The following is a 72,089-nucleotide window of genomic DNA, read 5'->3' as shown; positions in this document are numbered from 1 at the left end:
AGAACATCTACGCACATGCACACCACACCCGTAAGTCCTGCGAACATCGCGCCTGTCCGTAACTGTCCGTCTCACTTGTGTTACACTTTTAATTTGATTGAGGACCCGTACACTATCCGTAGTGCGCTCGACCGTTCCCGTGCATTTGGTGTCCTGCGGACACCCTTTCCCTTCACGGACGTGTTCCCGATGTCATCATGTGACCGCACCCACACTGAGCGTGTGTCCTAATTTGCGGACACTGTCCAGTTCCCCAACATTTTAAAACAACATATTCAGACAATTCTAATTATGTTACAGTAAAAATTCACCATTGCACATATCCCAGACAATGACCCTGGCTTTCCACATACTTTTTGTAACTTCTTGAACCTTTTTGGGTGTTCGATCTGTTCGCGAAGCGAACCCCTCCACCCCTATAAAAGGCCACACCCCAGAGCTAATCTTTATTGTACTTCTGGCTATTGCAGATTAACTTTTGCTGCCTTTGCTGCTCTTGCTGAGATGATCTCATCAACCCTGATGGCATCCATGGCTGCTGTTGCTACATCTGCCTCAGCACCACCCCCAAACCCACCACTACCACCTCCTCCCCAAGGGGCTGCAGAGGGGAACACGCGTGAGGATGTAGAGAACGAGGATCAAGAGGATGAAGAGAATGAGGTTGAGGAACTCACTACTACCAGCACTCGCAGGGAGTCTTGGGTGTGGCGGTTGTTTACCGTTCATGGTAACGTACCAAAAGCACGTGCGAACAAGGTCACCTGCAACCAGTGGAAAATGGTGTTGGGTCGTGGGAGACATGATTTGTACAGCTTTGGTACGACATCCATGAAGCGACACCTAACGTTGTTCCACAGTGCTGACATTCGCAAAGGTTGTACCTTGTGATAAACGTAGTAGGTTGAGTTCCTCTACAGCATCCTCCGATTCCGCTCCTCTCACCACAAGAGACACTCTTGTGGGAGAGCGCATCAATCCAGCTACTTCACAGGCCATTCTCAATGCTGTTGACCCTTACCTTTAGAGGGTCACAATATTGTGTATTTACTGCGACACAGTACTTTGCATGGGGGAGAGTATTCGAAGTGCTTTCGAGACTACGGTCACGGAGCAACAGAAGACCTGCTACCTACCTAAGTAAGGCCCACCCTACATCGCCCTATCTCCACCTGCCCTTTCTTATCCCTGTGGTTGGTTTCCCTTCCTTACCCTCCTTTCCCCTCCTCTCCTAGTGTGTCATGTGTAAAAAAAAACAAAAAATATAAAACAACACAAATCCAAAAAAAAGGCTCTTTTCAGAGCCTCCTTTCACAGTTTAAAAATAGAAGTCACAAATAAACAGTGCAGGGCCCTGTGCATGTTTTGGAAGTCTGCGGATAGTCCTAGGACATATACAATTTTAGGGTGCTGCCCTAGCAAAACCAATGCACTTTTCTCTGGTAGGAAGTGGTGGCCCTGAAAAGAGCCTTTTGGTGGTGTTTTTGTGTGTTTGAAAAACTTGAAATCGTCAACATCTACTGAAAAATAGATGACTATAATTCCACAAAAGGTCGCAATGCATTTTGCAAATTTCTCAGAAAAATCTGATTGCCAGCATAAGTAAGATGTACTCCATCTCTGCGAAAAATGTATGTGCTACGAAACATAATATTTTCATTGTGAAAAGAAGACATGCCAACATCTCTTAGAAAGGCACAAACAGCCTTATTGACATTGTGCCTCGCTTTCTCCATGTGTGGACCAAATAAAGAAGAACGCAGCCACATTATTTGTCTTTGTGCAATACGAGAAAAAATGACTTGGGAATTTGGAAACATGTCCATGACCTTCTCAAGTCCTTCTTTCATTGCAAATTGCAAAGAAATTCCAGACACATGTCCTAAACTGTTCCCTCCACAATGAATTATAATTATGTCTGGATGATGCCCTGTCTCTAAAGTAGCACATAGAGGTACCAAGTCCAGCACCTTCATTCCACACACTCCATGTCAGTGCACTTCCACATGAAGAAATCCAAGATCTGCAGCTACTCCACAGCATTCTGCACGCACTTCCAACCAATGTATCCATGAGTCTCCCAAAATCCAGATAATCTGTTTTCGGAAACACACAGCCATAGCTATCTGTTCTTCTCTTAGGAAAAAGACGTTCTGACAAAATCTCTACTTATGCAGCACACCTAGTAAACTTTACCGACCAATCCGTACCTCTGCTCATTCTCATTTGCATGCCTCTCCACCCCAAAATCCCTGTATGTAATACGCGCTGTCCGCAGACTACCGCCATATCCGCTAGCATATCGAACATCTGAGCGTGGAGAATGTGCATTTAAATAATAAATTAAATGAGGTGGGCTCTGAAAAGAGATGTGTTTTTTTTGCAGATTCCTGACTGACACCTGTTAATTTGTATTTGTGGGGTTTTTTTCTTCTTGCTTTACAACTAAAATCTTCACATAACCTTCTCCAAAGCAACCCTTACATTCCAAAACAGCAAAAAAGATAAAGCAATGCCATCTTCTTCAAAATAAACAGCATTACGCAAATCAATATTCTCATTATTACATAAAAAAATGCCAGCTCTAAGCATGAAAGCACACATGCCTCGATTGATTGCACACCTAGCAATGTTTTGCTGAGGTCAAAAAACAGAACTATTGTCCGATATTGCCCTAGGTAATAATCCAGAAAAAATTACTTTTGCATTTGGAAGGATGTTCATTACTGCTTGAACCAACTGTTCCAAATCTTCCAACATAGTAGGGGCACTGACGTAGCCCAAATGAGAAGCATCATAGTGCAAAACTACCAGATGGGGACTGTTCATCCTGTGCATATCTTCAGAAACTTGCAGAATTCCCTCTGCATTGCAATCAGGCACAGCGCTCCACCCCACCTCCACTCCTTTAACATCGAAATTGTTGGCCACATGCCTGCATTGAGCATAGTGCTGTAAACCATGGACAAACATATCTTCAAGCACCAGAACTCTGACTTTCTCCACCTCTGCCATCTTCACTACACACACTCTCTTCCTACACAAGTCCACAACATCAACATCTGATTGGCTGATCCCTACAGACCCCTTTCCATACTGGATTTTCTGGAAAACCCCAGATGTGGCACGCCCTACCCATGGACAGCCGTGGTGTCCGTGCGGCACGTAACTCTTAGCCAACCCTTCTACCCTTTCCACATCACTCTCAGTGCCATTCCCTCATTGTATACAGCTAAGTAGTCACACAACCATCCACCAATCACATCCAAGACCTCTACATCTAACTCCATCATCAGAGTTCCGCACTTCAAATGTACTCTCGATCACTCTGAGTACAATTCTCATATCATTGGAAAGCACCTACTACAAAACAACTCTACAAGTCTTCAAGATTTCTTCTTACAGCTGCATTCATATCCACATACATGAATACAAACTACAGGTATGCATATTTTATTCACAGTACATGTACAGTACATGTTATGAATCTATATAAACAGAGAAATGCCACTAAACCTGCATAGCCTATACATACATGCATACCCTCCCAATTTAAGCGTGAGACTCCCGTTTTTTCATTTAAAAATCGCATCATTTTTTACTGTCTCCTGTTACATACATGCCAACCCTCCCGATTTAGGGGCGAGACTCCTAATTTTTCATTGAAAAATCACACTATTTTTTATTGTCTCCCACCTAAATTAATGCTAATCCTGATGCAATCCTATGAGAAAAATAAGTGTTCCCGATTGCTGTGGTTAAATCTCCCTCTCAGGTGCTCCCGATTGTTGGCATGTCTACCTATAAAATAAACTTATTGAAATGTTTCCCATCTACTATAATCAACTGTCACTTCCAAACCTGTCTGCTATCTACAACACACCTTTAAAAAACCAAGTGAATTTCATGCACTTAAAATTCTACTCATTTGCAAAGCATGTTGAACTAACATATTGTAAATAAAATATAAAGGCTGCACATAGTCAAATGAAATGCATGCATATACTATGTTCAGATATCAAACAAAAATACCACCACAAAAACATAAAAATCAATGTCTACATTAACATCAGTGCTATAAACACACACAATTACTAACTTCTTTCTTTTACAATTGCAGTGAGGACCACTCTCCTGAAAATCAGCAGCATCTGAACTACAAACAACATATCCGAAGAGACCTGCTCATTGCACAAAAAAAGAGTAAGTACAATACTACCTTAATATTCTGACTGTTCCTCAAACACACTGTATGGTTCATTCATGTAATTTGCACACCAACAAATACAGCGATTTCTGAACCATTCTGCCCATAAATCCCCATTAATTAAACAAAGATTAGCAGGCAGAATGGCACACAAATCCCTGTTTTTTTGGAACACAAATAACATACTCAACCCTTAGAATGTTAGTACTACAAAACAAAGAACTGTTTTACTTTTATACCACTAGATTTACTATTAATGCTTCTCCTCACCACTAGCTCACATTCTACTCTCATCTGAACCACAGTTTAGTAACAAACAAATAGAAGAATAGCCTTCCCAACTAATTGTAACTGCCCAATGCACAATTACACAACATCACATACATATTTCCCATCATACTCAGACACTCATGCACACAGCACACATACATTGCAGAACGGCCCAACCCATACCTCCTTTTTATTTTCAACAGACCCCAAATAATGCCTACCAAAAAGCACGTGCATAGAAAGCAACGCAGAAATATAGCAAATGAAAATAAAAGTGTCAAAAATAAGCATCCATCTCTACCAGAGTTTGTACAAAACATTCAAACAAAACAGCCAATACAGTCATTTAGAGAAACAAAAGAAGCTTCCAGTACAGAAACTTTGCCTCCTCTATCAAAATGTAAAATGAAACAAAAAATGCTTAACAAGAATTTGGCTACCACTACTGCTAAAACTGCTCCTATAAATCTTGATATACTAACAAGTACCCATACCAAAAAAAGTATTTTAGCAAAAATGTTCCGTCACAAAGTCCTTCAGAATCTTATAAAAACAGGAGACAAATCATGCACAACCCTTCAAACCTACCGTAGAATATGTATCTTAGAAGATTAACAGGGTAATTCATAGAATTCAGCACACAAGTGGCGCACGCGGCTGGCGCACAGTGTGCATGTGTGACTTTCTGCGCCAGCCGCGTGCGCTAAAATCCATTTCGACGTACAGCGTATTCATGGATTTTAGCCTTTTAAACCAGCCGTGGCACAGAGTGGCGCAGCGACCCTGCAGCTGCGCCAGTTACACCCCCAACCCCTCCCTGTGCGCCATGCACAGCGCACAAATCATGTACATGGCGCACAGGCCCCGAACCACGAAAATGCCAGTAAAACTTCCAGCGCACCCCTCCGAATACATGTACACCCCGGCGTGGGTACTTTCACACGCGATTATGGAGGGACAGGATGGAAGTGACGTTAGACACTGCCACTCATGTGTTATTGCTTCCTGTCTAGGCGAATATTGTACTGTACCCTGATTCTTGTGTTCTATGTCTCCCTCTACGCAGCATCAAGTGAAGAAGAGGGCAGAGACGGCGCTGTGGAGCCAAGCGGTGGGGATGCCTCCACTGGGCAGCGATGCAAGGCCCAGCCACCCTCCCAGGACTTGCCATCATCCGGGAGCAAGGGGGCTGGACCCGCGTCTGCCACTACGGCTGTGGCGGAAGGGCTGGGTGAGCCCCCACAGGGGCTTGCAATGGCAGAAGATGGTACGGAGACATCCAGGTTGATGGTCTCCACATAGGAGGAGGAGCCTGCTACTGAGCCGCACATGGGGCCTGATGGGGGTAGTACCACTGTGCAAGTGGTGCAGTCCAGGGCCAGGGTCAGGAGGCAGAACAGGTCACCGCAGAGGGGCCTGTGCATGTCCCTGTCCTTGACCCTGTGACTGCACCACCATGCACCAGCAGGGATGCCCCGTCCCAGGCCCGTCCGCAGGTAGGGGAGAGTGCCATGTCATCTGCCTCCCCACTACCTGCGGACGAGGGGTTCAATGAACGTATGGGCTCCGTCCTGATTGATGTTGCGTTGCGCATGCGTGACATTCGTGATGACGTGCGTTCTTCCTGGGCGGAGAACGCACGCCATCACGAACAGCTGCGTCGTGACGTGGCACTGTTGGGAGGGGCCCTGATTGGTGGGTTCCTACATGTGATGCGCACTTTGGCGGAGCTCTCCTCCTCTGTGGAGACTATGCGCCAGTCATTCTCCCTGCCGTCTTCTGGCCCAGATTCCACCAGGGCCCCCTGTGGACCTGGCCTGACCAAGACAGCCAGCTTGGTGGAGATCCCATCACTGCCACAGTCGGGAGTCAGCGCTCCAGCAGGGGTGGACACCACAACGGGAGACCAGCTGATGGAGGATGTGCAGGCATCATCGGACAGGGCACATAGACAGCAGCAGCAGCAGCAGCAGCAGGAGCAGGCTCTAGGTGGGAGCAATGATGGCTCGGGCCATCGACATCAGGGGGGCAGTCATCGGCCAGAGGGCAGTAGAACCCTGGAATGGATGTGTCTTCCGTGTGGCTGCGGTTGGGCCAGCGTATAGGTGTGGAGCAGCGGCGGGCGGAAGAGGCGTGGCTCACCATGGTCAGGGCGGAGTTCTCCATGCGTCGGGCGTTGAGGCAGGCAGAGTGCCTTGAGGCGACTCGCAGGGAGTTGGAACAGGCCATGAGTGCCTCCCTGCGAGACACTCTGTCCATGTGCAAGGGCCTCTATTAATCCAAATGTTGCCTTCAAATTCACATGCATCATGGCTCACACTGATCCCATGCACACACATCACCGGAGGGTCATGCATCATGCCTTGTACACCACAGACACATTTGACCGCACTACATGAGTGAATGTACACATCATCAAGGGCATGTGTCATGAAACCATGGTGTATCAAAGTCACAGACACACTTCTCAGACACCCACACAAGTGCACCATACATGTACATGACTTCAGCACCCGTCCCTCACACCCCCACCATATGCAAGAACAGACACTGGCATGCTTTCATGTGTGCATTTGCCATACAGCTCCCCATGTTGCATTGGAACTCATGCACCAACCATGTGGTTCGCACATTACTGGTCTCACATGCATGAACATGATGTCCCTGCACACACACATCCATACATGGCCCATGTCACACATACAGGCAAGTATCAGACTACCAGCACACTGCAACATGCCCTGTCTCACACAACAATGCTTTGCCACTTACCGCTCAACTCCAGACGGGTCTCCCTCCAAAGGATCTGGCCGTGGAGCGCTGGGCATACGTGTTCCAGGACCCTCATCTGGATGTCACTCATGCTGACCCGGCCCCCTCTGCGAGGTGCCGGGCCTTGTGGAGGGTCCTGGACCTGAAGTCCTCCCAGCGCTTATTGACGTGCTTGATGTCGCGGGTTGCCACCCCCTCCGCGTTGATGGCAACCACTACGTCATCCCAGATCCTCTCTCGTCCTTCCTTGTTGGCGCATGATGTTCCGAAGAGGGCATCATACTGCCCCAGGACATGCTCCACCAGGACACCAACTTCCTTCACACTGAAGCTGGTGGTCCTCTGCCTCTCTGGCTGGGGGTCGCCAGTGGTCTCAGATGGTGTTTGCCCCGACAGGGCTCGGCTGTGGAGCGATGGTTTCCCAGTTGGGAGTCTTCTGTCCCAGTAGGGGTGGACACAGCAACTGGAACCCTGGCTGATGTGCAGGCACCAAATATCAGGGCACTTGGGCAGCAGGCATGCAGGCAGCAGCAGATGGCAGGTGGGAGCGTGCTCAAGGCTCTGGGGGACAGTAATTCGGCCTTCTGGGCAGGAGCGTGGTCTTACGTGTGTTGTTGCGTGGCCAGCTTGATACAGAGTGATTTGGCACGTGAAAATCTTGCACGTCAGTGTGTAATTCGAGGAAAGGCCCTTCGCGCGTAAGCGCGTCAGCACACGTAGGTGGTTTCATTGGACCAAAGGCCCTTAGTGTGTAAGCGCTTCTGTAACATGACTCACGCGGGCGTTTCCCTCGAGACGTGGGCATAGTGCGTGAAAAACTGCATGTCCGCGTGTGAATTCGTGTAATCCGAGGAAAGGGCCTACGTGCATAAGTGACGTGATGCACGCGGGCGTTTCCATCAACACGGGTGCATGTTCATCGTACACATCCAAAAACTGCACGTCCGAGTGTCAGCTCGTGTAATTGGAGGAAAGGGCCTTAGCGCGTATACGCGTAAGTGACGCTGTACGTGTGGGCAACTTTAAAATGTACGTGTAGGACCCCATTTCCTTGTACGTGCTTTTCTTGGAGAGCGAGTGGGTGAATTCTGTACTTCTTGTTGGTTCACACGCGATTACTTCACAGCGTTTCAAGTTCGTACTCCCTGTTACCTCTGACAGAGTTCATTTTTTTTTTTGGGCCTGTTTCCTCAAACAGCGTTCACTTCTTCTTTTGTCCTGTCTCCTCATACAGCGTACAATTCTTCTTTTGGTGGGGGTGTGCGCGTTTTTTTCACGTTCTTTTTCCAGGCAGACGGTGAGTCGCGCATGCATTTACCTACTGTGCTTGCCCCGTGTGTTGTGTACCCCTTCAGAGGTCATTGTAGGCTGTGTGTAACACGCGTATGCTTATTTTTGTGTTTCTGGGTGCCACAGCGTAGTGCGGGTTCATTTTTCCACGCACATTGTCTACGAGGGGTTGCGTGCACGTTACTTTTTGTTTTCGGGGTGCCTGTGCGTTGCGTGAACTGTCATCTTCCCCCAGGGGTCAGAGACAGCCTTGCTAGAGCACTAGGGTACGAATTCCATCTAGTACCCTACCCCTTTCACCCCCAATTGCCCAGGAAGATTGTTACTCCCATACACACAGCAACATCAGTGCCATGGTTGGGAGGCGACCAAGCTGTAGGGAGGTAAAGGTGGCCGACCTCCAAAAGGTGGGCGTGGTGGGCGCGATAGGGGTCGTTGCCAGGATTTGCAGGGTGCCCCTAGACCCCCATGTGTTGAGAACCAATCAGGGACACCCATGCTCCCCCCCATGGTTGAGGGAAACGTGGCTGACACCATCCCAACTCAGCCCTTGTTGGACCAGCCCATTGTGGCACCTGACCCAGCACAGGATGACTCCCAGGCTGACTTCCAGGTCAGCAAGTGGAAGCCACGTGTGCCGGTGCAAGTTGGTCTCACTAGGCCAAGTGGATCTGGGGCAGCAATGTCATCTGCTGCCCCAAGAAGTCATGGTGTGGAGGCTGCAGGGGCAGCTGCAGCTCTATCCACCCCAGCTCTGAGTCTCCCAGCCGGGACAGTGTCGGTCCTGGTCCATCAAACTGACTTTGCCCCTGCCAACATCACACTTCAGCCAATGCCTGCACCAAGACCTATGGTCATTGTGCCTTCGCACGTTCCCAGTACCCAGTCCACCTGCGCTTCTGCCCCTACTGACCAGAGCAAGCCACTCAGGCTCTGCTCCACCTTTGTAAAAGAGGAAGAAGGGTGCTCTGGCACTACAGGCTGAGACCCCAGACACGGCTACACAGTCCAGCACATCAAGGTAGCCTAGCTTTAATGACTCCAAACCTGATGCACTTGTGACCTATGTGTCGGCACATAGCCGCAAAATGGTGGTGACTGCAGGGTGCAAGACCAAACCTGGTCAAAGTAGGGCACACTGGCAGACCATCGCGGACCGCATAAATGCCCTTGGATTTGTGAGGCACACAGCTGATGATTGCTACAAGCAGTGGAATGAACTGAAACGCAGAGCAAAGAACAAGCTGGCCTCAAATCATGCCGCTAGTCTGGTGACTGGCGGTGGGTCTCCACCAGAGGACAACAAACTCACTGAACATGAGTCTGTTTCTGGGACCTTCGTCACAGAGGGACAGATCCAAGGCGTGGGAGAGCTACCTGATTGTGTAATCCATGTGTATGTTGTTTGGGTGACTGGTTCTGATTGAGTGCCAGGTGAGGGTGTGTACTCCTGAGTGTAATGGGTCACCCATGTGCTTCCTTCAATCCATTCATGTGCCTTTGATTTGGGTATGAGAGTATCCCTACTGCCCACAGTAGCCAATTAGCCTCACATTACTGCTGTTGCCCTTGAACTATCATCTTGCAACAACATTATCCTGGTTGTTTCTGTGTTCATTCAGGCTGATTGTTTAGATTATCCCATTTTTCATATGCTTTTTACATCCCTAATGCCACATATGTGACATGCTTCTGTCATTGTTTACACCCCACATTGTACCACTTTAGTTACCTGGTTATTTGAATGTTTAAAACATTCAGGGCAAGGGAGTATTGGCCTGCTGAAATTTATATTTAGGGCCTGCTTGCATGTGGAACATGATAGTTGTTTCCTATCATGTTGAAGTGACCAACCACTGATGTGTACATCTACCTACAATCACTGTCTAATTGTACAATGGATGTGTTGCAGTGTGCGGCAGATGCATATTTTGCAACACTATTCTGCATTAATCTTCTCATCATGTCCATGTGACATGGATGTGTGACAGTACTCATTCACTGACATATCGCTGTAGTTGTCTAATTTACTATGGCTATGCTACATGACATCTGTGTGCTGGCATGTGTCATGTATGTGTATTGGACATGCCACTCACAGGCTGATGTGTGATGCCAGTGCTACACGACATGCTGCAAATGTGTTGCTTTTCCATCTTGGTGTCCTCATTGTCTGCCTTTTTGACTCCCCTTCAGAATCATTGACAGTGCATGCATGGCAGGGTTATAGTCATGTGGATCTCTGTCTTGTCAGGCCTATGTGTGTGCTATGGTGATCATGCCTGTTTCCATTTCTTGTGTTTCATGTTTTTGCAGGTGACGACGCACTTGATGCTGGTGAGGTTCAGAAGATGGTGCAGACCCAGGAGCATTCTCAGCCACGACCAGGCACCAGTGGGGGACGTGGTGTGGTCGTGGGTAAAAACATTTTGGTACTGCAGACCATAGTGTCGAGGGGTGCCTCTGGGTGCAGCTCCCCAGACCTCTATTCAGATGCTGAGTTGGAGGATGAGACTTATGTGCTGTCGCAGGTCAGTGCTTCTGGCAGGGATTCTGTTCTGTCCAACCCACCTGGACCAGGGGTAGAACCCTCTATGGGGATGTCAATGTTGGTAGGTCCGCCTTTGGCGGTTACAGATGCAGTGTCACACTCCACAGCATCTGATCCTGTTCCTGGGCCAGCAGATCAGAGGGGGAATGCAGTCCTGCAGCCTCAGGCAGTGCCAGCACAGCAAGGTGCAGATCGCCTTGCCCCAAACAGGTGTGGTGCCCGCCGACGCGGTGGCCGTGCGCCACCAGGCAATACTGTATAGGAAAACTCCATGTACGGTATGGCAACCCAACAGGCAGCATCAGTAGAAATGATGGCTCAGGCAATGGAGAGGGTGGCCACTTCCATTATCCCCCCTGAAAGGCAGATGGAGCAACAACAGCAGGCAACAGACTCCATTTGCCAATCACACAGGGAAGACATGTTGGTGTCCAACAGGGACCGACGGGCGGCACTGGAGACTCTGCGCGAATCCATATCAATAGAGTCACAGGGCCACAGGGAAGCCCTCAGGGTGGAACTCCATAACCTCAGGCAGAGTCTGCTTGAACTTGAAGTTTCCCGAAATGTTAAGGCAGAACAGCAGCTGGAGCAGCTCACACGTTTGCTCTCAGCTGAGCTGCAGGCAACACGTGGGGAAATCCGGGCATCCCACAAGGCCATGCGTGCAGAAGTGCAGGCAACCCATGACGTGCTGCATGGGGATCTCTGCACTTTAATCCTCCAGAATCAGACCTTCCAGACCCGCATGCTTGCTGCCATGGAGGACCATACCAGGGCTTTGCGTGGGCTGCCTCCCATAGAGCCACCACCTCCTGATGCAGCAGCAGAGGGGGAAGAGACTGACAGCAGTTCTCCCACAATGGCATAGCCGTGCAGGCCATGAGCTCATGGAGGTATTTTTTTTTCCCAACATCCACGCAGGTGGGTGTTGGTGTGCACCCCGTCCTCGAAACTCCGGGGTGGCCTCTCCCCCCTGGCCCTCACATGGCCATTTTTTTATTTTTTTATTTTTTTTATTTTTACAGGGTGTTTCCTTGTGTGGCTCCCGTGGGCATCCACTGTATTCTGGCTGGGCACATGCAGGCTTGTCCTGAGTTTGGGTAAGATGCTTGGGTTCATGACACACACACCCCTCCTGCTTCCCATTTCCATAGGCTTGCAAAGGGTGTGACCAAGTGTCAGTGACTAACACAGTGACATTGGGCTCCCATGAGCTGTGTGGGCAGTCTGTAGTCAATGCTGTGTGTACATCCCCAGTGGGTATTGTTGTTGTATTGTACACTGCATGGTGTATTGATATGTGGTTGTGCATCCATGTCTTCCTCCTAATTTGCAGGTTCCTTCCTCATGTCTTCACAAGGCTGTCTCCTTTGCAGATGGAGTTCATGTATGCAGTACACTGACACATTTGCGTGGCAGCAACACTCTACAGTTGGAAGGGGTCGATATGCTGGCTTATTCAGGTTGTAAGACTACCACTACTTTGACTTAGTACTGTCATGTTTTTGTAATGTTTCATGGTGTGTTGCTGTATTGTGTTGGTGGTAAGTATTTGTTCATGTGTGCTGTTTTTATTGATTACTGGGAGTACATTGTCTTTGGGCAGTTTCCATTTGGGACAGTGCACTTTGTGACACTTGTGTCAGGTCTTGTGCATTGCTTTGTTTGCTTTCACATTGCATGACATGCCATGGTGTGTTGGGTGGCAGAGCTGGGAAGGGGTTGGGTGACATGGCACTATTTTCATGTTGTATTGTGCAAGGGGGTAGTCATTCATGCAGCATAAATGTGTGTTTTTTTGTGACACAGCATTGGTTGTCTTTCGGCAGGTAGGAATGCACACAATGTAACAATTCCAGGTGGCCAATCTCAGGCTGTTATGGTTGTGACAGTTGACTGTCCCTTATGTCATCATCATTGATTGTCAGCAGGTATGTGCCAGGGCTGTGTGCACTCCACAGGGGTGTGATTTTAGGTGAAGTAATTAGCCACCAGCTGCGTACGGGCTGCCTCACCACCCCTCCCATGTGCAGCGGCCGTGCTTGTGGTTGGGGATGTGGGGGCACCACCATGTCCACGGGCAGGCCCCGGCATGTTGCAACCTTGTGCAGGACACATGGTGCCACTATGATCCTGCACACTACTGGGGGCGCGTATAGCAGCCGCCCACCAGAGCGGTCATGGGAGCAAAAGCGTGACTTGAGCACTCCGAATGTGCGCTCCACTATGCCCCGGGTTGCAATACGGGCTGTGTTGTATCTTACCTCGGATGGTGTGGTGGGGTGGGGTTCCGAATTGGCATCATCATGTGGGTGCTCATTGGGTAGGCACTGTCCCCTGGGGAGGTGATGATGGGTATCATTAGTGGGGTTGTGACATTACTCAGTATCTGACATGCATGCATGTGCCGGGGCATTTATACTCACCAAGCAGCCATGTATCGCCATGCCGCACAGCATCTAGGTCCCGGTTTAGGGTTGACATTCTGTAAATGAAACTGTCATGGGTGGACCCTGGATAGTTGGCATATACTGAGGTGATGATTCCCTTGGCATCACATACTACCTGCACGTTGATGGAATGCCAGTGCTTGCGGTTTCTGTAGATGTGCTCAGTTGCCCTGGGAGGACGTAGAGCCACATGGGTGCAGTCAATGGCACCTAGCACTTTGGGGAAGTGTGCCACCCCGTAAAAATCCTGGATGACAGCCTGCCTTTCTGCAGGTGTTCTGGGCAGGTATATGTGCCTGCTGACTGATGGGCGTGCAGTCATGATGGCCAACACCTGGTGCAGGCAGCGTGACTGCGTGGCCTGTGAGACCCCCCACTATGGCAGTAGTCCGCTGAAATGAACCAGTGGCCAAGAAGTGCAGTACATTGAGTACCTTTTCCAAGGGGCTCAGTGCTTGGGAGCACAGGGTGGGTGATGTGAGGTCATCCTCCCACTCACTCACCATGTCGAGTATTATGTGAGGTGGAAACCTGTACCTCCCATACGCCTGGTCATCAAGCATCCCAAAAGGGCTGGTTCTGGGTGTAAAAATTCTGGGCCTGACTATACTCCTCCTCCTCCTGCGGTATCCCACAACCACTGCTGCGAGGAACGGTATATTCATCTTGGCTTCTGAGCTTGTTTGTTGTTTGCGCGCACTTTTATGCTGCACGGGTCCACGTACGCCTGCTTCCTGCTGGCGTACGTGTTTCCGGATTAGCTTGTCTTTTTTGGCGCACGCGTTAGCCCCGTCCGATTCCATGAATACGTGTTGTAGGCGCACATATGGGCGTTCCACGCTTTGGCCTCCTGTACTTCCCCCATGACGCCCACATTTTCAAGCGTTGTTCCCCATTCCGCGTGTTACGCCCCGTGTTACGCCTTCTTTTGTTGTGTGCGCTTCGCTATGTGCACTTTCGCTGTGCGTTTAGCGCACGCTGTTTGAAGACGTGTGCACTTGTGGGCGCCACGCAGGATTTTAGCGCACATCCATGAATTTACAGGCGCACGGACTTCCATCAATCGCTGTGCACGGGTTTCGCTGTGATTTTCGCACTTGTGCAGCGATTCGCACGCTTTTTTACACTTGCGTGGGAATTATCAGCGCACATTAATTCCATGAATCGGCCTCTAAATAGACAGTGCAATCGTTCTCAAAAGAAAGTTATTTGTTTTAGTGTTAAACAAAATTTAAGCACTAACAAAGCTAACTACTAAATTACAAAAAAAACTTCTCAATAAACAAAATGTCAACAAAAATAACTTCTTAAATATCTGTGGAGGTGAATGGAGTCACACCATGAGCACAAAACCATATTTTAATGAAGAAGCATACAAACAAAACCAAACAAACACAATTGCCATCCATAGCAGTGGACAAGGTTATGAACAAATTAATAATACCATAATGGAAGAAAAAATATTGCTTACAAAAAAATATCCCCAGAAACCTCAGAATTACCTCTCCATTCGACTGAACCAGAACATCCAGTGTACAAATGGCCATGCACGTCAATGTGTAACATTCCCAAAAAATCTTTCAAATCTTTACGCCAGTTCCTCAATCAATATGTGAAAGGCAAAGACAAAATCAAAATGAAACTGCTGCAAAATATGGATACCTGCCCAGTGCACAAATACAGATGACTACATGGACTTTCATTAGCCTGCATTTCAGGACCTATTTGCAAAAGCACCTCCCATCATATCAAAATGATAGCAACACATCATTCAACTATTAGAAATCTAGTCTGTAAACTGCACTATGCTAAAAGTCCTGCCTTAGCACTAGCCAATTTAAATAACACTCTTCTACATGGTACACCAAAAGACCTACTCGAAGAAATCAACCATATTCAGATAAAATATTTTGGAAGTAAAAGCCACTTACAAAATGCAATAGCTTTACAACAGACTACCAACAATTCTGCACATAGCAACCTTCTACTACACACATACAAAAAAGAAATACTAAAATTTAAAAGTACATCCGCTGAAGTACCTAACCATGTGTGTGTGTGTGCCGCAGAACTTTTTATAAAAGTAACACAAAAACTATAGACGTAACATACAAAATAGAAGACAAAGAAGATTCCAAATGGTTTGAATTAGCTTTACCTTAGAGCAGAAACAAATACGAAATAACTGACCCCTTGATACTTTGCAGTTACTGCACTACAAAACTTGACAACAACCAAACTCCTTCACGTGCTATCACAAATAACTTGGAATTATACCCACTACCAAAACCCCTGCAACAACTCAATTTATATGAGAGCATCATAATTCAAACAGTGCACCCATTTCAAGCAATAATACGCCTTCAACCAAAAAAAGCAAAATTATCTCCCTCTGAATTGGCGAAAGGCATTTGTGGCAAAGTAGATTATTTACCATAGATCTGAGAGAAAATGTGCACACTCTGGGAGTGCAATGTCCAATAGAGCAATCTTTAATTGTCTTAGTAAATGATGTACCAACAAAAGACAAAATAATTTGGCAACAACTCGTAGACTTACATAAAGTTAGACAAGCCTTTCAATATCTAAAAGGCAATAATGAATACTACAAAGAAATAAATATTGAAGAAAACTTAAGGGAAACAACTGAAATATTTCAAGAGTCACCAGAAACTGGTCAATTTGAACTTCTTGATCCTGCTACAGTATCCAATATTTTAGACCATTATGCAATTCATCCATTACACTCTAATGACACCATAAAAGATGCACTAGAAACGTACCAAATGCGACAAATGAAAGGATCACCAATCAGCATATGGGAAAAAAGTATAGAAGCACATGCTTTTCTTCTACCCTTTCCTACTGGCAAAGGAGGAAGGTACGATGATAGACCTATTCAAATAAGAGCATCAGAATACCGCTCGTTATGGATGTATTCTGAAGATCCCAGATTTAGACAAAATATGGAATACATATTCCACCTACTTTTTGAAAATGAACTAGCAACTCTATGTTACGGAGTTGTAAACATATTGAAATCTAGAACCCACTTTCAAAATATGTCAGCTACGCAATTAATACAAAAAATGCCAGACAAAGATGAGGTTTTACAATCAAGCGTTACAAATCTGTTAGCAAACATGCATGGTACAAAAGAGTACTGGTTCCAACGTCACTGAGATGTACGTTGTATGATAAGAAACCTTTGCCTACCCACGTGGTTTGTTACATTAAGTTGTGCAGAATATGCATGGGAAGATTTACATGATTTCCTCTGCATATCAAACAAAAACAAAACAAACATAGATATACTAACAACTGGAGAACTTTGCTCTCTAGATCCTGCTAATGTTTCAAGATATTTCCATAATCGTTTCATTGCTATGCTACACTTTATTTGTACTAAAACTGTTCCTCTCCTCGGACAAGTGCAACACTTCTTTTGGAGAAAAGAATACCAAGCCAGAGGAGCACCACATAGCCACATGCTTTTATGGATTAAAGATGCTCCTAAATTTGGTCAAGACAGTGATTCCACTGTTTTACAGTTTATCGAAAAATATGTCACTTGTGAAATTCCATCGAAAGGAACACATAGTGATCTTCATGCACAAATTGTACAAACAAAGGGAAATACTACAACAAAAGCCGCTTTGGTTTCCGTAGACCAGTTACAGAAACAGGTGAAGTGAACAACTTCATGTCTTCAGTTAGACATGGTGTTAAAGGTAAATCACATAAGAACACATATTACATAAAAAGAACAGAAGAATCAAAATATATCAATGATTACAATGCAATCATTGCCCTCTTATGGAATGCAAACATAGATGTGCAGTACATGGAGAATGTGGCTTCTATGAAGCTGCAGATCGTTTAACCGGTACTGCTTTGTATGGAAAATCTTAAAATATAGTCTGGCTAAGTCCTGGTCCTGCTAAATCTAGAAAAAGAGTTCTCAAATCATATGAGGACATAGAAACAATAGCCAAAAATGACCCCAACAGCCAATACATTTTGAAAAACCATTTACTAGACACATACTACCCGAACAGGAGTACCACTTTGGAAACCATGTGTCTATACCACATAGCCCAAAACTTTACATACAAAAATTATATTAAACCTGATGAAAAAAAAGGTAGATATAGAGTGACCGATTGTGAAGGCAGCTTAATGAAATTTACCAAACAAAGCATAATTAATCATGTTAAATTGTCATTAAAAACTCCTCAACAGAAAGAACTATATTACATGTCCCTGCTATGACTTTTTAAACCATGGAGAAAATAAGAAGAGATTCTAGAAAACTATGACTCCTATGAAGATGCTTTCAAAGCAAATGAAAGTACTATCACCGATATAAACTGTACGCAGTACAAAATTATGTTACACAATGAACAGCAACACAAAGCAGAACTCCAGGCCCAACTAGATAAGGACACTCCTGACAGTAGTCAACCTTCTGTAACAGGAAGTCAAGAACCACTGCGACAGCCACTAATAGCAAATGAGGCAGAATTATCAATGACAGAAGTAGAGAACACCATGTGTCACTATGAAGAAGATACAGAAGACTTAACAATACTACAATCAAAACTGAATAAAGAGCAGCGCACCATTTTTCAAGAAGTAACAAAAGAAATTGCAGATGGTGTACAACATGAAAATAAAGAATGTACCTGCCAAAATTATGTACCTATGCTACTATATGTCAGTAGTGAAGCTCGTTCAGGCAAAACATTCTTTATCAAAATCATCAGCAAGTTCCTTCAACAATTGACAAACAACAAACTGTCAGCTGTTGCAACTGCCCCCACAGGTTTATCTGCCTACAACATAGGCAGTGTCACTTTACACCGATTACTACTCCTTCTAGTAGAACACCATAACAAATTACAATATTACAAACTTTCTACAGACGCTGCAATGGAACTACGCAGAGTGTTAAAACAAATGAAAATGCTACTAATAGATCAAGTGAGCATGGTGTTCAACCTAATGTTGGCTTTGATTCACCTCAGATTGCAAGAAGTACATAAAACAAACTCCGAAGAGCTCTTTGGAGGAAAACACATTATTGTTTTCGGAGATCTTCTTCAATTGACACCAGTGAAAGGTTAACCTATTTTTAAAACCTTAGGACACAGGCTCTGCCATAAAACTGTTTGCAGCATAGGAAATGTCAACCTTTGCCAACATTTCAAATACAGAGAATTAACAGAAAACATGTGCCAATATGCAGACCTCACTTATGCCAACATTTTCAAAAGTTTTAGAGTTGGTGTACCATCTCAAGAAGCACAATCAATATTAAAAACCAGGCACATCAATGCACTTTATGGCAGTAACTCATGTGCTACTGATGTTATGGAACAATTAGTGCACAGAAATGTCAATTGTATATCCTTAATGCCAACTCTTGCAAGCTGTTCCAAATTCAATGAAACAATGTTGAAAAAAGAAATGCTATCAATAATTGAAATTTGCTCCACAGACAAACTGGACATACATGGTATGACACTACCGATGTGTCAACAAGCCACAACAAGAGTAAATACCTGAGAAAATTCTATCTCCAACAAAGCTGGTTTGGAGAAAATATTAAAATTATCCTTAAACTGTAGCGTAATGCTTAAACGTAACCTTGAGCAAGGACTAGTTAATTGAGCACTGGGTACAGTTGTTGTCTTTCAAACTTACCCACATGACAACAACATTCAGTTTGTCAATATTCTCTTTGACATACTTTCAGAAGTAAAAAGGATAGGGCGCTCAACAGCTCGACAGCTCGATTCCTTCTCGATTCTTTCTCTTCAAAGACATGTATGTACACAGAGAATAATTTTCTCTAACTTTAGCATGCGCAGTCACCATTCATAAATCACAAGTGCTTATCCTAGACAAAGCATTGATAGATATTGGTAACACAGACTTTAAAGAAGGCATGAGCTAGGGGGCACTATCACGCTTAAGTACACTTGACGGTCTATTTCCAATCAGTTTTGATGCAAGTAAAGTAACCCTTGATATTCTTTGCATTTTAGAATACAATAGACTACGTTCACTATACACCCCCCATCTAAAAACACATCCTGTTCCACAAAAAGGAAAACGTTGTAAAAGAACACTAATTCAAACAGAAATGCAACAGGATCTGACTGCAAATCCTCCAAAGAGAGTAAAATAAGCTAATTCTTCATCAATTACCACAACCAAAGAAGAACCTATTACTCAAAGTAACTCAGGTACTTCTTCAAATAAGCAACACACACTCTGAAAAAATGACTTGGACACAGAACTATCTGATCCATTCAAATTTTCAAATATAACTCGTGTAAATTGCTATGCAAATGTAGCAATGCATATGTCAATTGCCACCAATTGTTGACAACATTTACTTACACAGTACAGAACAATTGTGTTTACAAATGTTAGTACTTCATAGAAACGCAGCAAACAATCCTGACAACATGTATAGTGTTCATGGAATAAGACAAGAATTGGACTACTGTGCTGTAATGGTGAAATTCACTATAAACTCACAAGAAGATCCACCAGAATTTCTAATGTACTTACTACAAGTAATGGAAAATAAAAACATACCTATGAATGAAATCTTCCAGATTTCATACATGTGGAAACATACATGCACTCTCTGCAACAATGTGACACAAGAAGAAATCCCCAATGAACGCTTCATATATATATATATCAATACCTAATTGTGAATCCATTCCATTTCAGCAACTTGTACAAAATGTAAACCACAGTATTTTATGTACTACCCGCAATTCGGATAATCGCTCCATGTTAGTAATACAAACACATAGTAAATACGTAATACTAATGCTTCTATGTTACAATGCAGATGGTACCAAAAACAACTGCAAGCTGACTGGATTCACACATGGTCAAATATCACTTGGTAAGAAATCCTTCACAACAATAGGTATACTTTACCACGCAGGAACTACAACCAATTCAGGGTACTACACTGCATATATAAAATAGAAATGTGGATGGTTTGAATGTAATGATAGTACCATTACTCTAAAGCAGAGATTACCAGCAAATCTTGCAAACGCTTATTTAATCTTCTTAAAAACCAACATTTAATAACTAATCTGTAATTAAACATTAACAAAACTTCAATTAAAAAACTATAAACTGTTAGAATACGCCAACAGGTATCTAACTGTCCCAAGATTTTGCAACAACCAAACAGATAAATCAACACCACTAAATTATAACAAAAAATAGACAGTTAGAATACGCCAACAGGTATCTAAGTGCACCAAAAATCTGCAACAAGCCAACAGATAGAACATTAGCCAGAAACAACAAGTGAACACTGAAAACAAACAAACAAATAGACTGTAGCATAACAAATAAAGGTTTTTTTTTAATCCGACATGGATTTTTTTTCCCACAGACCCAATGATTTGAAATACAAACACAGAAACTGAGCAAATTGCTAAGTACACTGGTTTGTAAACTACGAAATACGAGGGTCGATAAAAAACTAAAATGCCTATTATGCAATGTAATAAGTCTTTATAAAATGCATACACTAACATGCTCTTTTCTTTTATCACAGAAATTGAAAAGAATATGTGCTCCAGTTACCCAACTAATGAAAAAATATATCCAATCATAAAAAATCAAACAGTAAGTATATTCTAATAAAACGCATAAATACTGCTGCATAACAGAACCATTGAAGCAAACATCTAACCATACACCACAATACAAAATGTTCACTTCCATTGATATGTTATACTACAGTGCTTGTTACCAAACTCTACAATCTTAATGACATGACGTAGCCAAAACGTATTCTATGGGTGTGATCTATGGGTGTGATATGCTGCGGTGGTTGTGGCCAGGGCCTAGAGTCTTGGGTGTATGGCCTACGGCATACAGCATGCAGCCATGCACCCAAGACTCTAGGCCCAGGCCACAACCATCGCAGCATATCACACCCATAGATCACACCCATAGAATCAAACATTTTAACTGTCTATATGGGCCCACTCATATAAAACTTTCTGCAAAGTTTCATGAAAATTCATCCAGGGAGAGCAAAGTTATAAACCACCCATGTTGGCTTATAACATCAGTGCATATAACTTCAGTCTTGGGTGCATTCGGCCATGCACCCAAGAATCTAGGTCCTGCCCACAACCACTGCAGCATATCACACCATGGTGGCTTATAACTTCAGTACTTATAACTTTGGTCTTGGTTGCATGGCCACATACCACACCCATGGTTACTTATAACTTCGGTGCTTATAACTTCGGTCTTGGGTGCATGGCATTCGGCCATGCAGCCAAGACTCTAGGTCCTGGCCACAACCACCACAGTATATCACACCCATAGAATCAAACATTTGAACTGCGGCATATGGTCAACTTTCATGTCCGCTGACACAGCGCATGTCCTTAGAACAGTTTCAACTTGCCTGCGGACAGCACGGACGTCAATACTATCCTTAAAACACCCCTAATTTTCACTAATTACGAACATCCCGGACAACGCGGGCATGGCCAATAGATCAGTAGCACCTGCCACCTAAACAAATACAGTATTTGACCCATCTCTTACTCCCCAAACCTCCCCAAGCTCTCTTACACACCAAAACACTCCCCAAAACTGCATTTTGCCTCTGTTTGCTGCCGCGCTGTCGGTGGATCCAATATCGCGGGCGCATCGGGGCAATCTGACGCACATCACGCCTCACTCCAGCCAATCGGCAGACATGACAAGAGCCGATTAGCCAATCGGTGTCCTGCCCGCGGAGCGAACAGGGAAGTGTTTCTGCAGATCGGACATAGATATCACTAATTTATTTAGACCTACTTTTTGATAGTTTTAAAAAAAAACTACTGGACGGATTTTCACCAAATTTACAAAAGCACGCTTTTGAGACCAAGCCACTGCTCCTGCCGCAAATTTGGTGAAAATCCATCCAGTGGTTTGGGCTGTAGGCATGCACAAAGTTTTTTCCCCATTCACTCTATGGGAAAAAAAGACATTTTGGGACCCCCCCTATAACTTTGCCCCCATGACCAAACCTCACCAAACTTTGCACAAAATTTCAGAGTAGGCCATATATACTTTTTTGGCAAAGTTTAGTGAGGATTCGTCCAGGGGGAGTGAAGTTATAAGCCGCCCAAAAAGTACTCTTCCTATGGGATTAGCAACTTAACCATAACTACACGGCCACTATCGTGGCCGTGGAATATACACACATATATATATATATATATATGTATATATATATATATATATATATATATATATATATATATTCAGTGAAAAAACTTTGTTAAAGGGACGTTATGGTTCCAAGTAAAACCGAAAAACCCTTGAAATTCGCCAGTTATGGTAAGCTAAGCAACCATAACTCGCGCCACCACCGTGCACTGCTAAGACTAACACCCAGGACATCAAAGATGACATCACAAATGTCATTGATGACATCACTGATGACATCACATGTGTATGTACTTCTCATGAAATATGTGTAGAAGGGATTCTTATTATGTTGCGAAAAAAGTGTCAAGAATCATTGCAAGAAATATACCCTAATAAGTGCATTGAACGATGCATTGATATAAATAGCATCCTATTATGGGGTTCTATCTAGTATACTAAGCTACTCATACAGAAACATAACATTGTGTGCAGCGTACAAGATGAAGGTATGATATTTGTAATGTTAATATGTTGAATAATGAAATGATAATTGTTTTCTTAATAGATTTTTGTGTACTGTGAAATATGTAATAAGTAGCTAATAAAACCCATGTATTACATAATTGCATTACTATACACAAAACACAATGACACAAGAACACATACCAATATGGGTATATACAGGGAAAGTGAAGTTAGCAAAAAAGCACAAGTAGTAGCAGAAACAATTCATAACTTAACTGATTAGTTTCGTGCAAATAAATGATTGCTCTGTTTCAAAGCTGCAATTTACCCTATGTATGTGTATCACTTGATGTGATTGGACCCTAAGAAAAGTAGTGTGAGTACAATGTATACAAATATGACCATATACAGGGAAAGTACAGCCATAAAAAAAACAGAACTATCAGAAAGTGCTCATAAGTCTAGTGATTATCTTTATGCACAAAAAGGATTGCTGTCTTTCAAGCTTGTGTTTTCCCATATGTATATGTTTCATATGATGTGACTATACTCTAAGGGAATTACTGTAAGAACCTACTAGAAGGATATGTCTACAAATAAAATAAAATTCTTAGTTTCTGACTGTTACTGAAGAAAACCATGTGGCCTAGATATGTCAGCAAAAGAAAAAATAGTGAGCCAGACATGTGATGTCATCAGTGATGTCATCAATGACATTTGTGATGTCATCTTTGATGTCCTGGGTGTTAGTCTTAGCAGTGCACGGTGGTGGCGTGAGTTATGGTTGCTTAGCTTACCATAACTGGCGAATTTCAAGGGTTTTTCGGTTTTACTTGGAACCATAACGTCCCTTTAACAAAGTTTTTTCACTGAATTTCATAGGTTTTTAGTAGCGCAACATAACCATAACGTCCCTTTAACAAAGTTTTTTCACTGAATTTCATAGTTTTTTAGTAGCACAACTTAACAATAATGACTTTGACTTTATATACATGTCATAAGAACTGACTAGATCTCTTCTTATGAACTTGATGTCTGCGAACTTATTTAATGTTCGCGGACATGTTCGGAGAACAGTACCACTACCTAAAAACTGTGAGGGGGGGGTGGGGTATGTTTGATTGTTATATCATAATATAGGAACATTCAACAAATTCAGAAAGCAGCACACAAACACATTATATATAGTAATACATAAGAAATGTAACCCATATATGTAACACACTAACCATTCATTTAAATACAATATGTTCTGAAATGGAATATACCACAAGAAGATAAATTGGCTTCCAACATAATTACCTCACAGACACAACAGAACTGAGAACAAGACCAGACCCACTGAATACATAGGACTTATCTTACCAGAAATAGTAAGTGTACTTCATTTTACTCATATATTTATAAACTTTCTGTATTACAATAAAAAATATATTATCTTTTTTTTTCCTCACAGAAATGTCTAGTACTCTGGAATGGCTAGAGGACAATTTCCCACATGAAGAAATGTCACAAGATAGTGAAACTAATGGTAAACACTTTATAATATAAACCATGTATTTATTATTTTTTTATATACATTTAACATATATATTATTTTTTTGTACAGAGCATACCAGAATAGAAAAAACTTCAGAAAACCCTGTTATCCTGATAACAGTCTTCACAATATAGAAGAAAAAATGGATGTATTGTTGGCTAATTTTAATAATTTAAAAACTTTTGTAGAAAATCATTTCAAACCAAAAACCTCGTGCCATTGCCCCACATGTACTTGTCCCTCCTCACCATATCCCAGTCAATTATCCCCAAACCCTCTCCATAATCCAAAACGTTTTGATGAGATTTCCATCCCTTCTTCACCTAATACCAATCATGTTGAAACCCCAAATTCTCCTGTTTTTGTTTCTGTTTCTGCCTCACCTTCTCTGTCATAAATTATTAATATATGTTAAATAAAGTTTAATTTTTATATTGTATTGTGAATAGTTTCCGTTTTTTTTTTTAAAAAAAACAATAAAAGTGTCCGCGGACAGTGCGAGTGTTCTGAAATGTTCGTACATAAACGAAAATGGAGGTGTCCTGAAGAACACCACACCTGTTCGTACTGTTCGCTAGCAAGTTGAAACTGTTCAAAGAACACACGTGGTGTCCTGAAATGTTGGTAAAGAAACAAAAATTAAAGTGTTCTAAAGAACACTATATCTATCCGTAATGTTCGCTATCAACTTAAAACTGTCCTAAGAACACAATTGGTGTCCTGAAATGTTCGTAAATAAACGAAAATGATGTGTCCTGAAGAACACTATACCTGTTCGTAGTGTTCGCTAGCAACATGAAACTGTATTAAGAACACACGCGGTGTACTGAATTGTTCGTAAACAAACAAAAATTAAAGTGTCCTAAAGAACACTATACCTGTCCAGTACTGTTCGCTAGCAAGTTCAAACTGTTCTAAGAACGCTATTGGTGTCCTGAAATGTTCGTACATAAACGAAAATGGAGGTGTCCTGAAGAACACTATACCTGTTTGTAGTGTTCGCTACCCAATTGAAACTGTTCTAAGAACACAATTGGTGTCCTGAAATGTTCGTACATAAACTAAATTACACGTGTTCTGAAGAACACTATAGCTGTCCTTACTGTTCGCTACCAAGTCTAAACTGTTCTAAGAACACACGCGGTGTCCTGAAATGTTCGTTTCACGTGTGACGCACTTTTAATTACTTCAGAACCTGAACAGTGTCCGTAGGACATCAATGCGCATGCGCTAACCAATCTCCGTGCACTTGGTGTCCTGCGGACAGGCGCTTCCTTCGCAGACTAGTTCGCAAACGGATCATATGACCGCGCCCACGCTCATCGTGTGTCCTGAAATGCGGACACTGTTCGTGTCCCCGAACAATTTAAAAGTACACTTTCAGTTAATCCATAATATTTTTCAATAAAATCTCACCATGGCACAAGTCCCACATAGCAATCTTGAGTTTCTATATACCTTTTGAAACTTTCTGATCCTTTTTTTGTGTTCGATCTGTCCGCAGACAGTGCGCATGTCCGCGAACCGCGCACAAGCACCCCTATAAAAGACAACGCCCAAGAGCTTATTCCCATTGTGTTTCTGGCTATTCTTCAGAACACAGTGATTTTTGCTGCCACCTGCAGACTACACCATCATCGAGATGGCATCCTTGGCTGCTGAACTGCCACTTGGTGCTGCACCTGCCTCAGCACCACCCCCACCCCCTCCACCACCACCACCTCCCCAAGGGCCTGAAGAGGGGAACAGGAGTGAGGATGCGGAGGAGGAAGAAGAGGATAATGAGAATGAGGTAGAGGAAATCCCTACTACCCGCACTAGGCGTGAGTCTTGGGTGTGGCGGCTATTTACCATTCATGGGAATGGTCCTAAGGCTTGAGCGAACCGTGTTACCTGCAATGAGTGCAAAATGATACTCAGTCGCGGGAAGCACGGTAAGTACAGCTTTGGGACCACTACTATGAAGCGACACCTGAGGTCATTTCACTCTGGGGCTATTCGCAGGGTTGTACCTTGCGAAGAACGTAGCAGGTTGATTTCCTCTACTTCATCCTCTGTTTCTGATCCTGTCACCACAAGGACCACCTCTGTGGGACAGCGTCTTTCTCAAGCTGCCTCACAGGCCATACAGAATGCTGATGACCCTTACCTTTCGAGGGTCACAGTTGTATGTATGTACTGTGACACAGTGCTCTGCAGGGGGGAGCAACTTCGGAGTGCTTTTGAGACTATCGTCACAGAGCACGAGAAGACCTGCTCACTACCCAAATAAAACCCACTGTACATCTTCCTCTCTCAGCTCGCCCTTTCTTATCCCTGTGGTTGGTGTCACCCCTTTACCCTCCTTTACCCTCCTCTCCTAGTGTGTCGTGTCTGAAAAACCAAAAAAATACAAAATTACAAAAATCAAAAAAAATAAGGCTCTTTTCAGAGCCGCCTTTCCCAGTTAAAAAATAGAAGTGAAAATAAATGAAGCAGGGCTCTTTGTATTTTTTAGAAGTCCACGGACAGTTAGCGAACATAAAAAAAAATGGGTTGCTACTCCATCACAAACATTGTAATTTTCTCTGGAAAGAAGTGGTGGCTCTGAAAAGAGCCTTTGGGTGGTGTTTGTAAGTCAAAAATTGTAAATGCTTAACATCTACTTCAAAATCGTTGTTGTAATTCCAAAAAAGGTTGCAATGCATTTTGTACATTTCTCAGAAAAATCTGATTGCCAGCATAAGTAAGACGGACTCCATCTCTGCGAAAAATGTATGTACTACAAAACATAATATTTTCATTGTGAAAAGAAGACATGCCAAAATCTCTTAGAAAGCCACAAACAGCCTTATTAACATTGTGCCTTGCTTTTTCCATTTGTGGACCAAATGAAGAAGAACGAAGCCACATTTGTCTCTGCGCAATCCGTGAAAATATCACTTGGGAATTAGGAAACATGTCCATAACCTTCCTAAATCCTTCTTTCATAGCAAATTGCAAAAAACATTCCAGTCACATGTCCTAAACTGTTCCCTCCACAATGAATTACAATTATGTCTGGATGTTGCTCTGTCTCCAAAGTAGCACAGAGAGGTAGCAAGTCCAACCACTTCATTCCAAGTACTCCATGCCAGTGTACTTCCACATGTGGGAATCCAAGATCTACAGCTACTCCACAGATTTCTGCATGCACCTTCAACCAATGTATCCACGAATCTCCTAAAATCCAAACAATCTGTTTTCTGAAACACACAGCCATAGCTATCTTTTGTTCTCTCAGCAAAAAGAGTATCTGAGAAAATCTCTCCTGGCACAACACACCCACCAAACTTTCCTGACCAATCCCTTTCAGTGCTTATTCTCATTTGCATGACTTCTGAACCCAAAAATCCCCGGATGTAAGTCCCGATGTCCGCAAACTACCGCCATGTCCGCGGACATATCGTAACATGAACAGCCCTTCTACCATTTCCACTACACTCTCTCTGCCATTCCCTCATTGGATGTACCTCAAAAATCACATGACCATGCACCAATCACATTCAAGACCTCTACATCTAACTGCATCATCATAGATCAGCACTGCAAATGTACTCTGAATCTCTCTGAGTACAAGTGTCATATCATTGGCAAGCAGCATCTACCAGAAATACTGTACAAGTCTTCAAGATTTCTACTTGCAGCTCCATGCATATCCATATGCATGAACACAAACTTCAGGTATGCATATGTTCTGTATAGTAGATGAACACATTTTCAAACAGACTTTTACCTTGTAAAATCTGTAAAATGAATTTACTGTACTTTTTTCAATTTCCTAAAATCAACTATCACTTATAAACCTTTATACTTTTTAATTTCTTTATACACACACACTCAAATCATGTTAAACTAACATTTTTTAAATGAAATATATAGACTACATATATTCAAACAAAATTGCATGCAAACAAAATCTATGTTTAAACCTTTATAAAAATACTTATACAATTTCATATTTTTTGTTTTTATTTATTTATTTACTTAATTACTTTAAATTAGACATGACATTGAGGTGCTATTACCTAGAACAGTTTACTTACAGAAATAGTGGTATTCACTAATATATTATAAATTTCACAAGACATAGTAAAGATATTTTTTTTGCTACAGTTAGTCATTCAATACAGTTTGTTCATTAAGAACATATCATATGTACTGAACTGATGCAATGTACCTTATGTAAATAAATTAGTTTAATGGTTTTACAGAAGGCACTGAGGATTTCAATTAAAAAAATCAATATCTAAATTAAAAACAGTGCTATATACAAACAAAGTTACTAATTTGAAGCTTTTGCAATTGCAGTGAAGACCAGTTTCCTGAAAAGAAGCAGCCGAATTCGAAGAAGAAAGAAAAACTAAGAAGTTACCCTTTAATTTTTTAAAAAAGTAAGTAAAATATCACCATAATATTTGTATTATTAATGAAATATACTATAACATTAATACGAGCTATTTCGGTTTCTAAAAATAGAGATTTTGTACCATTTTGTCCAAAAATGTCCATGTCTTAAACAACGATTTACAGCCACAATGGCCCACACATATCTATTTTTGGACACACAAATTACCAAACTGAACCACTACAATTTTCATATTATAGAACAAACAACTGTTTTAATTGTATACATTAGATTTACTATTTGTACTTTTCCACACCACTAGCTTACATAAATTCAAGAATACCTATCCCTACTAGTTTTAGTTCCCAATGCACAATCACACACCATTACATACATCTTTATCATCTTACTCAAACACTCATTCACACAGCACACATACATTTCACACAGCACACATACATTCCAGAACACCCCAACCCATATCTTCTTTATTTTTTTCAACAGACCCTAAAGAATGCCTACCAAAAGTCAAGTCCGTAGAAAGCAACGCAAAGTAGAGCAAATGAAAATAAAGGTGTCCAACATAAGCATCCATCTCTAGCAGAATTTGTAAAAAAAGTTGAAACAAAACAGCTAATACAATCATTTAGTGAAAAACAAGAAGTTTCAAGTACAACAACTTCGCTTCCTCTATCAAAATGTAAAACAAACCAAAAAACAATTAACAGAAAATCAGCTATCAGTACAGATAAAACTACTTCTTCAAATTTTAATATAGTGCAAAGTAAGCATACCAAGAAAAGTATTTTAGCCAAAATATACCGTCACAAAGTCCTTCAAAATCTTATAAAATCAGGAGAGAAATCAGGTTCAAAGCTTAAAACCTATCGTAGGAAATTAATCTTAGAAGCATTGATGGACAGTGCAATTCTTCTCAAAAGAAATGTATTTATTTTACTGTTAAACAAAATGAAACCACTAACACAACTAATAACTAAATTACAAAAAAGACTTCTCAATAAACGAAATATCAACAGAAAGAACTTCTTAAGTATCAGCGGAGGTGAATGGAATCACACTGCAAGCACAGAACCATATTTTAATGAAGAAGCGTACAAACAAAAGCAAACTAATACAATTGCCATACATACCAGTGGTCGAGGTTATGAAAAAGTGAATAATACCATAATGGAACAAGAAGTACTTCTTACAAAAATATGCCCTGAAAACTTAGAATTACCCCTCCATTCAACTGAATCAGAACGTCTAGTGTACAAATGGCCATGCACGTCAATGTGTAACATTCCCAAAAAATGTTTCAAATCTTTACGCCAATTCCTCAATAAATATGTAAAAAGCAAAGACAAAATCAAAATTAAATTAATGCAAAATATAGATACCTGTCCAGTGCGCAAGTACACAGGACTACAAGGACATTCATTGGCCTGCATTACAGGACCTACTTGTAAAACCACTTTCCATGATATCAAAAGGATATCAACACATCATTCAACTATAAGAAATCTAGTCTATAAACTGTACTATGCTAAAAGTCCTGCTTTAGCACTAGCAAAGTTTAATAACATCCTTCTACATGGTACAGCAAAAGACCTACTTGAAGAAATTCACTATATCCAGAAAAAATATTTTGGAAGTGAAAGCCATTTACAAACCAATTAAGCAACAATTCTACACATGGCAACTTTTTGCTAAACACATACAAAAAAGAAATACTAAAATTTAAAAGTACATCAGCTGAAGTACCAAACCATGTATGTGTATGTTGCCGTAGAATTTTTTATAAAAGTAACACAAAAACTGTGGACCTATCATACAAAATAGAAGACAATGAAGATTCTAAATGGTTTGAATTAGCTCTCTACCTTGTAGCAGAAAACAAATATGAAATAACTGAGCCCTTAATACTTTGCAGTTATTGCACTACAAAACTTGACAACAACCAAACTCCTTCACGTTCTATCACAAATAATTTGGAATTATACCCAGTACCAAAACCTCTACAACAACTTAATTTATATGAGAGCATCATAATTCAAACAGTACACCCATTTCAAGCAATAAAACGCCTTCAACCAAAAACAGCAAAATTACCTCCCTCTGAATTGGTAAAAGGCATTCATGGAAAAGTAGTTTATTTACCATTAAATCTAAAAGAAAATGTGCATACTCTAGGAGTGCAACGTCCAATGCAGCAATCTTTAATTATATTAGTAAATGGAGTACCTACAAAAGACAAAAAAATATGGCAACAGCTGGTAGATTTATATAAAGTTAGACAAGCCTTCCAATATCTTAAAGAGAATAATGAATATTACAAAGAAATTAATATTGAAGAAAACTTGAAAGATACAACTGAAATAATTCAAGAAACACAAGAAGCTGGTCAATTTGAGCTACTAGATCCTGCTACAATATCAAATACTTTAGACCATTATACAATTCATCCTTTGCACTGTAATGACACCGTACAAGATGTACTGGAAACTTACCAAATGCGTCAAACAAAAGGATCGCCAATCAGTATATGGGAAAAAAGTATAGAAGCACGTGCTTTTCCTCTACTCTTTCCTAGTGGCACAGGAGGAAGGTATGATGATAGACCTATTCAAATATCAGCTTCAGAATACCGCTCATTACGGATGTATTCTGAAGATCCCAGATTTAGACAAAATGTGGAATACATATTCCACCTACTCTTTGAAAGTGAACTAGCAACTTTATGTTACGGAGTTGCACACATATTAAAATCAGGATCACACTTTCAAAATATGACAGCTACACAATTATTAGAGAAAGTGCAACAAAAGGATGAGGTTTTACAATCAAATATTACAAATCTATCAGCAAATATGCGTGGTACTAAAGAGTACTGATTTCGACGTCATGGAGATGTACATTGTATGATTAGAAACCTTGGCCCACCCTCTTGGTTTGTTACATTAAGTTGTACAGAATATGCATGGGAAGATTTACATGATTTCCTACGCATATCAAATAAAAACAAAACAAACATAGATATTCTAACAACTGGAGAACTTTGTTCTTTGGATCCTGTTAATGTTTCAAGATATTTTCACCATCGCTTCATTGCTATGCTACATTTTATTTGTAATAAAACTGTTCCTCCCCTTGGAGAAGTGCAACACTTCTTTTGGAGAAAAGAATACCAAGCCAGAGGAGCACCACATATCCACATGCTTTTATGGATTAAAGATGCTCCTAAATGTGGTCAAGACAGTGATGTCACTGTTTTACAGTTTATTGAAAAATATGTCACTTGTGAAATTCCATCAGAAGCCACAAATACTGATCTTCGTGCACAAATTTTACAATTTCAAAGACACAAATGTGGAAAATATTGTCGTTGCAAATACAAAAACAAAGGCAAATACTACACCAAATGCCGATTTGGTTTCCCTAGACCAGTTACAAATACAGGTCAAGTAAACAACCTCATGTCTTCAGTTAGACATAGTGTTAAAGGTAAGTCACCTAAAAATACATATTACATAAAAAGAAAAATATATCGATGATTATAATGCAATCATTGCCCACTTATGGAATGCAAACATAGATGTGCAGTACATTGCAGACAATTCTACTGCAGTTGCACGATATGTCACAGCATACTTAACTAAAGCAGAAAAGACAGAGCTCCAAGACCTCTGGAATGACCTGTCATCAGATAAAACAGTATTTCAGAAATTATACAGCTTGGGCATAAAAATGCTCACCCATAGAGAATGTGGATCTTATGAAGGAGCTGATTGTTTAACTGGTACTTCATTGTATGGTAAATCTGAAAATATAGTATGGCTAAGTCTTGGTCCAGCTAAATCTAGAAAAAGAGTTCTAAAATCATATGAAGATATAGAAACAATAGCCAAACATGATCTCAACAGCCAAGACATTTTAAAAAACAATTTATTGGACACATACCACCCAAACAGAAGTAATACTTTGGAAAACATGTGTCTATACCAAATAGCCCAAAACTACACATACAAAAATAATATGAACTTTGATGAAAAAAAAGGTTAATATAGAGTGACAGACTGTGAAGGCAGCTTAGTTAAACTCACTAAACCAAATTTAATTAATCATATCAAATTGTCATTGAAGACTCCTCAACATAAAGAAGTATATTACATGTCCCTGCTACAACTCTTCAAACCATGGAGAAAAGAAGAACAATTACTAGATAACTATGACTCATATTCAAAGCAAACGAAAGCACTATAACTGATGTAAACTTTACACAGTACAAAACAATGTTGCACAATGAACAGCAACATGAAGAAGAACTCCAAGCCCAACTAGATAAGGATACTCCTGACAGTAGTCAACCTTCTGTAACAGGAAGCCAAGAACTACTGGGAGAACCACTAATGACAAATGAGGCAGAATTAGCTATGATAGAAGTAGAAAACACCATGTGTCAGTATGAAGATAAGGAAGACTTAAGTATACTACAATCAAAACTAAACAATGAGCAAAGTAGCATTTTTCAAAAAGTAACAAAACAAATTGCACATGGTGTAAAACATGAAAATAAAGAATGTTCCTGCCATAATTATAAACCTATACTACTGTACGTCAGTGGTGAAGCTGGTTCTGGCAAAACATTCTTAATCAAAATCATTAGTAAGTTCCTTCAACAATTGACAAACAATAAACTGTCAGCTGTTGTCACTGCCCCCACAGGTTTAGCTGCCTACAACATAGGTGGTGTTACATTACACCGATTACTACTATTACCAGTAGAACACCAGAACAAATTAGACTATTACAAACTTTCTGCAGAAGCTGCAATGGAATTACGCAGAGTATTGAAACAAATGAAAATGCTACTAATAGATGAAGTGAGCATGGTCTCCAACCTGATGTTAGCTTTGATTCACCTCAGATTACAAGAAGTACTCAAAACAGACTATGAAGAGCTCTTTGCAGGAAAACACATTATTGTTTTTGGAGATCTGCTTCAATTAACACCAGTAAAAGGTGAACCTATTTTTAAAACATTCGGGCACAAACTCTGCCGTAAAACTGTTGGCAGCATTGGAAATGTCAACCTTTGGCAACATTTCCAATACAGAGAATTAACAGAAAACATGCGCCAATCTGCAGATCTAACTTATGCCAACATTTTAAAAAGTTTGAGAGTTGGTATACTTTCTAAAGAAGCAGAAGCAACATTGAAAACCCGGCACATTAATGCACTTTATGGCGATAATGCATGTGCTACAGATGTTATGGAACAATTAGCCCACAAAAATGTCAATTGTATGGCCTTAATGCCAACTCTTGCAAGCTGTCTCAAATTCAATGAAATAATGTTAAGTAAAGAAATGCAACCAATAATGGAAATTAGCGCCACAGACAAACTAGATGTACATGGTATGACACTACCCATGTGTGACCAAGCCACAACAAGAATAAATAATTTAGAAAAATCAATCTCAAACACGGCAGGCTTAGAAAAGATGTTAAAATTATCCTTAAATTGCAGAGTAATGCTTAAACGTAACCTTGACGTGGACCAAGGACTAGTTAATGGAGCACTGGGTACAGTTGTTGGCTTTCAAACATACCCACGTGACAACAAAATTCAGTTTGTCAATATACTCTTTGACAAACTTTCAGAAGTCAAACGGATAGGACGCTCAACAGCTAGATTCCTTCTCTTCAAAGATATGTATGTACGCAGAGACCAATTTTCTCTAACTCTTGCATACGCAGTCACGATTCATAAATCACAAGGTCTTACCCTAGACAAAGCAATGATAGATATTGGTAACACAGTCTTTAAAGAAGGCATGAGCTACGTAGCACTATCACGCTTACGTACACTTGACGGTCTATTTCTAATCAACTTTGATGCAAGTAAAGTAAACGCTGATATTCCTTGCATTTTAGAATATAATAGACTTTGCTCACTATACACTCCCCATCTAAACACATATTCTGTTCCACAAAAACTAAAACGTTGTAAAAGAAAACTAAATCAAACAGAAATGCAACAGGACGTCACTGCAAATCCTCCAAAGAGAGTAAAAGAAACTAATACTTCATCAAGTACCACAAACAAAAAAGAATCAATTAGAGAAAGTAAACCAGGTACTTCTTTAAAGAAGGAAGACAAACTCCAAAAAAAGCAGTTAGATACAGAACTACCTGGACCATTTAAATTCTCAAATATAGTTGGTGTAAGTTGCTATGCAAATGTAGCAATTAATATTCTATTTCAATTACCACCAATTGTTGACAACATTTACTTACACAGTACAGACCCATTGTGTTTGCAAATGTTAGTACTTCACAGAAATGCAGCAAACAATCCTGACAACACGTATAGTGTTTTTGGAATAAGACGACAATTGGACTACTGTGCTGGAATGGTGAAATTCACTATAAACTCACAGGAAGATCCACAAGAATTTCTAATGTAGTTACTACAAGTACTGGAAAACAAAAACATACCTATAAATGAAATCTTTCAGATTTCATACATGTGGAAACATACATGCACTCTCTGCAACAATGTGACACAAGAAGAAATCCCCAATGAACGCTTCATATATATATATATATCAATACCTAATTGTGAATCCATTCCATTTCAGCAACTTGTACAAAATGTAAAACCATGGTATTTTATCTACTACCCGCAATTCGGATAATCGCTCCACGTTAGTAATACAAACACATAGTAAATACGTAATACTAATGCTTCTACGTTACAATGCAGATGGTACTGAAGAGGGAAAATCGAAATCAAACCCATGCCCCTTCACCCCAGGCGCATATATAGAAGAACAGCAGGAAGAACAAGGAGCGCACTTATCCTTTGAACCAGGCCCCAACGCACCCATGGGTGACAAATATGCTGAAACTTCCATGCTACATTAGAATCAATGCTGCAATATCAGAATCTACAAACACAAAAATCCCTGTTTAAAGGCTTGCAAATGCCTATATGAATTAACATGGTCTAATTGCACAGTGTAAAGCCATGTTTCAGGAAAATTACAGCCAAGTTCATTTCTCTCACTGAACACTGGCTGCAGAAGCCTTCAGCAACATTCCTCAGCTGCCAAGGCTGCACATTCAAGATAAAATTGCTTTCTGCAGACAAACATTCCTCGCAAAACCCCCGAACTGCCAAGGCCGCACATTCAAGATAAGACTGCCACAAATGCGAATAAATCACGGCAACCCAGTGTGCTTTTTTTTCTTTCTGGGAAAGAAAGACATTTTCTCAAGGACTCGCACAACATTTGAAACATAAATTGTAACAAGAATGGCGCAGCCCAGCCAATCTGCGCCCAGAGCCCAGGTGCAAACTGCTTTCTTCAGCTAAAAAGTTATGGGAACAAAGTCATAATGTAACAGGTTAGAATTAGGTAATGGGGGCTGGCACAGCTAAATCAACCCACTGACGCAGAAAGGCTAACACCCAATTGTCAAGTTCTCTATAAGGGCTACATAGGTAACCTATCACTTAGCAGCCAATAGCAGGAGGAGATAGGTTTCTGGGAGCTGATCCAATTCTGTGAGGTCAGCCTGCAGTGTGATTACAAAGCTGGCTTGCAAGCCAACCCCGGAGAAGAGCGCCTGAACTCGCGATGTGCACGATGCTCTGTGTGTTTTTTTTCTTTTTTGCTGCCCAGAAATAAATGCAGTTTGGAACATGCTGCTGCCTGCTTGGGACTCTGTTGCATTTCTGGGGGCCATATGGGAGGTGTTGGGGTCTCCCATAGCTGGTGAGGGTATGGCTGCTGGCCCCCCACTGCCCTGGTGGGGGTCCAGCTTCTCCCCAACATGTTGCTGCCCTCTGTGAGGCTCATTGCTCATTGTAACATGGGTGAATGAGCACTGCCTGCGCAAGCCCTGCATTGAACTGCACTCCCTGCCGCCGACTCAAGGAAGCTGTGGGACCCTCGCCTGCACCTGAAGACCACCGGAAAACGAGTAACCGGCTAAAGGCTTTGGGGGCCACTTGGAAATACCCCGCTTGAGGGCAGGTGAGAGTCTTGCAGGAGAAGGGGTCCGGTGAAGCGCCTTGAGGGGGTGTCCAGCAGCGGAGCAAGTGTCAGTGCAGCATAGGAAATAGTAAGTCAACCAGCAACATGGGCTTTGAGGGGGGAAATGTTTAAAGTATTATGATGCATTGTTGATCAGTATATTGCAGAAATGTTAAATTCTTTTGTTTAGGTAGAAAATGGGGGAGGCATTGTAAATTGGGTGGTGGGTGATTGTACATTGTCGCAAAATTCGGCGCATTGGTGGTGATCGGCACGAAAATTGTAGTTGGGACTGGAGCGCTGGCAGTGGTCCCTTCTTGTGTTTATGAGGATATTGGGTGGGGTAGTGACTCCCCACATATAGAAAGGAGTGCCGCGCTGGTTGGTCCGGATGGCGATTTCATGTACGGGGTCTGGATTTCCTATGAATTGACGTTATAGATCAATGAGTAGATGAGGTTCCCTGCTAATTGAGCGTTTTAGTTCAGTGAGTGGAAGATAGTTGGCTGGTTAAGGTCCCCTGGTGAGGAGCGTATCACACGTGAGGCGACGCTGCGTGTGCAGTCCAATTATAAGAGTTTTTATTGTGGTTTACCTTGTTCCAGTTGAGACAGGAAGACAACTGTGGGGATTGTGGGGTTTTATTTTGGGATTTTTGTGGGGTTGGGAGAAATGGGTTATTGTTCTGTGTATGCACATTTGTCTGTTCATTTGCACTGTGTTTTTAGTTTGGTGATGTCACCTTCAGATTGATGCATAGGACACAAAGTTTTGATGGTGAGGAGATAGTGGTGTGGTTTTGGATTTGGAGAATAGGTGACCCAGAGGCGGTGTGTGGAAGACACATGCGCAAGATTGTGGGGGTGTGCCGGAGAAGGCAATGGTTTGGTGAAGATGGGCTGCACGTGGAGTGCACTGGCTAAGGTGCGGAGCCAAGAAGGCTCACAGAAGTTGAAAAATGTTCAATTATCTTCTAACTTTTGCTCCCTGAACAGCGGACTATCGATATTTTCAAATTGAATAGAGGTAAAATGTATCACACAATACAGAAATGACTCCCCTTCACCTGTTGTGTAGCACACAGCTCCCATGCCGAAATAAGTCAGTAAAACATAGTGTGCAAAGATTCAAAAGTACTGAAGGTAAATTAAAAAAGACCATGGCTGCTCATAGGCGGCTTCTCCAGAAGCGTGCAGCAATCGCTAAGGACACACATACACAGCACTTACACAGGAATAGCTTTAAAAGCACATGGCTACAGTTGAACTGTGTGCATGAAGGAAAGGGAAGATGCGAGGGGTCAGCTGATGCTGAACCAGCACGAGCAGAGGGAAGAGGGGACTCACCCTTCTGAACCTCCGGGAGTGTAATATTTGATGACACAGATGGTAAGCAAGGAATGCATTGCATGAGAGAACTGAAAACAGCAGAAGGACATTTAAACACCACACACACACGCACAAGAATCACAATAGCAGTGTCAACAACCACCACAATATGCACCGCCCATGTGGGGAGGATACATGGGGCAGGACGGGATCATTTCAGCAGACACCACAAGCACCAACGCAGGTACTGTCACCACTACATGTAAAGATACAACAAATGACAGCACCACTACCCCAGGACTGACAAGAATAACAACACAGGGGCACTGCACAGCAGCCAGCACCCATACAGAACACTGACACAATAGCAATGGTACCGGTTACATGACTGGGAGGGGTCTTCCTGATGGGAAACAAACCTTTCAAAGGACATAGATTGACATTATACCGCTAATAGGACAGCCCAAGACAAACTTGATTTGACTCACTCTGCCACACACACTCATGCTCCACCTCCCCGACAGAGCGGGCGAGACGCGCGCCGACACACACACTCACGCACACTCAATAATGCAGAGGACAATTGCATAGGGGTGGTGATAGGTATGAAAACATTTTCTTTTCTGGGTAACAGTGGGGTGACTAGGCCATGCATTAGGGAAGAGACATTTGTGACATCATGAGCAATGTGGATATGACCACCTTATTAACAGAGAAATCCATAACTTGTTAAACACCAGGCATACACATGTTGAAAGTAAGGAAGATTGTTTAAGCATAATGGGGGTGCACGGTACAGAGGGGGATGCATAATGATAGCGCATCACAAGAGAGTACATTTAGCTACATTTTGAGCACACATCTTTCAGCGAGGAGACTGGGCTCATGAATACACGAATAACACAGAACAATTAAATGAGACACACAAGGTGGAAGAAGGTGCACTTGAGGGGGGAGGCCTACATTTCATTGACAGTTCACCACGGGAGGAGAGAAATGGAGGTAAAGGGTGGATGATCCATGTTCCCAACAGAATGAATTTGGCGCCAAAATAACAGTGCAAGTGGTAATGCCACTAGCGCTTTTGAAAATAGCACTGGCACAAATGCGTTAGCCAACACACATAGGGAAAGAGGTAATTGCTGCACGAACTGGAGAATGATGGTTGTATTAAAATTTGAGAGCAGATAATGGGGGGAGAAATATATTGTTTAAATGTAACAGTAATTACAGTAGTGGAGTAATACAATACTAGACTAAATGAGTAATTAACAGAGTAGGTAGGGTTTAAAAAGTGGACATGGGGTGGGATAGAGAGAATGGGAGTAAATTGTGAGGGTTGGCTTTGAAAGAAAAGAGGAAATAAATAAGTACATAAATAAATAAATAAATACAAAAGAGTGGGGAGGGACAGGTAGCGAATAATTGGTAGCGAATTTCATTAGTGCCAGTTTAAAGTGCCTGCAGTTCACTGCGAGGCACGCCCTGAGAAGTTGAGAGAGGAGCCATAGAAAAAAAAAGATTTAAAAACCCTGCGATTATCTTAACTAAGTAACATGGTGCACTTAATTTAGAAACACAGCCACCGTATATGACAAATTCACCACTCAGATGTTTCCCTGTTTAGCTTGTCAGTGCCTGATGCCTCACGGGACAAAGGCACGCACTATAAATAGCTTACAATAAAAGCACAGTAAATATAAAGATCCAAAGGCGCATTTGTACAATAGCACCTAAATTGCGTATATATGATCTAAGTGTGTAATGAGTATCTTCACATAAATTAAGTGCCTACCCATTTTCTGGGTACATTTCGAATTGTGTAACAATTTACAGTCAGACCGCCATTGAACGCCACCTCGTGGTGACAGGATGGTGCATAGGTGTACCATTGGCTCCTCCCACTAAGACACTGAATAGTGTGAGAGTAGTGCAGAGAGGTTAGGTCAAGAAATTGAAGAATATGTAAATTCTCAGGTCTCAAGCGCTTCCATTTCATTTCTCGCCAGATATAAAGGACCCAGGGCAGGCCTGAAGACAACGGACAACCAACACCCAATGGCTATGGACTACAGTGGGACATTTTCCCCTCCTGACAGACTTTGTTAGAAGTGTAAGGCGTCAAGCCCTACAAAGCGGTGGCCACCCTGGCAACGAGGGAGCAACGATCAACAGGGCCAACGCAAGAGATTTTCATGAACTGCAAAATAGCACGAACACTCCCGAGTTAGGGAAACATGGCCATCCTATGGTCCAACGCACACTAGCAACTAGAATAGGGACTGACACACGCATTTCCAATGTTTAATTGAGTTTCATATTACATTTTGTGCACCTACAGCTGTAACACTGTTTTGTTCCTTCTCTTTTCCCCGCACATGCAGGTTGTTGCGTATGTATGCTGTTAGAAATGTGTAGGAAATTTCCTTAATGTTATCTTCCATTAGAAACTGTGAGGCCTACTGATTAAAACATCGTGAAGCATTCCCCACTCAATTGCTCACCCTATCAAGAACCTCAGACCCCTTAGAGCATGTTTCCCTGAAGTATATTTCCTTGCTTCCATTGAATAAAAAGCCCAAGATTTTTCCTACCCACATTGAGAAATTTTGAAAAAAAGAAATGTCCAGGGGGAGGTTTGATTTTTGCCCTTAGTGACTGTTTAGTTCGCGGAGCTTGAGGTTACTAACAAGTACTAACGTATTAAAGCCTTTCTTGCGATTTTCAGGCGGGCAACTTTATCATCTCATCGGCTGCAAGGACCCAGCAGCGTAAGTGGTTATGGGCACGCAAATAAGGACTTTTACCTTCACGATGGGACTATTAATGATGAACGAAATAATGGGCGTGGTAATTTGAAAATTATATGTAATAGTGAGCATTACCGCTGTATCCCCTGCTAACATTCCCTAACCTAAGCAGGAAGAGTTACGGCGTCAGTGGGTGAGGAAAAGCTGCTGCTAAAGTAAGGAGAGTTAAGGGCAGACACAAAGGGAGTAAAACATACACATAACACACATATCAGAAGTGACCAACAACATGCACACATGTACAAAATTGGTAGGGACACCACTGGAGAGAGCTGTCCTGACTGCTCTTTAACATATGCCGGAAGAGAATTGATTACAACTGAAATTACTACAGCAAAGCACGACACCCACGTATGCCAAGGTGCGAAGAAGATTGCAAGGGAAGACAGCAACATTGAGATTGAAAAAAAAAAAAAAAAAAAAAAGGGAGGGTAATCCCCTATGGAAGATGATTACAAAAAGCAGCTAATTGGAGAACAACTGTATGTGGAAAGTGACCAGAGAGAGAAGAAACAACGAGCAAATGCACCAGTGAGCAAGCTGCAAGAGAAAAAAACAAAAAACAAAAAACAAAAGAAAAAATAAATAAATAAATAATAAAAGAAGAAAGAAAAACAAAAAGAGAGAAGAAAAAATAAAATAAAAGAGACAAAAATATGATAAGTGCCTAACGGAGTGAGACAAAAGAGTGAAGATGGTCACTTGGGTGGAGAATGAAGAAGGACGTATACTGTTAAGGTACCAGCGTTATGTTACCAGCACAACAGTGACAAGAAGTGGACAATCATTGTGGATGCAAGAAGGTTGAGAGAAGTTGCGAGATGAGAGCAGGAACATCACTGCTTATGGACTACTATTGAGCACATGCATCTAAAGATCAAGAGAAACTACCACTGAATTGGGGAGGGCAGTGTATATTGGTGCGCATCAGCATGCCCTTGTTGGTGATGACCAAGGAAGATGTGAAGAGTGACACATTCACCAAGATGGAAAACAACGGAAGAAGAGAAATAGACAGAGGAGTAAAAAGAGGGGGGAATTACTTCTCGAGCGAGACAGAAGAATGATTGGGTGAAGTACCAGCATACCAAAGAATGATCAGCAAAAAATGCATCTGAAAAGAGAAAGCAAAGAACTAGCTAGTGCTTGCATGGTAATGGATGACATCATGACTGCCTGGTTGATTGAAGGTGATAACGGAAGGACTAGTACCGAGCACAGCATCATTGTGCAAGATAGAGATACATTGCAAGATGTAAGAGAACAACAGAAGAAGACATCGGAATGCAAATAAGAGACATGGTGAAAGGAAGAGCCGGACTAAGATAGCGGTGTGCAACATGGTTCCAGCAGTAATAAAGGTGGCCACTCCCTGTGATCAGAGGAAGTACGAAGGGAAGTGAGTGTGGTGGAACACAGAAGGAGAACACTCCTATATGTACTGTTCATCAACAACAATGCAAAAAATTATGGACACTTTAAGGAATTGACAAAGATATGCAGACCGGAAGGAGGTGAATGTTGCTTGGTGGTGTGGTCGACAAAGTTGACCAGAGGGGGGACTGAAGAGGGAAAATCGAGATCAAACCCATGCCCCCTCACCCCAGGCGCATATATAGAAGAACAGCAGGAAGAACAAGGAGCGCACTTAACCTTTGTACCAGGCCCCAGCGCACCCATGGGTGACAAATATGCTGAAACACACCCACTTCACCAACAGTGCAACTTCCATGCTACATTAGAATCAATGCTGCAATATCAGAATCTACAAACACAAAAATCCCTGTTTAAAGGCTTGCAAATGCCTATATGAATTAACATGGTCTAATTGCACAGTGTAAAGCCATGTTTCAGGAAAATTAAAGCCAAGTTCATTTCTCTCACTGAACACTGGCTGCAGAAGCCTTCAGCAACATTCCTCAGCTGCCAAGGCCGCACATTCAAGATAAAATTGCTTTCTGCAGACAAACATTCCTCGCAAAACCCCCGAACTGCCAAGGCCGCACATTCAAGATAAGACTGCCACAAATGCGAATAAATCACGGCAACCCAGTGTGCTTTTTTTTCTTTCTGGGAAAGAAAGACATTTTCTCAAGGACTCGCACAACATTTGAAACATAAATTGTAACAAGAATGGCGCAGCCCAGCCAATCTGCGCCCAGAGCCCAGGTGCAAACTGCTTTCTTCAGCTAAAAAGTTATGGGAACAAAGTCATAATGTAACAGGTTAGAATTAGGTAATGGGGGCTGGCACAGCTAAATCAACCCACTGACGCAGAAAGGCTAACACCCAATTGTCAAGTTCTCTATAAGGGCTACATAGGTAACCTATCACTTAGCAGCCAATAGCAGGAGGAGATAGGTTTCTGGGAGCTGATCCAATTCTGTGAGGTCAGCCTGCAGTGTGATTACAAAGCTGGCTTGCAAGCCAGCCCCGGAGAAGACGGCGCCTGAACTCGCGATCTGCACGATGCTCTGTGTGTTTTTTTTCTTTTTTGCTGCCCAGAAATAAATGCAGTTTGGAACATGCTGCTGCCTGCTTGGGACTCTGTTGCATTTCTGGGGGCCATATGGGAGGTGTTGGGGTCTCCCATAGCTGGTGAGAGTATGGCTGCTGGCCCCCCACTGCCCTGGTGGGGGTCCAGCTTCTCCCCAACAGTACCAAAAACAACTGCAAGCTGACTGGATTCACACATGGTCAAATATCACTTGGTAAGAAAACCTTCACAACAATAGGTATAATCTACTACGCAGGAGCCACAACCAATTCAGGGCACTACACTGCATATATAAAAAAGAAATGTGGATGGTTTGAATGTAATGATAGTACCATTACTCTAAAGCAGAGATTACCAGCAAATCTTACAAACGCTTATTTGATGTTCTTAAAACCAAAATTTGATAAATAAACTGTATTTAAACCTTTAAGTAAATTTGTGTTAAAAAAATATAAACTGTTAGAATACTCCAAAAGCTATCTAACTGCTCAAAGATTCTACAACAACTATTCAGATAAATGAATACCACTAAATTAGACCAAAAAATACACAGTTAGAATACGCCAATTGGTATCTAACTGTCCCAAAATTATACATTTGTGTTAAAATAATATAAACTGTTAGAATACTCCAAAAGCTATCTAACAGCTCAAAGAATCTACAACAACTAATCAGATAAATGAATACCACTAAATTAGGCCAAAAAATACACAGTTAGAATACGCCAATTGGTATCTAACTGTCCCAAAATTTAACAATATCCAAATAGATAAATCAAAACCACTAAAATATATTAAAAAAATAGACAGTTAGAATATGCCAATTGGTATCTAACTGCTCCAAAAGTTTATAATATCAAAACAAATGAAGAATCTGTTACTGCTCCAAAAAAAATACAATAAAGCAAAGTATAAAGCATTAGCCAGAAACAACAAGTGAACACTGAAAACAAACAAACAAATAAACTGTAGCATAACAGAAAAAGGTTTTTTTTTTATCCAAAATGGATTTTGTTTTCTCCCAAAGACCCAATGATTTTAGCAACAAATACAGAAACTGAGAAATTGCACAGTACTCTGATTTGTACTCTACTAAATATGAGGGCCGAAAAAAATTAAAAGTATATTGCTTATACAATGTAATAAGTCATTACAAAATACTAATACTAACATGCTATTTTCTTTTATCACAGAAATGAAGAAGAAAAACATGGACTCCCATTACTAGACCAAACAGTAAGTATACAATAATAAGGACAACCATAGCAGCATATCACATCCATAGTATCTAACACCTTTGTTCCTTATACATTTGTTTTTCACCCAAAGTTATAAGCAAATATGAATGTGATATGCTGCGGTGGTTGTTGCCAGGGCATAGAGTCTTGGGTGCATGTCCAAATGGTCTGGCAACAACCACCGCAGCATATCACATCCATAGAGTCAAACATTTCAACAATGATCTATGGGAAACTTTTAATGTCCGCGAACAATGTGAGTGTTCTTAGAACACTTTGAACTTGCCAGCGAACAATACGGACTGCGTTTTCAGTACACCCCCTACGAACATTTCAGAACAACGCGATAGTTCTTAGAACACTTTCAACTTAACAACGAACAATACGGACAGCGTCCTAAGGTCATCCCTACGAACATTCCAGGACACCGGGAGTGTTCTCAAAAACGTCTTCAGAACACCCCCATTTTGTTTATTTGCGAACATATCAGGACACCGCGGGTGTTCTTAGAACACATTCAACTTGACAGAGAACAAAACGGACAGCGTCCTCAGGACACCCCCTACGAACACTCCCCGGACACCGCGAGTGTTCTTAGAAGCGTCTTCAGAACACCACCATCTTGTTTATTTGCGAACATTTCAGGACACCGCGAGTCTTCTTAGGACACATTCGACATGACAGAGAACAATACGGACAGCGTCCTCAGGACACCCCCTACGAACATTCCAGGACACCGGGAGTGTTCTTAGAAGCTTCTTCAGAACTCCACCATCTTGTTTATTTGCGAACATTTCAGGACACCGCGAGTGTTCTTAGGACACATTCAACTTGACAGAGAACAATACGGACGGCGTCCTCAGGACACCCCCTACGAACACTCCCCGGACACCACGAGTGTTCTTAGAAGCGTCTTCAGAACACCCCCATTTTGTTTATTTGGGAACATTTCAGGACACTGTGAGTGTTCTTAGGACACATTCAACTTGACAGAGAACAATACGGACAGCGTCCTGAGGACACCCCCTACGAACACTCCCCGGACACCGCGAGTGTTCTTAGAAGCGTCTTCAGAACACCCCCATTTTGTTTATTTGCAAACATTTCAGGACACCGTGGGTGTTCTTAGAACACATTCAACTTGACAGAGAACAATACGGACAGCGTCCTCAGGACACCCCCTACGAACATTTCAGGACACCGGGAGTGTTCTCAAAAACGTCTTCAGAACACCCCCATTTTGTTTATTTGCGAACATTTCAGGACACCGCGGGTGTTCTTAGAACACATTCAACTTGACAGAGAACAATACGGACAGCGTCCTCAGGACACCCCCTACGAACACTCCCCGGACACCGCGAGTGTTCTTAGAACAGTTTCACTTTGCTTGCGAACAAAACGGACACATATTGAGTCCTTAGAACACCCCCTAGTCAGTTTATTTAGAACATTTCAGAACACCTGTGATGTCCGCAAACAAATCGAACACAAAAAGAACGTCTAACACATAAAAAACACAACTTTCATCCTATCTCATACATTCCCACCCTGGTCCTACACACCAACACACTCTACAAAATACACATTTTGAACAAAGTTTCACCGCGCTGTCCGCGGACGTCCGCGAATCCAAGATGACGGGCGCTACCGAAAAATCTGACGCGCTTCACGCTCCACGCCGTCCAATCAGCGAACACGTTGCATGTCCGCGAACATCGCGCAAGACGATTGGCCAATCAGGACACTGTCCGCAGAGCGAACAGGGAAGTGTGTCCGCGAACCGAACACAGATATCACTAATTTTTTTTTACCTACTTTTTGGTCATTTTAAAAAAAACTACTGGACGGATTTTCACCAAATTTGCAAAAGCACGCTTTCGGGACCAAGCCGCTGCTCCTGGTCCAAATTTGGTGGAAATCCGTCCAGCGGTTTAGGCTGTAGGCGCGAGCACATTTTTATTCCCATTCAGTCTATGGGGAAAAAAAAAGTTTTGGGACCCTCCCCTATAACTTTGCCCCCCCCAGACGAATCCTCACCAAACTTTGCAAAACAATTCAGAGTGACCCAAATACTTTTTTTGCAAAGTTTGGTGAGGATCCGTCCAGGGAGAGTGAAGTTATAAGCCACCCAAAAAGTGCTCTTCCTATGGAAACAGCAACTTAACCATAACTACATGGCCACTACCGTGTTCATGTAATATATATATATATGTGTGTGTGTTTGATGCATATGAAAATCATGGAAGCAAATCATGCACATGATTCCTTAACTGAGTTGCATGTTAGCCGTTATGGGCAATGCTGCAGGGACGCCCAAGGCGAGGCAGGGTAACTGATGTTACCATGTGGCAGGCCGGCAGGCCTGGGAGAGGGGCAGCCCCCAACCCCAAGCCTGCTCCTCCCCCCCCACAGACACAGAGACACGCAGTCTCCAGCATACAAAAGCAAGGGAAGGTTGAGGTGTGAACAATAACCTCGCCCTTCCACCAAGCAACAAGGTGCTAAGCACCAGTAAGGTAGCTTCAGAGTGGGCCATATACTTTTTGGTGAGGATTCGTCCAGAGGTAGCGAAGTTATAAGCCACCTAAAAAGTACTCTTCCTATGGGATTAGTAACTTAACCATAACTGCACGCCACTACCGTGGGCGTGTTTTATATATATATATATATATATATGTATATATATATATATAGCATCTTTTTACATTTTTTACCTTTTATTATTCTGACTGCCAGTGAACAAAACCACCTGGCCTATATATGTCAAAGAACAAAATCAAGTGGCCCAGATATGTGATGTCAACAGTGATGTCATCAATGACATTTGTGATATTGTCTTTGATGTCCTGGGTGTTAGTCTTAGCAGTACAGTGCCCGGTGGTGGCGTGAGTTATGGTTGCTTAGCTTACCATAACTGGCAAATTTCAGGGGTTTTTCGGTTTTACTTGGAACCATAACGTCCGTTTAACAAAGTTTTTTCTTTGAATTTCATAGGTTTTTATTAGTCCACCTTAAACATAACGTCCCTTTAACAAAGTTTTTTCATTGAACTTCATAGGTTTTTATTAGTGCAACTTAACCATAACATCCCTTTAACAAAGTCTTTTCATTGAATTTCATAGGTTTTTAATAATGCAACTTAACCATAACGTCCCTTTAACAAAGTTTTTCATTGAATTTCATAGGTTTTTACCAGTGCATGCTATTTTCATACAACTTACAAATATCATACTTACCCGATATACCAATATTTGTGTCCAATTTCCAAAGTTCCACCTTAAAACTCTGCCATTTCCCACCTTCTGGAATACATTTTTTAACACTTCTATACACTTCTTGCAACTATTTCACTAGTTTTGCATCCGTAGATGTCTACAAACATCTGACTTCATAGCGGACCTTCCGGACAGTGCCACGTGACCATACGCTGGCGCGCAGCATGATGACGTGTCTGAGAACCCGTCCACACTTCACAATAAGATCTCTGCTTGGCAGATAGTTCGGAACTCCATTTTCTACTGATGTAGGAACTTGCAACTTCAACATTTTCCTTGCACAGCTCCAACACCTATTCGTACTCAGCCATTAACAATCTAGTACACAGTACATATTTCTAACAAAACTGCTATTTATCTTAAAATGACATCAACTAAAGCCATCCCTCCTCCCCAAGAGACACCACCACTGCTGTAATCAAGGAGCATGAGAAATACTGTGCCCTACCTTAGAAATAACACATGTGCAACATTTTCCCCCATCCACCTGGCCCTCCATATTACTGTTTGGTGCCTCTTCCCTCAGTTCCCTCCCCAACTTTCATTCTTAGCCTTCCTGCCATCCAAAAACAAAATAAATGTTCCTTTAGGAACCCCCTTTCACAGTTAAAAAATAGAACTAAAAAAAAACCTCATAGACTCCATCTACTTTATATTTCTCAGTAAAGTACATAGACGCAATAAGATTTTCCAACATTTCCATTTGCATTTTGCGTTATGCTAATGGGAATATTGTGGTGTTCATCCTCCATTCCAGGATAACGAGGTCTCTGGACTATTCCAGCCCCTAAAAGGGGGGATGAATGCCATTAGCAGGCTAGGTTTCCACAGCGGTAACCCGTGCTACTAAAAAAGAGGATTTATCTTCCTATAGAGGGGACCCCTTTGGCGTCCCAGTTTAGGAAGGAAAATCCTTTTCCAAGATGGTCACCATGGAAGGGGAGCGTGGGGGTTCCATACAGGGCCCCTCTTTGCTTTCCATGGCAGCCTGCAAAAGGCAAAAACAAAACCCTGTGACCATATTACCATGAGCACATTTTTCTTCCCTTTCAAATCTATCCTAATTTCGAATAACTTTACCACAAAGCCAGGTGGACATGGCCACTTTAATCCTATGTTTTGTCCCTTCTGGTCATGGCCAGTAGCCACATTGTCTAGATCATGACCATATACCATTTCCCCGACATTCTGGCCACTGCCCATGGCTATAGCCTACCACTCAGTCACTAAAGCTATAGCGCTATTTTTTTTAACTACATTATGACACTTGTCAAATAAGAAAACACTGCCACATTTGCAAAACCATGCTTTTCGATTGTTGCCAATGAGCCTTATGCAAATTTGCTGGAAATCCACCCACGTTTTATTTTTTTAAAACTGTCAAAAGAATACACAAATGATTCGTCATATAAGGTGTGCACAAAATCTCAACAATCTTTATAAACCCATTCTAAATCACATCAGAAATATTCCACCCATCAGCATTACCCCTTACCTCCCCAAACATTATTTCATAAGTTTCACAAGTGCAACACTCAGAAAATATTATTGTTCCGAGGGTTCGACCATGTATTTTTGTACATAAGTTCATCTATCGCAAACATTTCCAATGCACCTTACCTGTTTTTCCTCTTTTACAAACATACAAAATCTGACAGCAGGGCACGTCCATCTTGCGCTATTCTTATCCATTGCTGCATCTGCCTAAGGTAAACTGCCCTGACATCACTAAATCATATGCTCTGCTCATGACCCTCACATTACCAACCCTAGTGATATTCAACAGCTTTCTCAGTGACGTTCCTCACAGCGTAGCCAAAAGCGCCCATAATCACCTACGTGCCATGACGCAGATCCCGAAGATCAAAACACGTAACAACATAGCACGTCACAATTCGAAATATTAAACCGGTCTTTAAAAGAAAACAATAAAACTGTACAATTTGTAAAGTACTTTTATTTCACAATAAACTCTCTGAGAACATCCGACTATTCCCATATTCAATCAAATTGCAAATTTGTTTCTTCGCTCGTGATCGAAAATGTTAATCGTGAGGCACACATTGTTCTTTTCCCATACGCAAAGTGTTCGTTTTTCGATAAAGGAACCGCTTGGGTCGAACAGTGAATTCCAGGGCATCTGCATGAACTTGGGCCTAGACCACCATAAAAGATGTTATGTTACTCCTAATCGCTAGTGCAGTGTACGGGCACATGGGACCTGGGCGATCGTCCCACAAAACATTCACGGTGATCCAGCCGTTGACGACTATGTGCACCTGGCAAATAAAGAAGCCATAAGCAGGCATCTGGAATCCATGGCAATCGCAGTAAGGCAGCATGTAGATATTTGGAAAGCATAACAGAAAATATGTATCAATACCCAACCTTTATTACAATACAACTATTGATTTCTTAATTTGGCAACTTAACCATAACGTCTCTTTAACAAAGTTTTTCATTGAATTTCATAGGTTTTTACCAGTGTATGCTATTTTCGTACAACTTACAAATATCATACTTACCCGATATACCAATATTTGTGTCCAATTTCCAAAGTTCCACCTTAAAACTCTGCCATTTCCCACCTTCTGGAATAATTTTTTAACACTTCTATACACTTCTTGCAACTATTTCACTAGTTTTGCATCCGTAGATGTCTACGAACATCTGACTTCATAGCGGACCTTCCGGACTGTGCCATGTGACCATACGCTGGCGCGCAGCATGATGACGTGTCTGAGAACCCGTCCACACTTCACAATAAGATCTCTGCTTGGCAGATAGTTCGGAACTCCATTTTCTACTGATGTAGGAACTTGCAACTTCAACATTTTCCTTGCACAGCTCCAACACCTATTCGTACTCAGCCATTAACAATCTAGTACACAGTACATATTTCTAACAAAACTGCTATTTATCTTAAAATGACATCAGCTAAAGCCATCCCTCCTCCCCAAGAGACACCACCACTGCTGTAATCAAGGAGCATGAGAAACACTGTGCCCTACCTTAGAAATAACACACGTGCAACTTTTTCCCCCGTCCACCTGGCCCTCCATATTACTGTTTGGTGCCTCTTCCCTCAGTTCCCACCCCAACTTTCATTCTTAGCCTTCCTGCCAAAAAAAAGCCATCCAAAAACAAAATAAATGTTCCTTTAGGAACCACCTTTCACAGTTAAAAAATAGAACTAAAAAAAAACTGCATACACTCCATCTACTTTATATTGCTCAGTAAAGTACATAGATGCAATAAGATTTTCCAACATTTCCATTTGCATTTTGTGTTATGCTAATGGGAATATTGTGGCGTTCATCCTCCATTCCAGGATAACGAGGTCTCTGGACGATTCCAGCCCCTAAAAGGGGGGATGAATGCCATTAGCAGGCTAGGTTTCCACAGCGGTAACCCATGCTACTAAAAAAGAGGATTTATCTCCTATAGAGGGGACCCCTTTGGTGTCCCGGTTTAGGAAGGAAAATCCTTTTCCAAGATGGCCACCATGGAAGGGGAGCGTGGGGGTTCCATACAGGGCCCCTCTTTGCTTTCCATGGCAGCCTGCAAAAGGCAAAAACAAAACCCTGTGACCATATTACCATGAGCACATTTTTCTTCCCTTTCAAATCTATCCTAATTTCGAATAACTTTACCACAAAGCCAGGTGGACATGGCCACTTTAATCCTATGTTTTGTCCCTTCTGGTCATGGCCAGTAGCCACATTGTCTAGATCATGACCATATACCATTTCCCCGACATTCTGGCCACTGCCCATGGCTATAGCCTACCACTCAGTCACTAAAGCTATAGCGCTATTTTTTTTAACTACATTATGACACTTGTCAAATAAGAAAACACTGCCACATTTGCAAAACCATGCTTTTCGATTGTTGCCAATGAGCCTTATGCAAATTTGCTGGAAATCCACCCACGTTTTATTTTTTTAAAACTGTCAAAAGAATACACAAATGATTCGTCATATAAGGTGTGCACAAAATCTCAACAATCTTTGTAAACCCATTCTAAATCACATCAGAAATATTCCACCCATCAGCATTACCCCTTACCTCCCCAAACATTATTTCATAAGTTTCACAAGTGCACCACTCAGAAAATATTATTGTTCCGAGGGTTCGACCATGTATTTTTGTACATAAGTTCATCTATCGCAAACATTTCCAATGCACCTTACCTGTTTTTCCTCTTTTACAAACATACAAAATCTGACAGCAGGGCACGTCCATCTTGCGCTATTCTTATCCATTGCTGCATCTGCCTAAGGTAAACTGCCCTGACATCACTAAATCATATGCTCTGCTCATGACCCTCACATTACCAACCCTAGTGATATTCAACAGCTTTCTCAGTGACGTTCCTCACAGCGTAGCCAAAAGCGCCCATAATCACCTACGTGCCATGACGCAGATCCCGAAGATCAAAACACGTAACAACATAGCACGTCACAATTCGAAATATTAAACCGGTCTTTACAAGAAAACAATAAAACTGTACAATTTGTAAAGTACTTTTATTTCACAATAAACTCTCTGAGAACATCCGACTATTCCCATATTCAATCAAATTGCAAATTTGTTTCTTCGCTCGTGATCGAAAATGTTAATCGTGAGGCACACATTGTTCTTTTCCCATACGCAAAGTGTTCGTTTTTCGATAAAGGAACCGCTTGGGTCGAACAGTGAATTCCAGGGCATCAGCATGAACTTGGGCCTAGACCACCATAAAAGATGTTATGTTACTCCTAATCGCTAGTGCAGTGTACGGGCACATGGGACCTGGGCGATCGTCCCACAAAACATTCACGGTGATCCAGCCGTTGACGACTATGTGCACCTGGCGAATAAAGAAGCCATAAGCAGGCATCTGGAATCCATGGCAATCGCAGTAAGGCTGCATGTAGATATTTGGAAAACATAACAGAAAATATGTATCAATACCCAACCTTTATTACAATACAACTATTGATTTCTTAATTTGGCAACTTAACCATAATGTCTCTTTAACAAAGTTTTTCATTGAATTTCATAGGTTTTTACCAGTGTATGCTATTTTCGTACAACTTACAAATATCATACTTACCCGATATACCAATATTTGTGTCCAATTTCCAAAGTTCCACCTTAAAACTCTGCCATTTCCCACCTTCTGGAATAATTTTTTAACACTTCTATACACTTCTTGCAACTATTTCACTAGTTTTGCATCCGTAGATGTCTACGAACATCTGACTTCATAGCGGACCTTCCGGACTGTGCCATGTGACCATACGCTGGCGCGCAGCATGATGACGTGTCTGAGAACCCGTCCACACTTCACAATAAGATCTCTTCTTGGCAGATAGTTCGGAACTCCATTTTCTACTGATGTAGGAACTTGCAACTTCAACATTTTCCTTGCACAGCTCCAACACCTATTCGTACTCAGCCATTAACAATCTAGTACACAGTACATATTTCTAACAAAACTGCTATTTATCTTAAAATGACATCAGCTAAAGCCATCCCTCCTCCCCAAGAGACACCACCACTGCTGTAATCAAGGAGCATGAGAAACACTGTGCCCTACCTTAGAAATAACACACGTGCAACTTTTTCCCCCGTCCACCTGGCCCTCCATATTACTGTTTGGTGCCTCTTCCCTCAGTTCCCACCCCAACTTTCATTCTTAGCCTTCCTGCCAAAAAAAAGCCATCCAAAAACAAAATAAATGTTCCTTTAGGAACCACCTTTCACAGTTAAAAAATAGAACTAAAAAAAAACTGCATACACTCCATCTACTTTATATTGCTCAGTAAAGTACATAGATGCAATAAGATTTTCCAACATTTCCATTTGCATTTTGTGTTATGCTAATGGGAATATTGTGGCGTTCATCCTCCATTCCAGGATAATGAGGTCTCTGGACCATTCCAGCCCCTAAAAGGGGGGATGAATGCCATTAGCAGGCTAGGTTTCCACAGCGGTAACCCATGCTACTAAAAAAGAGGATTTATCTTCCTATAGAGGGGACCCCTTTGGCGTCCCGGTTTAGGAAGGAAAATCCTTTTCCAAGATGGCCACCATGGAAGGGGAGCATGGGGGTTCCATACAGGGCCCCTCGTTGCCTTCCATGGCAGCCTGCAAAAGGCAAAAACAAAACCCTGTGACCATATTACCATGAGCACATTTTTCTTCCCTTTCAAATCTATCCTAATTTCGAATAACTTTACCACAAAGCCAGTCCCAGGTGGACATGGCCACTTTAATCCTATGTTTTGTCCCTTCTGGTCATGGCCACTAGCCACATTGTCCGGATCATGACCTTATACCATTTCCCCGACATTCTGGGGCCTACCACTCAGTCACTAAAGCTATACCGCTATTTTTTTTAACTACATTATGACACTTGTCAAATAAGAAAACTGCCACATTTGCAAAACCATGCTTTTCGATTGTTGCCAATGAGCCTTATGCAAATTTGCTGGAAATACACCCACGTTTTATTTTTTTAAAACTGTCAAAAGAATACACAAATGATTCGTCATATAAGGTGTGCACAAAATCTCAACAATCTTTGTAAACCCATTCTAAATCACGTCAGAAATATTCCACCCATCAGCATTACCCCTCACCTCCCCAAACATTATTTCATAAGTTTCACAAGTGCAACACTCAGAAAATATTATTGTTCCGAGGGTTCGACCATGTATTATTGTACATAAATTCATCTATCGCAAACATTTCCAATGCACCTTACCTGTTTTTCCTCTTTTACAAACATACGAAATCTGACAGCAGGGCACGTCCATCTTGTGCTATTCTTATCCACTGCTACATCTGCCTAAGGTAAACTGCCCTGACATCACTAAATCATATGCTCTGCTCATGACCCTCACATTACCAACCCTAGTGATATTCAACAGCTTTCTCAGTGATGTTCCTCACAGCGTAGCCAAAAGTGCCCATAATCACCTACGTGTCGTGACGCAGATCCCGAAGATCAAAACACATAACAACATATCACGTCACAATTCGAAATATTAAACCGGTCTTTAAAAGAAAACAATTAAACAGTACAATTTGTAAAGTACTTTTATTTCACAATAAACTCTCTGAGAACATCCGACTATTCGCATATTCAATCAAATTGCAAATTTGTTTCTTCGCTCGTGATCGAAAATGTTAATCGTGAGGCACACGTTGTTCTTTTCCCATATGCAAAGTGTTCGTTTTTCGATAAAGGAACCGCTTGGGTCGCACAGTGAATTCTAGGGCGTCTGCATGAACTTGGGCCTAGACCACCATAAAAGATGTTATGTTACTCCTAATCGCTAGTGCAGTGTATGGGCACATGGGACCTGGGCGATCGTCCCACAAAACATTCACAGTGATCCAGCCGTTGACGCCTATGTGCACCTGGCAAATAAAGAAGCCATCAGTAGGCATCTGGAATCCATGGCAATCGCAGTAAGGCAGCATGCAGATATTTGGAAAACATAACAGAAAATATGTATCAATACCCAACCTTTATTACAATACATCTATTGATTTCTTAATTCGGCATTCAGTTTAAACTAACGATTAGCACGCACAGCAAACAATCTCAAAAAAGACTAAAAGAATGTGAAAACTGATACACAAATCGATATGGTCATACATGCCATTTTAAAGAAATATTAGCGTTGATCCTGGGTGAATCTACCATAACCACATAAAAATGACAACCACACAGAAAGATAGTACTTCAGTTACATTGCCAAAATTAATGTTCAGATAATAATACATTAAAGCTTGTTCCAGTGTACAGTCGTCAAAATAAAACTTACATGATATTTTCACGTCTCCATTCTCTTTGCGTAACTTAGACTGCAATGATCAATGCGCTCGCACCAAAGAATCTTCATGAACTGATTTTACATGTTCCTTGCGAACCTTTGGAATGCATAACCTTATCAAATGTTACTTATTCCAAACCTCCTCTCACTGCATTCTTAATGAATATTCCATTTCGCTCAAGGTCAAAAAACAATTGACCCTTATAGTTTCTGTCCCATGCGTGGGCTTGCTTAGCTCGCAACCAAAAACTCAAAGCTAGTGACCTCAGTCAGAATCCAAATACATTCTCACTTTGCAACAACATGGCTCAACGCATTCATGAGAACTGGTACTCGCATACATGTACAGGGCGCTGTTCCCATCAAACACTGCAGGTGGCTGCCGCAACTCTAGGGGGCACCAGTTTGAATCCAATATTATTTTAAATACATTGTAACACAGACACATTAGTCCTTCGCCTGTACTTTACGGACATTATATTGAGGGACACCTCCAAATGTACGGTATAACTTTTGTGACAAAAAAAAACACGTTTTTACTTCTTGCTGCCACATCCCATCCCAGCCTCATCAACCCTCACCTTCCAAGACAGTATTTGATAAGTTTAACAAGTGCAATATTGTGTTTTTTTATATGTTTTTGCGGCAATGCCCGCGGACATCAAAACATGGATGAAAGATGCCGGGCGCATCAGAGCAATCTGACGCACTTCACGCTCTTCACCATCCAATGAGCGAACGCGTCACATGTCCGCAGACATGACTCGCCTGATTAGCCAATCGATATCTTGTCCGCGGAGCATACAGGGAAGTGTGACCGCGGAGCGGACATATATATCACAATTTTTTTGAGACCTATTTTTTGATTGTTTAAAAAAAAAGTACTGGACGGTTTTTCATCCATCCAGCGGTTTGATCTGTTGCCGTGCCAAAAGTTTTTCCCCCATTCAGTCTATGGGAAAAAAAATTATTTTGGGACCCCCCCTATAACTTTGCCCCCAGGGACCAAACCTCACCAAAGTTTCAAATAAATTCAGAGTGGCCCATATACTTTTTTTGCAAAGTTTATTGAGGATTCCTCCAGGGGGAACAAAGTTATAAGCGCCCAAAAAGTGCTCTACGACATAAAAAAAACACATTGAACCTATTCGATTTGTCTGCGTCAACACGGCTGTTCTGAAATGTTCTAAATAAACTAAATGGGGGGGTGTTCTGAGGATGCAATATGTTTCCGTTTTGTTCACAAGCAAGCTGAAACTGTTCTAAAAACACTTGCGGTGTCCTGAAATGTTCGTAAATAAACAAAATGGGGGTGTCCTGAGGATGCTGTCCGGATTGTTCTCTGGTAAGTTGAATGTGTTCTAAGAACACTTGCAGAGTCCTGAAACGTTCGTAAATAAACAAAATGGGGGTGTCCTGAGGATGCTGTCTGGATTGTTCTCTGGTAAATTGAATGTGTTCTAAGAACGCTTGTGGTGTCCTGAAATGTTCGTAAATACACAAAATGGGGGTGTTCTGAGGACGCTGTCCGTATTGTTCGTTGTCAAGTTTAAAGTGTTCTAAGAACACTTGCGGTGTCCTGAAATGTTCGTAAATAAACAAAATGGGGGTGTCCTGAGGACGCTGTCCATATTGTTCATTGGGAAGTTGAATGTGTTCTAAGAACACTCGTGGTGTCCTGAAATGTTCTTAAATAAACAAAATGGGGGTGTCCTGAGGACGCTGTCCGTATTCTTCGATTGGGAAGTTGAATGTGTTCTAAGAACACTCACGGTGTTCTGAAATGTTCATGAATAAACAAAATGGGATGTCCTGAGGACGCTGTCCGTATTGTTCTCTGGCAAGTTGAATATGTTCTAAGAACACTCGTGGTGTCCTGAAATGTTCGTAAATAAACAAAATGGGGGTGTCCTGAGGACGTTGTCCGTATTGTTTGATGGGAAGTTGGATGTGTTCTAAGAACACTCGCGGTGTTCTGAAATGTTCGTAAATAAACAAAATGGGGGTGTCCTGAGGACGCTGTCCGTATTGTTCTCTGGTAAGTTGAATGTGTTCTAAGAACACTTATGGGTCCTGAAATGTTCGTAAATAAACAAAATGGGGGAGTCGTGAGGACGCTGTCCGTATTGTTCAATGGCAAGTTGAATGTGTTCTAAGAACACTTGCGGTGTCCAGAAATGTTCATGAATAAACAAAATGGGGGTGTCCAGAGGGCGCTGTCCGTATTGTTCTCTGGCAAGTTGAATGTGTTCTAAGAACACTCGCGGTGTTCTGAAATGTTCATGAATAAACAAAATGGGGTGTCCTGAGGACGCTGCCCGTATTGTTCTCTGGCAAGTTGAATGTGTTCTAAGAACACTCGTGGTGTCCTGAAATGTTTGTGAATAAACAAAATGGGGGTGTCCTGAGGATGTTGTCCGTATTGTTTGATGGGAAGTTGGATGTGTTCTAAGAACACTCGCGGTGTTCTGAAATGTTCGTAAATAAACAAAATGGGGGTGTCCTGAGTACGCTGTCCGTATTGTTCGTTGTCAAGTTGAAAGTGTTCTAAGAACACTCGTGGTGTCCTGAAATGTTCGTACACACTTCCCTGTTCGCTCCGCGGACAGTGTCCTGATTGGCCAATCAGCTTGCGTGATGTCCGCGGACATGCGACGTGTTCGCTGATTGGATGGCGTGGAGCGTGAAGCGCGTCAGATTTTCAGTATTGCCCGCCATCTTGGATTCGCGGACGTCCGCGGACAGCGCAGTAAAACTTGGTTTAAAATTTGTATTTAGTAGAGTGTGTTGGTGTGTAAGAGTGTTTGGAGAGGGTGGGAGAGTATGAGATAGGTTAAATGTTGTTTTTTTTATGTGGTACATGCTCTTGTTGTGTTCGATTTGTCTGTGGACAACACGGCTGTTCTGAAATGTTCTAAATAAAGTAAATGGGGGTGTTCTGAGGACGCAATATGTGTCCGTTTTGTTTGCAAGCAAGCTGAAATTGTTCTAAGAACACTCGCGGTGTCCTGAAATGTTCGTAAATAAACAAAATTGGGGTGTCCTGAGGACGCTGTCCGTATTGTTCGTTGTCAAGTTGAAAGTGTTCCAAGAACACTTGCGGTGTCCTGAAATGTTCGTAGGGGGTGTCCTGAAGATGCTGTCTGTATTGTTCGCTGGCAAGTTGAATGTGTTCTAAGAACACTCGCGGTGTCCTGAAATGTTTGCAAATAAACAAATGGGGGTGTCCTGAGGACGCTGTCCGTATTGTTCTCTGGCAAGTTGTATGTGTTCTAAGAACACTCATGATGTCTGCGGACATTAAAAGTTTCCATAGGCCATTAGTTGAAATGTTTGACTCCATGGGTGTGATATGCTGCGCTGGTTGTGGCCAGGGCATAGAGTCTTGGGTGCATGGCCATTTGGCCATGCACCCAAGACTCTATGCCCTGGCCACAACCACCACAGCATATCACACTCATAGTTGCTTATAACTTTGAGTCAAAACAAATTTATAAGGAACAAAGTTATAAGCCACTATGGGTGTGATATGTTGTGATGGTTGTCCTTATTATAATATACTTACTGTTTGGTTTAGTAACTGGAGTACATGTATTTGTTGTTCTTTTCTGTGATAAAAGAAAATAGCATGTTAGTATTAGTATTTTGTAATGACTTATTACATTGTATAATCAACCATTTTTTTATTTTTGGACCCTCATATTTAGTAGATTACAAACCAGAGTACTGCGCAATTTCCTCAATTTCTGCGTTTGTTGCTAAAATCATTGGGTCCGTGGGAGAAAAAAAAGCCATGTTGGATTAAAAAGAAAACCTTTTCTGTTATGCTACAGTTTATTTGTTTGTTTGTTTGCAGTGTTCACTTGTTGTTTCTGGCTAATGCTTTATGCATTGGCTTGTTTCAGTGTTTTGGAGCAGTAACATATTATTTATTTGTTTGGATATTGTAAAATTCTGGAGCAGTTAGATACCAGTAGGTGTATTCTAACTGTCTATTTTTTGATATATTTTAGTGGTATTGATTTATCTGTTTGGATATTGTTAAGTTTTGGGACAGTTAGATACCAATTGGCATATTCTGTCTATTTTTTGCTCTAATTTAGTGGTATTCATTTATCTGATTAGTTGTTGTAGAATCTTTGGGCAGTTAGATAGCTTTTGGAATATTCTAACAGTTTATATTTTTTTACTATAAGTTTACTTAAGGTTTAAGTACAGTTTAGTTATCAAATTTTGGTTTTAAGAACATTAAATAAGAGTTTGCTTTAGAGCGTCTGCTTTAGAGTAATGGTGCTATCATTACATTCAAACCATCCACATTTCTATTTTATATATGCAGTGTAGTACCCTGAATTGGTTGTGGTTCCTGCGTGGTAAAGTATACCTATTGTTGTGAAAGATTTCTTACCAAGTGATATTTGACCATGTGTGAATCCAGTCAGCTTGCAGTTGTTTTTGGTACCATCTGCATTGTAACGTAGAAGCATTAGTATTACATATTTACTATGTGTTTGTATTACTAACGTGGAGCGATTATCCGAATTGCGGGTAGTACATAAAATACCGTGGTTTACATTTTGTACAAGTTGCTGAAATGGAATGAATTCACAATTAGGTATTGATATATATATATATATGAAGCGTTCATTGGGGATTTCTTCTTGTGTCACATTGTTGCAGAGATTGCATGTATGTTTCCACATGTATGAAATCTGGAAGATTTCATTCATAGGTATGTTTTTATTTTCCATTACTTGTAGTAAGTACATTAGAAATTCTTGTGGATCTTCCTGTGAGTTTATAGTGAATTTAACCATTCCAGCACAGTAGTCCAATTGTTGTCTTATTCCATAAACACTATACGTGTTATCAGGATTGTTTGCTGCATTTCTGTGAAGTACTAACATTTGCAAACACAATTGGTCTGTACTGTGTAAGTAAATGTTGTCAACAATTGGTGGCAATTGAAATAGAATATTCATTGCTACATTTGCGTAGCAACTTACTCCAACTCTATTTGAGAGTTTAAATGGACCAGGTAGTTCTGTATCTTATTGATTTTTTTTTAGTTTGTCTTCCTTCTTTGACGAAGTACCTGGTTTACTTTCCCTAATTGGTTCTTTTATGTTTGTGGTACTTGATGAAGTTTTAGTTTCTTTTACTCTCTTTGGAGGATTTGCAGTGACATCCTGTTGCATTTCTGTTTGATTTCGTTTTCTGTTACAACGTTTTACTTTTTGTGGTGCAGAATATGTGTTTAGATGGGGGGTGTATAGTGAGTGAAGTCTATTGTATTCTAAAATGAAAGGAATATCAGCGTTTACTTGCATCAAAGTTGATTAGAAATAGACTGTCAAGTGTACGTATCGTGATAGTGATAGTGCTACGTAGCTACGTAGCACATGCCTTCTTTAAAGACTGTGTTACCAATGTCTATCATTGCTTTGTCTAGGGTAAGACCTTGTGATTTGTGAATGGCGATGCGTATGGAAGAGTTAGAGAAAATTGTTCTCTGCGTACATACATGTCTTTGAAGAGAAGGAATCAAGCTTTTTACTTCTGAAAGTTTGTCAAAGAGAATATTGACAAACTGAATTGTGTTGTCACGTGGGTACGTTTGAAAGCCAACAACTGTACCCAGTGCTCCATTAACTAGTCCTTGGTCCACGTCAAGGTTACGTTTAAGCATAACTCTGCAATTTAAGGATAATTTTAATATCTTTAATATCTTTTCCAAGCCTGCTGTGTTTGAGATTGATTTTTCTAAACTATTTAGCCTTGTTGTGGCTTGGTCACACATGGGTAGTGTCATACCATGTACATCTAGTTTGTCTATTTTGCTCATTTCCATTATTGGTTGGATTTCTTTACTTAACATTATTTCATTAAATTTGAAACAGCTTGCAAGAGTTGGCATTAAGGCCATACAATTGACATTTTTGTGGGTTAATTGTTCCATAACATCTGTAGCACATGCATTATCACCATAAAGTGCATGAATGTGCCAGGTTTTCAATATTGCTTCTGCTTCTTTAGAAAGTATACCAACTCTAATACTTTTTAAGATGTTGGCATAAGTGAGATCTGCAGATTGCCACATGTTTTCTGTTAATTCTCTGTATAGGAAATGTTGCCAAAGGTTGACATTTCCAATGCTGCCAACAGTTTTACGGCAGAGTTTGTGTCCTAATGTTTTAAAAATAGGCTCACCTTTTACTGGTGTCAATTGAGAAGATCTCCGAAAACAATAATGTGTTGTCCTGCAAAGAGCTCTTCAGAGATTGTTTTGAGTACTTCTTGTAATCTGAGGTGAATCAAAGCCAACATTAGGTGGGACACCATGCTCACTTCATCTATTAGAAGCATTTTCATTTGTTTCAATACTCTGCGTAGTTCCATTGCAGCTTCTGTAGAAAGTTTGTAATAGTCTAATTTGTTTTGGTGTTTTACTGGCAGGAGTAGTCATCAGTGTAAAGTGACACCACCTATGTTGTAGGCAGCTAAACATGTGGGGGCAGTGACAACAGCTGACAGTTTGTTGTTTGTCAATTGTTGAAGGAACTTACTGATGATTTTTATTAGGAATGTTTTGCCAGAACAAGCTTTACCACTGACGTACAATAGTATATGTTTGTAATTTTGGCAGGTGCATTCTTTGTTTTCATGTTGTACACCATGTGCAATTTCTTTTGTTACTTCTTGAAAAATGCTATGCTGCTCATTGTTTAGTTTTGATTGTAGTACAGTTAAGTCTTCTTTATCATCATACTGACACATGGTGTTTTCTACTTCCATCATAGCTAATTCTGCCTCCTTTGTTATTAGTGGCTCTCCCAGTGGTTCTTGGCTTCCTGTTACAGAAGGTTGACTGCTGTTGGGAGTGTCCTTATCTAGTTGGGCCTGGAGTTCTTCTTCGTGTTGCTGTTCATTGTGCAACATTGTTTTGTACTGTGTAAAGTTTACATCAGTTATATTGCTTTCATTTGCTTTGAAAGCTTCTTCATATGAGTCAAAGTTATCTAGTATTTCTTCATCTTTTCTCCATGGTTTAAAGAGTTGTAGCAGGGACATGTAATATACTTCTTTATGTTGAGGAATCTTTAATGACAATTTGATATGTTTAATTAAATTTGGTTTGGTGAGTTTTACTAAGCTGCCTTCACAGTTTGTCACTCTGTATTTACTGTTTTTTTCATCAGGTTTTATTTTATTTTTGTATGTGTAGTTTTGGGCTATTTGGTATAGACACATGGTTTCCAAAGTGGTACTCCTGTTTGGGTAGTATGTGTCCAGTAAATTGTTTTTTAAAATGTCTTGGCTGTTGGGATTGTGTTTGGCTATTGTTTCTATATCTTCGTATGATTTTAGAACTCTTTTTCTAGATTTAGCAGGACCAAGACTTAGCTATACTATATTTTCATATTTACCATACGATGCAGTACCAGTTAAACGATCAGCTCCTTCATAGGATCCACATTCTCTATGGGACAGCATTTTATGCCCAAGCTGTATAATTTTTGAGACACTGTTTTATCTGATGGCAGATCATTCCAGAGGTCTTGCAGCTCTGGCTTTTCTGCTTTGGTTAAGTATGCTGTGACATATCGTGCAACTGCAGTAGAATTGTCTGCAATGTACTGCACATCTATGTTTGCATTCCATAAGTGGGCAATGATTGCATTGTAATCATTGATATATTGTTGTTTTTCTTTTCTTTTCTTTTTATGTAATATGTATTTTTAGGTGACTTACCTTTAAGACTGTGTCTAACTGAAGACATGAGGTTGTTCACTTGACCTGTATTTGTAACTGGTCTAGGGAAACCAAATCGGCATTTGGTGTAGTATTTGCCTTTGTTTTTGTATTTGCGACGACAACATTTGCCACATTTGTGTCTTTGAAATTGAAAAATTTGTGCATGAAGATCACTATTTTTGGATTCCGATGGAATTTCACAAGTGACTTATTCTTCAATAAACTGTAAAACAGTGGCATCACTGTCTTGACCAAATTTAGGAGCATCTTTAATCCATAAAAGCATGTGGATATGTGGTGCTCCTCTGGCTTGGTATTCTTTTCTCCAAAAGAAGTGTTGCACTTCTCCAAGGGGAGGAACAGTTTTATTACAAATAAAATGTAGCATAGCAATGAAGCGATGGTGAAATTATCTTGAAACATTTACAGGATACAGAGAACAAAGTTCTCCAGGTGTTAGTATATCTATGTTTGTTTTGTTTTTGTTTAATATGCATAGGAAATCATGTAAATCTTCCCATGCATATTCTACACAACTTAATGTAACAAACCAAGTGGGTAGCCAAGGTTTCTGATCATACAACGTACATCTCCGTGACGTCGAAACCACTACTCTTTAGTACCAGGCATATTTGCTAATAGGTTTGTAATATTTGATTGTAAAACCTCATCTTTTTGTTGCACTTTTTGTAGTAATTGTGTAGCTGTCATGTTTTGAAAGTGTAATCCTGATTTTAATATCTGTGCAACTCCGTAACATAAAGTTGCTAGTTCACTTTCAAAGAGTAGGTGGAATATGTATTCCACATTTTGTCTAAATCTGGGATCTTCAGAATACATCCGTAATGAGCGGTATTCTGATGCTGATATTTGAATAGGTCTATCATCGTGCCTTCCTCCTTTGCCAGTAGGAAAGAGTAGAGGAAAAGCATGTGATTCTATACTTTTTTCCCATATGCTGATTGGTGATCCTTTTGTTTGACGCATTTGGTATGTTTCCAGTGCATCTTCTATGGTGTCATTAGAGTGCAATGGATGAATTGTATAATGGTCTAAAGTGTTTGATATTGTAACAGGATCTAGGAGCTCAAATTGACCAGCTTCTTGTGTCTCTTGAATTATTTCAGTTGTATCCTTCAAGTTTTCTTCAATATTAATTTCTTTGTAATATTCATTATTATCTCTAAGATATTGCAAGGCTTCTTTAAATTTATGTAAATCTACCAGCTGTTGCCAATTTTTTTTGTCTTTTGTAGGTACTCCATTTACCAAGATAATTAAAGATTGTTGCATTGGATGTTGCACTCCTAGAGTGTCCACATTTTCTTTTAGATCTAATGGTAAATACACTACCTTTCCACGAATACCTTTCACTAATTCAGAGGAAGGTCATTTTAAAGTGTTTGGTTGAAGGTGTATTATTGCATGAAATGGGTGCACTGTTTGAATTATGATGCTCTCATATAAATTAAGTTGTTGAAGGGGTTTGGTAGTGGATATAATTCCAAATTATTTGTGATAGCGCGTGAAGGAGTTTGGTTGTTGTCAAGGTTTGTAGTGCAGTAACTACAAAGTATTACGGGGTCAGTTATTTCATATTTATTTTCTGCTATAAGGTAAAGAGCTAATTCAAACCTTTTCAATTCGAACCAAAAAGTTCTGCGGCAACATACACACACATGGTGTGGTTCTTCAGCTGATGTACTTTTAAATTTTAGTATTTCTTTTTTGTATGTGTGTAGTAAAAGGTTGCCATGTGTAGAATTGTTACTTATTTGGTTTACAGCTATTTCATTCTGTAAGTGGGTTTCACTTCCAAAATATTTTTTCTGGATAAAGTCGATTTCTTCTGGTAGGTCTTTTGCTGTACCATGTAGAAGAATGTTATTTAAATGGGCTAGTGCTAAAGCAGGACTTTTAGCATTGTACAGTTTATAAACTAGATTTCTTATAGTTGAATGATGTGTTGATATCCTTTTGATATCATGGAAGGTAGTTTTGCAAGTAGGTCCTGTAATGCAGGCCAATGAATGTCCTTGTAGTCCTGTGTACTTCCGTACTGGACAGGTATCCATATTTTGCAGTATTTTAATTTTGATTTTGTCTTTGCTTTTCACATATTGATTGAGGAATTGGCGTAAAGACTTGAAAAATTGTTTGGGAATGTTACACATTGACGTGCATGGCCATTTGTACACTAGACGTTCTGATTCAGTTGAATGGAGGGGTAATTCTAAGTTTTCAGGACATATTTCTGTAAGAAGTACTTCTTGTTCCTTTATGGTATTATTATCTTTTTCATAACCTCGACCACTGCTATGTATGGCAATTGTATTTGTTTGCTTTTGTTTGTACGCTTCTTCATTAAAGTATGGTTCTGTGTTCGTTGTGTGATTCCATTTACCTCCGCAGATACTTAAGAAGTTCCTTCTGTTGACATTTTGTTTATTGAGAAGTCTTTTTTGTAATTTAGTTATTAGTTTTGTTAGTGGTTTCATTTTGTTTAACACTAAAATAAATAACTTTCTTTTGAGATGAATTGCACTGTCTATCAACGCTTCTAAGATTAATTTCCTACGATAGGTTTTAAGCGTTGAATCTCGTTTCTCTCCTGTTTTTATAAGATTTTGAAGGACTTTGTGACGGAACATTTTGGCTAAAATACTTTTCTTGGTATGCTTACTTTGAACTATGTGGGTTGGGGTGTTCTGCATCGTATGTGTGCTGTGTGCATGAGTGTTTGGGTAAGATGATAAAGATGTTTGTAATGGTGTGTGATTGTGCATTGGAAACTACAACTAGTAGGGTTGGGTATTCTTGAATTAATGTGTTACTAAACTTGGGTTCAGATGACAGAAAAAAGTGAGCTACTGGTGTGGAGAAGTATAAATAGTATATCTAATGCTATACAATTAAAACAGTTGTTTGTTCTACAACATCTAAATTCTAGCGGTTGAGTTGGTAATTTGTGTGTTAAAAAATAGGAATTTGTGGGCCATTCTGACTGTAAATCGCTGTTTAAGACATGGGGATTTTTGGACAGAATGGTGCAGAATCTCTATTTTTAGGCACAGAAATAGCATGAATTAACCTTACAGTGTGTTTGAGTAATAATACAAATATTATGGTGATATTCTACTTACTTTTTTTCTAAAATGAACAGGTTACTTCTTAGTTGTTCTTTTTACTTCAAATTCGGTTGCTTCTTTTCAGGAGAATGGTCTTCACTGCAATTGTAAAAGAAACAAATTAGTAATTTTGTTTGTATATAGCACCTTTTTTAATTTAGACATTGATTTTTTTAATTGAAATCCTCAGCGCCTGCCTCAAAACCATTAAAACTATCTTATTTACATAAGATACGTCGCACCAGTTGAATACATTTGATATGTTCTTAATTAACAAATTGTATTGCAATGACTAACTGTAGCAAACAAAATATCTTTACTATGTCTTGTGAAATTCATAATGTATGACTGAATACCATTATTCCTGTAACTAAGCTCTTCGAAGTAATAGTGCCTCAATGTCATGGGCTGCTTGTCCTATATAAATGTAAGTAATTAAATAAATAAATACATTTAAAAAAATTATGTAATTGTACAAGTATTATTGTTTGAGATTTGAACATGAGTGTGCATGCAATTTTGTTTGACTATATGTAGTCTATATATTTCATTTAAAAAATGTTAGTTTAACATGATTTGAGTGTGTGTGTGTATAAAGAAATGAAATAGTATAAAGATTTGTAAGTGACAGTTGATTTTAGGAGATTGAAAAAAAAGACAGTAGATTCATTTTACAGATTATACAAGCTAAAAGTCAGTTAGAAAATGTGTTCATGTACTGTACAGAAAATATGCATACCTGTAGTTTGTGTTCATGCATATGGATATGCATGAAGCTGCAAGTAGAAATCGTGGAGACTTGTACTGTATTTCTTGTAGATGGTGCTTGCCAATGATATGACACTTGTACTCAGACATATTCACAGTACATTTGCAGTGCTGATCTATGATGATGCAGTTAGATGTAGAGGTCTTGAATGTGATTGGTGCATGGTCATGTGACTTCTTAGCTACATCCAATGAGGGAATGGCACAGAGAGTGAATTGGAAATGGTAGAAGGGCTGTTCATGTTACGATATGTCCGCGGACATGGCGGTAGTTCGCGGACATCGGGTGTTACATCCGGGGATTTTTGGGTTCAGAAGTCATGCAAATGAGAATGAGCACTGAAAGGAATTGGTCAGGAAAGTTTAGTGGGTGTGTTGTGCAAGGAGAGAGTTTCTCAGATACTCTTTTAGCTGAGAGAAGAACAGATAGCTATGGCTGTGTGTTTCAGAAAACAGATTGATTGGATTTTGGGAGACTCGTGGATACATTGGTTGAAAGTGCATGCGAAACCTGTGGAGTAGCTGTAGATCTTGGATTCCCACATGTGGAAGTACACTGTCATGGAGTAACTGGAATGAAGTGGTTGGACTTGTTACCTCTCTTTGCTACTTTGGAGAGAGAGCAACATCCAGATATAATTATAATTCATTGTGGAGGGGACAGTATAGGACATGTTTCTGGAATTTCTTTGCACTTTGCAATGAAATAGGACTTGGGAAGGTCATGGACATGTTTCCAAATTCTCAAGTAATATTTTCACGGATTGCGCAGAGACAAATGTGGCTTCGTTCCTCTTCATTTGGTCCAAAAATGGAGAAAGCAAGGCGCAATGTCAATAAGGCTGTTTGTGCTTTTCTAAGAGATGTTGGCACTTCATCGTTTCACAATGAAAATATTATGTTCCGTAGTACATACATTTTTCTACATCTAATTTATGCTTGCAATCAGATTTTTCTAAGAAACATACAAAATGCATTGTGACCTTTTTTAGAATTACAGCATCCATTTTGAAGTAGGTGTTGAGTAATTATAATTTTTGAAACACCAACACCTCCCAAAGGCTCTTTTCAGAGCCACCAATTGCCCCCAGAGAAAATTGCAATGGTTATGATAGGGTAGCACCCCAAAATTTTAGATGTCTGCGGACTGTCCGCAGACTTCTAAAAAATACAAAGGGCCTGCTTTATTTATTTTCACTTCTATTTTTTAACTGTGAAAGGTGGCTCTGAAAAAAGCCTGATTTTTTTTTATTTTTGTTATTTTATATTTTTTTGGGTTTTTTATACACGACACACTAGGAGAGGAGGGGAAAGGAAAGTAAAGGGAGGGACACCAACCACAGGGATAAGAAAGGGCAAGCTGGGAGAGGAAGATGTAGAGTGGGTTTTCTTTGGGTAGTGAGCAGGTCTTCTCGTGCTCTGAGACAATAGTCTCAAAAGCACTATGAAGTCGCTCCCCCCTGCAGAGTACTGTGTCGCAGTACATACACACAACTGTGACCCTTGAAAGGTAAGGGTCATCAGCATTCTGTATGGCCTGTGAGGCAGCTTGAGGAAGACGCTGTCCCACAGAGGTGTTCCTTGTGGTGACAGGATCAGAAACGGAGGATGAAGTAGAGGAAATCACCCTACTACGCTCCTCGCAAGGTACAACGCTAGTGTCTGTGTAGTTATGGTTAAGTTTCTGTTTCCATAGGAAGAGCCCTTTTTCGGTGGCTTATAACTTCGCTCTCCCTGGACGAATCCTCACCAAACTTTGCAAAAAAGTATATGACCCAGGGGTCTGGTCCAGGGGGCGCAAAGTTATAGTGGGGGTCCCAAAAACATATTTTTTTTCCATAGACTGAATGGGGTAAAAAAACTTTGCTCACGCCTACAGCCCAAACCGCTGGATGGATTTTCACCAAATTTGGACCAGGAGCAGTGGCTTGGTCCCGAAAGCGTGCTTTTGCAAATTTGGTGAAAATTCGTCCAGTAGTTTTTTTTTTAAAATGACCAAAAAGTAGGTCACAAAAATTAGTGATATCTATGTTCGGTCCGCGGACACAGTTCCCTGTTCGCTCTGCGGACAGTGTCCTGATTGGCCAATCGACTTGCGTCATGTCCGCGGACATGCAACGTGTTCGCTGATTGGACGATGAAGAGCGTGAAGCATGTCAGATTTTCGGGAACTCCCGCCATCTTGGATTCGGGGACGGCGCAGTGAAACTTGGTGGAAAAATACTATATAGTAGAGTGTGTTGGTGTGTAAAACTGTTTGGTGAGGGTGGGGGAGTAAGAGATGGGTTAAATGTTGTATTTATTTAGGTGGTAGACCCGCCTGTTGTGTTTGCTTTGTCGCGGGCAACGCGGATGTCCTGAAATGTTTGGAAATAAACAAAATGGGTGTGTCCTGAGGACGGTAAGCCTTTCCGTTTTGTTCGCAGGCAAGTTGAATCTGTTCTAAGAACACATCATGTGTCCTGGGATGTTCGTCAATAAACAAAATGGAGGTGTCCTGAGGATGGTGGATGTTCGTCAATAAACAAAATGGGGGTGTCCTGAGGATGGTATGCCTGTCCGTACTGTTCGCAAGCAAGTTGAAATTTTTCTAAGAACACATGAAATGTCCTGGGATGTTTGTAAATAAACAAAATGGGGGTGTTCTGAGGACACTACGCCTGTACGTATTGTTCGCAAGCAAGCTGAAACTGCTCTAAGAACACTCACGGTGTCCTGAAATGTTCGAAAATAAACAAAATGGGTGTGTCCTGAGGACGCTGTCCGTATTGTTCGCTGTCAAGTTGAAATTGTTCTAATAACACATCATGTGTCCTGGGATGTTCGTAAATAAACAAAATGGGGGTGTCGTGAGTACGCTATACCTGTCTGTACTGTGTCCTAAGAACACACGCAGTGTCCTGAAATGTTCGGAAATAAACGAAATGGGTGTGTCCTGAGGACAGTATGCCTGTCCATTTTGTTCGCAGGCAAGTTGAAACTGTTCTAATAACACATCATGTGTTGTGGGATGTTCGTAAGTAAACAAAATGAGGATGTCCTGAGGACACTACGCTTGTCCGTACTGTTCGTATGCAAGTTGAAACAGTTCTAAGAATACTCATCATGTCCGTGGACATTAAAAGTGCCCATATGGCATAGTTAAAATGTTTGACTCGATGGGTGTGATATGCTGCGGTGGTTGTGGCCAGGGCATAGAGTCTTGGGAGCATGGCCATATGGCCATATGGCCATGCACCCAAGACTCTATGCCCTGGCCACAACCACTGCTGCATATCACACCCATAGTGTCTTATAACTTTGGGATCCAAGAACAAAAGTATAAGTAATGAAGTTATAAGCCACTATGGGTGTGATATGCTGTGGTGGTTGTGGGCAGGGCCTATAGTCTTGGGTGCATGGACAAGACCAATTTATAAGCACCAAAGTTATAAGTCACTAGGGGTGTGATTTGCTGTGATGGTTGTACTTATTATAATGTACTTACTGTTTAGTTTATTAACTGGAGTACATGTATTTCTTGTTCATTTCTGTGATAAAAGAAAAGATCATGTTAGTATTGGTATTTTCTAACGACTTATAACATTGAATAATCAACATTTTTTTTTTTATCCTCATATTTAGTAGATTACAAACCAGTGAACTGTGCAATTTGCTCAGTTTCTGTGTGTGTTGCTAAAATCATTGGGTCTGTGAAAAAAAGAAAAATCCATGTTGGATTTTAAAAAAACCTTGTTCTGTTATGCTACAGTTTATTTGTTTGTTTGTTTTCAGTGTTCACTTGTTGTTTCTGGCTAATGCTTTATACTTTTGCTTGTTGCATTTTTTTGGAGCAGTAACATATTATTTATTTGTTTGGATATTATAAAATTTTGGAGCAGTTAGATACCAATTGGCGTATTCTAACTGTCTATTTTGTTGATATATTTTAGTGGTATTGATTTATCTATTTGGATATTGTTAAATTTTGGGACAGTTAGATACCAATTAGCGTATTCTAACTGTGTATTTTTTGGTCTAATTTAGTGGTGTGCATTTATCTGATTAGTTGTTCTAGAATCTTTGAGCAGTTAGATAGCTTTTGGAGTATTCTAACAGTTTATATTTTTTTAACACAAGTTTACTTAGGGTTTAAATACAGTTTAGTTATCATTTGGAATGTCAGTTAAAATATGTGAAAATACGTTCTTTATCAATGCTCGCAATTATGGTATATCAAATTAGCTGTTCTTTCTGAGAGGTGTTACCTGGTCACCTCTCACAATTTATTTCTTTGCCTATTATTCATTAATC

The sequence above is a fragment of the Ambystoma mexicanum genome, chromosome 5q (assembly GCF_040938575.1).
Source record: "Ambystoma mexicanum isolate Mex_15411 chromosome 5q, UKY_AmexF1_1, whole genome shotgun sequence".
NCBI classification, from domain to species: Eukaryota; Metazoa; Chordata; class Amphibia; order Caudata; family Ambystomatidae; genus Ambystoma; species Ambystoma mexicanum.
The sequence above is the reverse complement of the archived record's forward strand: the minus strand, read 5'-3'. Positions refer to the sequence as shown.